Here is a 72089-nt window from a genome sequence, read left to right on the forward strand (position 1 = left end):
GAAATCTCAGCACACATTTTTTCTCCCAATCTTGATGACACTTTCAGGTAATGATCAATACCCCACTCACACTTGGCTCACCAAATTTCGTTCTTCTAGGTTAAACCGTTCGTTGGCAGTAACAGTTGTAATTTTTAGGTTTCACTCTGTTTTCTCCTATATGGATACATGTAGTTGGATCTCTAAATCAAACATGGTTTGTGCTAGCTCTTTGAAATTTGACACAATAAAGTAGTTCCAAGTTCTATCTCTATGGTTTGTTTCCTATTGATGTATCCCTAAACGAAGACCAGCGCAAATCACTTTCATGGAAAGGGGTTGCCAAGCTTCCAAAAAACTACGAGTTACCTGAAATCTCAGCACACATTTTTTTACCCAATCTTGATGACACTTTCAGGTAATGATCAGTACCCTAATCCCACTTGGCTCACCAAAATTCGTTCTTCTAGGTTTAACCGTTCGTTGGCAGTACCAGTTTTAATTTTTAGGTTTCACTCTGTTTTCTCCTATATGGATACATGTAGTTGGAACTCTAAATCAAACACGGTTTGTGCTAGGTCTTTGAAACTTGACACAATAAAGTAGTTCCAAGTTCTATCTCTATGGTTTGTTTCCTATTGATGTAGCCCTAAGCAGAGACCAGCGCAAATCCCTTTCATGGAAAGGGGTTGCCAAGCTTCCAAAAAACTACGAGTTTCCTGAAATCTCACTACACATTTTTTCACCCAATCTTGATGACACTTTCCGGTAATGATCAGTACCCCAATCCCACTTGACTCACCAAATTTCGTTCTTTTAGGTTAAACCGTTCGTTGGCAGTAACAGTTTTAATTTTTAGGTTTCACTCTGTGTTCTCCTATATGGATAGACGTAGTTGGAACTCTAAATCAAACACGGTTTGTGCTAGCTCTTTGAAACTTGACACAATAAAGTAGTTCCAAGTTCTATCTCTATGATTTGTTTCCTATCGATGTAGCCCTAAGCAGAGACTGGCGCAAATCACTTTCATTGAAAGGGGTTGCCAAGCTTCCAAAAATCTACGAGTTTCCTGAAATCTCAGCACACACTTTTTCAACCAATCTTGATGACACTTTCAGGTAATGATCAGTACAACAATCACACTTGGCTCACCAAATTTCGTTCTTCTAGGTTAATCCGTTCGTTGGCAGTAACAGTTTGAATTTTTAGGTTTCACTCTGTTTTCTCCTATATGGATAAATGTAGTTGGAACTGTAAATCAAACACGGTTTGTGCTAGCTCTTTGAAACTTGACTCAATCAAGTAGTTCCAAGTTCTATCTCTATGGTTTGTTTCCTATTGATGTAGCCCTAAGCAGAGACCAGCGTAAATCACTTTCATGGAAAGGGGTTGCCAAGCTTCGAAAAAACTACGAGTTTCCTGAAATCTCAGCACACATTTTTTCACCCAATCTTGATGACACTTTAAGGTAATGATCAGTACCCCAATCCCAGTTGGCTCACCAAATTTCGTTCTTCTAGGTTAAACCGTTCCTTGGCAGTAACAGTTTTAATTTTTAGGTTTCACTCTGTTTTCTCCTATGTGGATACATGTAGTTGGAACTCTAAATCAAACACGGTTTGTGCTAGCTCTTTGAAACTTGACACAATAAAGTAGTTCCAAGTTCTATATCTATGATTTGTTTCCTATTGACATAACCCTAAGCAGAGAAGGGCGCATATCACTTTCATGGAAAGGGGTTGCCAAGCTTCCAAAAAACTACGATTTTCCTGTAATCTCAGCACACATTTTTTTACCCAATCTTGATGACACTTTCAGGTAATGATCAGTACCCTATTCCCACTTGGCTCACCAAATTTCGTTCTTCTAGGTTAAACCGTTCGTTGGCAGTAACAGTTTAAATTTTTAGGTTTCACTCTGTTTTCTCCTATATGGATACATATAGTTGGAACTCTAAATCAAACACGGTTTGTGCTAGTTCTTTGAAACTTGACACAGTAAAGTAGTTCCATGTTCTATCTCTATGGTTTGTTTCCTATTGATGTAGCCCTAAGCGAAGACCAGCGCAAATCACTTTCATGGAAAGGGGTTGCCATGCTTCCAAAAAACTACGAGTTACCTGAAATCTCAGCACATATTTTTTCACCCAATCTTGATGACACTTTCAGGTAATGATCAGTACCCCAATCCCACTTGGCTCACCAAATTTCGTTCTTCCTTGTTAAACCGTTCGTTGGCAGTAACAGTTTTAATTTTTAGGTTTCACTCTGTTTTCTCCTATATGGGTACATGTAGTGGAACTCTAAATCAAACACGTTTTATGCTAGCTCTTTGATACTTGACACAATAACGTAGTTCCAAGTTCTATCTCTATGGTTTGTTCCCTATTGATGTAGCCCTAAGCAGAGACTGGCACAAATCACTTTCACGGATAGGGGTTGTGAATCTTCCAAAAAACTACGAGTTTCCTGAAATCTCAGCACACATTTTTTCTCCCAATCTTGATGACACTTTCAGGTAATGATCAGTACCCCAATCCCACTTGGCTCACCAAATTTCGTTCTTCCTTGTTAAACCGTTCGTTGGCAGTAACAGTTTTAATTTTTAGGTTTCACTCTGTTTTCTCCTATATGGATACATGTAGTGGAACTCTAAATCAAACACGGTTTATGCTAGCTCTTTGATACTTGACACAATAACGTAGTTCCAAGTTCTATCTCTATGGTTTGTTTCCTATTGATGTAGCCCTAAGAAGAGACCGGGACAAATCACTTTCATGGAAAGGGGTTGCCAAGCTTTCAAAAAACTACGAGTTTCCTGAAATCTCAGCACACATTTTTTCACCCAATCTTGATGACACTTTCAGGTAATGATCAGTACGCCAATCCCAGTTGTCTCACCAAATTTTGTTCTTCCTTGTTAAACCGTTCGTTGGCAGTAACAGTTTAAATTTTAGGTTTCACTCTGTTTTCTCCTATATGGATACATGTAGTTGGATCTCTAAATCAAACATGGTGTGTGCTAGCTCTTTGAAATTTGACACAATAAAGTAGTTCCAAGTTCTATCTCTATGGTTTGTTTCCTATTGATGTAGCCCTAAGCAGAGACCGGCGCAAATCCCTTTCATTGAAAGGGGTTGCCAGGCTTCCAAAAAATTACGAGTTTTCCTGAAATCTCAGCACACATTTTTTCACCCAATCTTGATGACACTTTCAGGTAATGATCAGAACCCCAATCCCACTAGGCTCACCAAGTTTCGTTCTTCTAGGTTAAACCGTTCGTTGGCAGTAACAGTTTTAATTTTTAGGTTTCACTCTGTTTTCTCCTATATGGATACATGTAGTTGGAACTCTAAATCAAAAACGGTTTGTGCTAGCTCTTTGAAACTTTACAAAATAAAGTGGTTCCAAGTTCAATCTCTATAGTTTGTTTCCTATTGATGTAGCCCTAGCAGAGGCCGGCACAAATCACTTTCATGGAAAGGGTTTGCCAAGCTTCCAAAAAACTACGAGTTTCCTGAAATCTCAGCACACATTTTTTCACCCAATCTTGATGACACTTTCAGGAAACGATCAGTACCCCAATCCCACTTGGCTCACCAAATTTCGTTCTTCTAGGTTAAACCGTTCGTTGGCAGTAACAGTTTTAATTTTTAGGTTTCACTCTGTTTTCGCCTATATGGATACATGTAGTTGGAACTCTAAATCAAACACAATTTGTGCTAGCTCTTTGAAACTTGACACAATAAAGTAGTTCCAAGTTCTATCTCTATGGTTTGTTACCTATTGATGTAGCCCTAAGCAGAGACCGGCGTAAATCACTTTCATGGAAAGGGGTTGCCAAGCTTCGAAAAAACTACGAGTTTCCTGAAATCTCAGCACACATTTTTTCACCCAATCTTGATGACACTTTAAGGTAATGATCAGTACCCCAATCCCACTTGGCTCACCAAATTTCGTTCTTCTAGGTTAAACCGTTCGTTGGCAGTAACAGTTTTAATTTTTAGGTTTCACTCTGTTTTCTCCTATGTGGATACATGTAGTTGGAACTCTAAATCAAACACGGTTTGTGCTAGCTCTTTGAAACTTAACACAATAAAGTAGTTCCAAGTTCTATCTCTATGATTTGTTTCCTATTGATGTAGCCCTAAGCAGAGACTGTCGCAAATCACTTTCATGGAAAGGGGTTGCCAAGATTCCAAAAATCTACGAGTTTCCTGAAATCTCAGCACACATTTTTTCAACCAATCTTGATGACACTTTCAGGTAATGATCAGTACCCCAATCCCACTTGGCTCACCAAATTTCGTTCTTCTAGGTTAATCCGTTCGTTGGCAGTAACAGTTTGAATTTTTAGGTTTCACTCTGTTTTCTCCTATATGGATAAATGTGGTTGGAACTGTAAATCAAACACGGTTTATGCTAGCTCTTTGAAACTTGACACAATAACGTAGTTCGAAGTTCTATCTCTATGGTTTGTTTCCTATTGATGTAGCCCTAAGCAGAGACCGGCGTAAATCACTTTCATGGAAAGGGGTTGCCAAGCTTCCAAAAAACTACGAGTTTCCTGAAATCTCAGCACACATTTTTTCACCAATTCTTGAGGACACTTTAAGGTAATGATCAGTACCCCAATCCCAGTTGGCTCACCAAATTTCGTTCTTCTAGGTTAAACCGTTCGTTGGCAGTAACAGTTTTAATTTTTAGGTTTCACTCTGTTTTCTCCTATGTGGATACATGTAGTTGGAACTCTAAATCAAACACGGTTTGTGCTAGCTCTTTGAAACTTGACACAATAAAGTAGTTCCAAGTTCTATCTCTACGTTTTGTTTCCTATTGACATAACCCTAAGCAGAGAAGGGCGCATATCACTTTCATGGAAAGGGGTTGCCAAGCTTCCAAAAAACTACGATTTTCCTGTAATCTCGGCACACATTTTTTTACCCAATCTTGATGACACTTTCAGGTAATGATCAGTACCCTAATCCCACTTGGCTCACCAAATTTCGTTCTTCTAGGTTAAACCGTTTGTTGGCAGTAACAGTTTCAATTTTTAGGTTTCACTCTGTTTTCTCCTATATGGATACATATAGTTGGAACTCTAAATCAAACACGGTTTGTGCTAGTTTTTGAAACTTGACACAGTAAAGTAGTTCCAAGTTCTATCTCTATGGTTTGTTTCCTATTGATGTAGCCCTAAGCGAAGACCATCGCAAATCACTTTCATGGAAAGGGGTTGCCAAGCTTCCAAAAAACTACGAGTTACCTGAAATCTCAGCACACATTTTTTTACCCAATCTTGATGACACTTTCAGGTAATGATCAGTAACCTAATCCCACTTGGCTCACCATATTTCGTTCTTCTAGGTTAAACCGTTCGTTGGCAGTAACAGTTTTAATTTTTAGGTTTCACTCTGTTTTCTCCTATATGGATTCATGTAGTTGGAACTCTAAATCAAACACGGTTTGTGCTAGCTCTTTGAAACTTGACACAATAAAGAAGTTCCAAGTTCTATCTCTATGGTTTGTTTCCTATTGATGTAGCCCTAAGAAGAGACCGGGACAAATCACTTTTATGGAAAGGGGTTGCCAAGCTTTCAAAAAACTACGAGTTTCCTGAAATCTCAGCACACATATTTTCACCCAATCTTGATGACACTTTCAGGTAAATATCAGTACCCCAATCCCACTTGGCTCACCAAATTTCATTCTTCTAGGTTAAACCGTTCGTTGGCAGTAACAGTTTTAATTTTTAGGTTTCACTCTGTTTTCTCCATTATGGATACATGTAGTTGGATCTCTAAATCAAACACGGTTTGTGCTAGCTCTTTGAATCTTGACACAATAAAGTAGTTCCAAGTTCTATCTCTATGGTTTCTTTCCTATTGATGTAGCCCTAAGCAGAGTCTAGCGCAAATCACTTACACGGAAAGGGGTTGCCAATCTTCCAAAAAACTACGAGTTTCTTGAAATCTCAGCACACTTTTTTCTCCCAATCTTGATGACACTTTCAGGTAATGATCAGTACCCCAATCCCACTTGGCTCACCAAATTTCGTTCTTCTAAGTTAAAAAGTTCGTTGGCAGTAACAGTTTTAATTTTTAGGTTTCACTCTGTTTTATCCTATATGGATACATGTATTTGGAACTCTAAATCAAACACGGTTTGTGCTAGCTCTTTGAAACTTGACACAATCAAGTAGTTCCAAGTTCTATCTCTATGGTTTGTTTCATATTGATATAGCCCTAAGCAGAGACCGGCGTAAATCACTTTCATGGAAAGGGGTTGCCAAGCTTCGAAAAAACTGTGAGTTTCCTGAAATCTCAGCACACATTTTTTCACCCAATCTTGATGACACTTTCAGGTAATGATCAGTACGCCAATCCCACTTGGCTCACCAAGTTTCGTTCTTCTAGGTTAAACCGTTCGTTGGCAGTAACAGTTTTAATTTTTAGGTTTCACTCTGTTTTCTCCTATGTGGATACATGTAGGTGGAACTCTAAATCAAACACGGTTTGTGCTAGCTCTTTGAAACTTGACACAATAAAGTAGTTCCAAGTTCTATCTCTACGGTTTGTTTCCTATTGACATAGCACTAAGCAGAGAACGGCGCATATCACTTTCATGGAAAGGGGTTGCCAAGCTTCCAAAAAACTACGAGATTCCTGAAATCTCAGCACACATTTTTTTACCCAATCTTGATGACACTTTCAGGTAATGATCAGTACGATAATCCCACTTGGCTCACCAAATTTCGTTCTTCTAGGTTAAACCGTTCGTTGGCAGTGACAGTTTTAATTTTTAGGTTTCACTCTGTTTTCTCGTATATGGATACATGTAGTTGGATCTATAAATCAAACATGGTTTGTGCTAGCTCTTTGAAATTTGACACAATAAAGTAGTTCCAAGTTCTATCTCTATGGTTTGTTTCCTATTGATGTAGCCCTAAGCAGAGACCGGCGCAAATCCCTTTCATGGAAAGGGGTTGCCAAGCTTCCAAAAAATTACGAGTTTCCTGAAATCTCAGCACACATTTTTTCACCCAATCTTGATGACACTTTCAGGTAATGATCAGTACCCCAATCCCACTTGGCTCACCAAGTTTCGTTTTGCTAGGTTAAACCGTTCGTTGGCAGTAACAGTTTTAATTTTTAGGTTTCACTCTGTTTTCTCCTATATGGATACATGTAGTTGGAACTCTAAATCAAAAACGGTTTGTGCTAGCTCTTTGAAACTTTACAAAATAAAGTGGTTCCAAGTTCAATCTCTATAGTTTGTTTCCTATTGATGTAGCCCTTAGCAGAGGCCGGCACAAATCACTTTCATGGAAAGGGTTTGCCAAGCTTCCAAAAAACTACGAGTTTCCTGAAATCTCAGCACACATTTTTTCACCCAATCTTGATGACACTTTCAGGTAATGATCAGTTCCACAATGCCACATGGCTCACCAAATTTCGTTCTTCTAGGTAAAACCGTTCGTTGGCAGTAACAGTTTAAATTTTTAGGTTTCACTCTGTTTTCTCCTATATGGATACATGTAGTTGGAACTCTAAATAAAACACGGTTTGTGCTAGCTCTTTGAAACTTGACACAATAAAGTAGTTCCAAGTTCTATCTCTACGGTTTGTTTCGTATTGACGTAGCCCTAAGTAGAGACCGGCGCAAATCACTTTCATGAAAAGGGGTTGCCAAGCTTCCAAAAAACTACCAGTTTCCTGAAATCTCAGCACACATTTTTTCAACCAATCTTGATGACACTTTCAGGTAATGATCAGTTCGCCAATCCCAGTTGGCTCAACAAATTTCGTTCTTCTAGGTTAAACCGTTCGTTGGCAGTAACAGTTGTAATTTTTAGGTTTCACTCTGTTTTCTCCTATATGGATACATGTAGTTGGATCTCTAAATCAAACATGGTTTGTGCTAGCTCTTTGAAATTTGACACAATAAAGTAGTTCCAAGTTCTATCTCTATGGTTTGTTTCCTATTGATGTATCCCTAAACGAAGACCAGCGCAAATCACTTTCATGGAAAGGGGTTGCCAAGCTTCCAAAAAACTACGAGTTACCTGAAATCTCAGCACACATTTTTTTACCCAATCTTGATGACACTTTCAGGTAATGATCAGTACCCTAATCCCACTTGGCTCACCAAAATTCGTTCTTCTAGGTTTAACCGTTCGTTGGCAGTACCAGTTTTAATTTTTAGGTTTCACTCTGTTTTCTCCTATATGGATACATGTAGTTGGAACTCTAAATCAAACACGGTTTGTGCTAGGTCTTTGAAACTTGACACAATAAAGTAGTTCCAAGTTCTATCTCTATGGTTTGTTTCCTATTGATGTAGCCCTAAGCAGAGACCAGCGCAAATCCCTTTCATGGAAAGGGGTTGCCAAGCTTCCAAAAAACTACGAGTTTCCTGAAATCTCACTACACATTTTTTCACCCAATCTTATTGACACTTTCAGGTAATGATCAGTACCCCAATCCCACTTGGCTCACCAAATTTCGTTCTTTTAGGTTAAACCATTCGTTGGCAGTAACAGTTTTAATTTTTAGGTTTCACTCTGTTTTCTCCTATATGGATACATGTAGTTGGAACTCTAAATCAAACACGGTTTGTGCTAGCTCTTGGAAACATAACACAATAAAGTAGTTCCAAGTTCTATCTCTATGATTTGTTTCCTATTGATGTAGCCCTAAGCAGAGACTGGCGCAAATCACTTTCATGGAAAGGGGTTGCCAAGATTCCAAAAATCTACGAGTTTCCTGAAATCTCAGCACACATTTTTTCAACCAATCTTGATGACACTTTCAGGTAATGATCAGTACCCCAATCCCACTTGGCTCACCAAATTTCGTTCTTCTAGGTTAATCCGTTCGTTGGCAGTAACAGTTTGAATTTTTAGGTTTCACTCTGTTTTCTCCTATATGGATAAATGTGGTTGGAACTGTAAATCAAACACGGTTTATGCTAGCTCTTTGAAACTTGACACAATAACGTAGTTCGAAGTTCTATCTCTATGGTTTGTTTCCTATTGATGTAGCCCTAAGCAGAGACCGGCGTAAATCACTTTCATGGAAAGGGGTTGCCAAGCTTCGAAAAAACTACGAGTTTCCTGAAATCTCAGCACACATTTTTTCACCAATTCTTGAGGACACTTTAAGGTAATGATCAGAACCCCAATCCCAGTTGGCTCACCAAATTTCGTTCTTCTAGGTTAAACCGTTCGTTGGCAGTAACAGTTTTAATTTTTAGGTTTCACTCTGTTTTCTCCTATGTGGAAACATGTAGTTGGATCTCTAAATCAAACACGGTTTGTGCTAGCTCTTTGAAACTTGACACAATAAAGTAGTTCCAAGTTCTATCTCTACGTTTTGTTTCCTATTGACATAGTCCTAAGCAGAGAAGGGCACATATCACTTTCATGGAAAGGGGTTGCCAAGCTTCCAAAAAACTACGATTTTCCTGTAATCTCAGCACACATTTTTTTACCCAATCTTGATGACACTTTCAGGTAATGATCAGTACCCTAATCCCACTTGGCTCACCAAATTTCGTTCTTCTAGGTTAAACCGTTTGTTGGCAGTAAAAGTTTAAATTTTTAGGTTTCACTCTGTTTTCTCCTATATGGATACATATAGTTGGAACTCTAAATCAAACACGGTTTGTGCTAGTTTTTGAAACTTGACACAGTAAAGTAGTTCCAAGTTCTATCTCTATGGTTTGTTTCCTATTGATGTAGCCCTAAGCGAAGACCATCGCAAATCACTTTCATGGAAAGGGGTTGCCAAGCTTCCAAAAAACTACGAGTTTCTTGAAATTTCAGCACAATTTTTTTTCCCAATCTTGATGACACTTTCAGGTAATGATCAGTACGCCAATCCCAGTTGGCTCAACAAATTTCGTTCTTCTAGGTTACACCGTTCGTTGGCAGTAACAGTTTTAATTTTTAGGTTTCACTCTGTTTTCTCCTATGTGGATGCATGTAGGTGGAACTCTAAATCAAACACGGTTTGTGCTAGCTCTTTGAAACTTGACACAATAAAGTATTTCCAAGTTCTATCTCTACGGTTTGTTTCCTATTGATGTAGCCCTAAGCAGAGAACTGCGCATATCACTTTCATGGAAAGGGGTTGCCAAGCTTCCAAAAAACTATGAGTTTCCTGAAATCTCAGCACACATTTTTTCACCCAATCTTGATGACACTTTCAGGTAATGATCAGTACCCCAATCCCACTAGGATCACCAAATTTCATTCTTCCAGGTTAAACCATTCGTTGGCAGTAACAGTTTATTTTTAGGTTACACTCTGTTTTCTCCTTTATGGATACATGTAGTTGGAACTCTAAATCAAACACGGTTTGTGCTAGCTCTTTGAAACTTGACAATAAAGAAGTTCCAAGTTCTATCTCTATGGTTTGTTTCCTATTGATGTAGCCCTAAGCGGAGTCCAGCGTAAATCACTTTCATGGAAAGGGGTTGCCAAGCTTCCAAAAAACTACCAGTTTCCTGACATCTCAGCACACATTTTTTAACCCAATCTTGATTTAAGTTTCAGGTAATGATCAGTACCCCAATACCACTTGGCTCACCAAATTTCGTTCTTCTAGGTTAAACCGTTCGTTGGCAGTAACAGATTTAATTTTTAGGTTTCACTCTGTTTTCTCCTATATGGATACATGTAGTTGGATCTCTAAATCAAACACGGTTTGTGCTAGCTCTTTGAATCTTGACACAATAAAGTAGTTCCAAGTTCTATCTCTACGGTTTTTTTCCTATTGATGTAGCCCTAAGCAGAGACCGGCGCAAATCACTTTCATGGAAAGGGGTTGCCAAGCTTCCAAAAGACTACGAGTTTCCTGAAATCTCAGCACACATTTTTTTACCCAATCTTGATGACACTTTCAGGTAATGATCAGTACCCCATTCACACTTGGCTCACCAAATTTCGTTCTTCTAGGTTAAACCGTTCGTTGGCAGTAACAGTTTTAATTTTTAGGTTTCACTCTCTTTTCTCCTATTTGGATACATGTAGTTGGAACTCTAAATCAAACACGGTTTCTGCTAACTCTTTGAAACTTGACACAATAAAGTAGTTCCAAGTTCTATCTCTATGGTTTGTTTCCTATTGATGTAGCCCTAAGCAGAGACCGGCGTAAATCACTTTCATGGAAAGGGGTTGCCAAGCTTCGAAAAAACTACGAGTTTCCTGAAATCTCAGCACACATTTTTTCACCCAATCTTGATGACACTTTAAGGTAATGATCAGTACCCCAATCCCAGTTGGCTCAACAAATTTCGTTCTTCTAGGTTAAACCGTTCGGTGCCAGTAACAGTTTTAATTTTTAGGTTTCACTCTGTTTTCTCCTATGTGGATACATGTAGTTGGACCTCTAAATCAAACACGGTTTGTGCTAGCTCTTTGAAACTTGACACAATAAAGAAGTTCCAAGTTCTATCTCTATGGTTTGTTTCCTATTGATATAGCCTAAGCAGAGACCGGCGTAAATCACTTTCATGGAAAGGTGTTGCCAAGCTTCCAAAAAACTAGGAGTTTCCTGAAATCTCAGCACACATTTTTTCACCAATTCTTGAGGACACTTTAAGGTAATGATCAGAACCCCAATCCCAGTTGGCTCACCAAATTTCGTTCTTCTAGGTTAAACCGTTCGTTGGCAGTAACAGTTTTAATTTTTAGGTTTCACTCTGTTTTCTCCTATGTGGAAACATGTAGTTGGATCTCTAAATCAAACACGGTTTGTGCTAGCTCTTTGAAACTTGACACAATAAAGTAGTTCCAAGTTCTATCTCTACGTTTTGTTTCCTATTGACATAGTCCTAAGCAGAGAAGGGCACATATCACTTTCATGGAAAGGGGTTGCCAAGCTTCCAAAAAACTACGATTTTCCTGTAATCTCAGCACACATTTTTTTACCCAATCTTGATGACACTTTCAGGTAATGATCAGTACCCTAATCCCACTTGGCTCACCAAATTTCGTTCTTCTAGGTTAAACCGTTTGTTGGCAGTAAAAGTTTAAATTTTTAGGTTTCACTCTGTTTTCTCCTATATGGATACATATAGTTGGAACTCTAAATCAAACACGGTTTGTGCTAGTTTTTGAAACTTGACACAGTAAAGTAGTTCCAAGTTCTATCTCTATGGTTTGTTTCCTATTGATGTAGCCCTAAGCGAAGACCATCGCAAATCACTTTCATGGAAAGGGGTTGCCAAGCTTCCAAAAAACTACGAGTTACCTGAAATCTCAGCACACATTTTTTTACCCAATCTTGATGACACTTTCAGGTAATGATCAGTACCCTAATCCCACTTGGCTCACCATATTTTGTTCTTCCAGGTTAAACCGTTCGTTGGCAGTAACAGTTTTAATTTTTAGGTTTCACTCTGTTTTCTCCATTATGGATACATGTAGTTGGATCTCTAAATCAAACACGGTTTGTGCTAGCTCTTTGAATCTTGACACAATAAAGTAGTTCCAAGTTCTATCTCTATGGTTTCTTTCCTATTGATGTAGCCCTAAGCAGAGTCTAGCGCATATCACTTACAGGGAAAGGGGTTGCCAATCTTCCAAAAAACTACGATTTTCTTGAAATCTCAGCACACTTTTTTCTCCCAATCTTGATGACACTTTCAGGTAATGATCAGTACCCCAATCCCACTTGGCTCACCAAATTTCGTTCTTCTAAGTTAAACAGTTCGTTGGCAGTAACAGTTTTAATTTTTAGGTTTCACTCTGTTTTATCCTATATGGATACATGTATTTGGAACTCTAAATCAAACACGGTTTGTGCTAGCTCTTTGAAACTTGACACAATCAAGTAGTTCCAAGTTCTATCTCTATGGTTTGTTTCATATTGATATAGCCCTAAGCAGAGACCGGCGTAAATCACTTTCATGGAAAGGGGTTGCCAAGCTTCCAAAAAACTGTGAGTTTCCTGAAATCTCAGCACATATTTTTTCACCCAATCTTGATGACACTTTCAGGTAATGATCAGTACACCAATCCCAGTTGGCTCAACAAATTTCGTTCTTCTAGGTTAAACCGTTCGTTGGCAGTAACAGTTTTAATTTTTAGGTTTCACTCTGTTTTCTCCTATGTGGATACATGTAGGTGGAACTCTAAATCAAATACGGTTTGTGCTAGCTCTTTGAAACTTGACACAATAAAGTAGTTCCAAGTTCTATCTCTACGGTTTGTTTCCTATTGACATAGCACTAAGCAGAGAACGGCGCATAGCACTTTCATGGAAAGGGGTTGCCAAGCTTCCAAAAAACTACGAGATTCCTGAAATCTCAGCACACATTTTTTTACCCAATCTTGATGACACTTTCAGGTAATGATCAGTACGATAATCCCACTTGGCTCACCAAATTTCGTTCTTCTAGGTTAAACCGTTCGTTGGCAGTGACAGTTTTAATTTTTAGGTTTCACTCTGTTTTCTCGTATATGGATACATGTAGTTGGATCTCTAAATCAAACATGGTTTGTGCTAGCTCTTTGAAATTTGACACAATAAAGTAGTTCCAAGTTCTATCTCTACGGTTTGTTTCGTATTGACGTAGCCCTAAGTAGAGACCGGCGCAAATCACTTTCATGAAAAGGGGTTGCCAAGCTTCCAAAAAACTACCAGTTTCCTGAAATCTCAGCACACATTTTTTCACCCAATCATGATGACACTTTCAGGTAATGATCAGTTCCACAATCCCACATGGCTCACCAAATTTCGTTCTTCTAGGTAAAACCGTTCGTTGGCAGTAACAGTTTAAATTTTTAGGTTTCACTCTGTTTTCTCCTATATGGATACATGTAGTTGGAACTCTAAATAAAACACGGTTTGTGCTAGCTCTTTGAAACTTGACACAATAAAGTAGTTCCAAGTTCTATCTCTACGGTTTGTTTCGTATTGACGTAGCCCTAAGTAGAGACCGGCGCAAATCACTTTCATGAAAAGGGATTGCCAAGCTTCCAAAAAACTACCAGTTTCCTGAAATCTCAGCACACATTTTTTCACCCAATCTTGATGACACTTTCAGGTAATGATCAGTACGCCAATCCCAGTTGGCTCAACAAATTTCGTTCTTCTAGGTTAAACCGTTCGTTGGCAGTAACAGTTGTAATTTTTAGGTTTCACTCTGTTTTCTCCTATATGGATACATGTAGTTGGATCTCTAAATCAAACATGGTTTGTGCTAGCTCTTTGAAATTTGACACAATAAAGTAGTTCCAAGTTCTATCTCTATGGTTTGTTTCCTATTGATGTATCCCTAAACGAAGACCAGCGCAAATCACTTTCATGGAAAGGGGTTGCCAAGCTTCCAAAAAACTACGAGTTACCTGAAATCTCAGCACACATTTTTTTACCCAATCTTGATGACACTTTCAGGTAATGATCAGTACCCTAATCCCACTTGGCTCACCAAAATTCGTTCTTCTAGGTTTAACCGTTCGTTGGCAGTACCAGTTTTAATTTTTAGGTTTCACTCTGTTTTCTCCTATATGGATACATGTAGTTGGAACTCTAAATCAAACACGGTTTGTGCTAGGTCTTTGAAACTTGACACAATAAAGTAGTTCCAAGTTCTATCTCTATGGTTTGTTTCCTATTGATGTAGCCCTAAGCAGAGACCAGCGCAAATCCCTTTCATGGAAAGGGGTTGCCAAGCTTCCAAAAAACTACGAGTTTCCTGAAATCTCACTACACATTTTTTCACCCAATCTTATTGACACTTTCAGGTAATGATCAGTACCCCAATCCCACTTGGCTCACCAAATTTCGTTCTTTTAGGTTAAACCGTTCGTTGGCAGTAACAGTTTTAATTTTTAGGTTTCACTCTGTTTTCTCCTATATGGATAGACGTAGTTGGAACTCTAAATCAAACACGGTTTGTGCTAGCTCTTTGAAACTTGACACAATAAAGTAGTTCCAAGTTCTATCTCTATTATTTGTTTCCTATCGATGTAGCCCTAAGCAGAGACTGGCGCAAATCACTTTCATTGAAAGGGGTTGCCAAGCTTCCAAAAATCTACGAGTTTCCTGAAATCTCAGCACACACTTTTTCAACCAATCTTGATGACACTTTCAGGTAATGATCAGTACACCAATCACACTTGGCTCACCAAATTTCGTTCTTCTAGGTTAATCCGTTCGTTGGCAGTAACAGTTTGAATTTTTAGGTTTCACTCTGTTTTCTCCTATGTGGATACATGTAGGTGGAACTCTAAATCAAATACGGTTTGTGCTAGCTCTTTGAAACTTGACACAATAAAGTAGTTCCAAGTTCTATCTCTACGGTTTGTTTCCTATTGACATAGCACTAAGCAGAGAACGGCGCATAGCACTTTCATGGAAAGGGGTTGCCAAGCTTCCAAAAAACTACGAGATTCCTGAAATCTCAGCACACATTTTTTTACCCAATCTTGATGACACTTTCAGGTAATGATCAGTACGATAATCCCACTTGCCTCACCAAATTTCGTTCTTCTAGGTTAAACCGTTCGTTGGCAGTGACAGTTTTAATTTTTAGGTTTCACTCTGTTTTCTCGTATATGGATACATGTAGTTGGATCTCTAAATCAAACATGGTTTGTGCTAGCTCTTTGAAATTTGACACAATAAAGTAGTTCCAAGTTCTATCTCTACGGTTTGTTTCGTATTGACGTAGCCCTAAGTAGAGACCGGCGCAAATCACTTTCATGAAAAGGGGTTGCCAAGCTTCCAAAAAACTACCAGTTTCCTGAAATCTCAGCACACATTTTTTCACCCAATCATGATGACACTTTCAGGTAATGATCAGTACGATAATCCCACTTGCCTCACCAAATTTCGTTCTTCTAGGTAAAACCGTTCGTTGGCAGTAACAGTTTAAATTTTTAGGTTTCACTCTGTTTTCTCCTATATGGATACATGTAGTTAGAACTCTAAATAAAACACGGTTTGTGCTAGCTCTTTGAAACTTGACACAATAAAGTAGTTCCAAGTTCTATCTCTACGGTTTGTTTCGTATTGACGTAGCCCTAAGTAGAGACCGGCGCAAATCACTTTCATGAAAAGGGGTTGCCAAGCTTCCAAAAAACTACCAGTTTCCTGAAATCTCAGCACACATTTTTTCACCCAATCTTGATGACACTTTCAGGTAATGATCAGTACGCCAATCCCAGTTGGCTCAACAAATTTCGTTCTTCTAGGTTAAACCGTTCGTTGGCAGTAACAGTTGTAATTTTTAGGTTTCACTCTGTTTTCTCCTATATGGATACATGTAGTTGGATCTCTAAATCAAACATGGTTTGTGCTAGCTCTTTGAAATTTGACACAATAAAGTAGTTCCAAGTTCTATCTCTATGGTTTGTTTCCTATTGATGTATCCCTAAACGAAGACCAGCGCAAATCACTTTCATGGAAAGGGGTTGCCAAGCTTCCAAAAAACTACGAGTTACCTGAAATCTCAGCACACATTTTTTTACCCAATCTTGATGACACTTTCAGGTAATGATCAGTACCCTAATCCCACTTGGCTCACCAAAATTCGTTCTTCTAGGTTTAACCGTTCGTTGGCAGTACCAGTTTTAATTTTTAGGTTTCACTCTGTTTTCTCCTATATCGATACATGTAGTTGGAACTCTAAATCAAACACGGTTTGTGCTAGGTCTTTGAAACTTGACACAATAAAGTAGTTCCAAGTTCTATCTCTATGGTTTGTTTCCTATTGATGTAGCCCTAAGCAGAGACCAGCGCAAATCTTTTTCATGGAAAGGGGTTGCCAAGCTTCCAAAAAACTACGAGTTTCCTGAAATCTCACTACACATTTTTTCACCCAATCTTATTGACACTTTCAGGTAATGATCAGTACCCCAATCCCACTTGGCTCACCAAATTTCGTTCTTTTAGGTTAAAACGTTCGTTGGCAGTAACAGTTTTAATTTTTAGGTTTCACTCTGTTTTCTCCTATATGGATAGACGTAGTTGGAACTCTAAATCAAACACGGTTTGTGCTAGCTCTTTGAAACTTGACACAATAAAGTAGTTCCAAGTTCTATCTCTATTATTTGTTTCCTATCGATGTAGCCCTAAGCAGAGACTGGCGCAAATCACTTTCATTGAAAGGGGTTGCCAAGCTTCCAAAAATCTACGAGTTTCCTGAAATCTCAGCACACACTTTTTCAACCAATCTTGATGACACTTTCAGGTAATGATCAGTACACCAATCACACTTGGCTCACCAAATTTCGTTCTTCTAGGTTAATCCGTTCGTTGGCAGTAACAGTTTGAATTTTTAGGTTTCACTCTGTTTTCTCCTATGTGGATAAATGTAGTTGGAACTGTAAATCAAACACGGTTTGTGCTAGCTCTTTGAAACTTGACACAATAAAGAAGTTCCAAGTTCTATCTCTATGGTTTGTTTCCTATTGATGTAGCCCTAAGCAGAGACCGGCGTAAATCACTTTCATGGAAAGGGGTTGCCAAGCTTCGAAAAAACTACGAGTTTCCTGAAATCTCAGCACACATTTTTTCACCCAATCTTGATGACACTTTAAGGTAATGATCAGTACCCCAATCCCAGTTGGCTCACCAAATTTCGTTCTTCTAGGTTAAACCGTTCGTTGGCAGTAACAGTTTTAATTTTTAGGTTTCACTCTGTTTTCTCCTATGTGGATACATGTAGTTGGAACTCTAAATCAAACACGGTTTGTGCTAGCTCTTTGAAACTTGACACAATAAAGTAGTTCCAAGTTCTATCTCTACGTTTTGTTTCCTATTGACATAACCCTAAGCAGAGAAGGGCGCATATCACTTTCATGGAAAGGGGTTGCCAAGCTTCCAAAAAACTACGATTTTCCTGTAATCTCAGCACACATTTTTTTACCCAATCTTGATGACACTTTCAGGTAATGATCAGTACCCTAATCCCACTTGGCTCACCAAATTTCGTTCTTCTAGGTTAAACCGTTCGTTGGCAGTAACAGTTTAAATTTTTAGGTTTCACTCTGTTTTCTCCTATATGGATACATATAGTTGGAACTCTAAATCAAACACGGTTTGTGCTAGTTCTTTGAAACTTGACACAGTAAAGTAGTTCCATGTTCTATCTCTATGGTTTGTTTCCTATTGATGTAGCCCTAAGCGAAGACCAGCGCAAATCACTTTCATGGAAAGGGGTTGCCAAGCTTCCAAAAAACTACGAGTTACCTGAAATCTCAGCACACATTTTTTCACCCAATCTTGATGACACTTTCAGGTAATGATCAGTACCCCAATCCCACTTGGCTCACCAAATTTCGTTCTTCCTTGTTAAACCGTTCATTGGCAGTAACAGTTTTAATTTTTAGGTTTCACTCTGTTTTCTCCTATATGGATACATGTAGTGGAACTCTAAATCAAACACGGTTTGTGCTAGCTCTTTGATACTTGACACAATAACGTAGTTCCAAGTTCTATCTCTATGGTTTGTTCCCTATTGATGTAGCCCTAAGCAGAGACTGGCACAAATCCCTTTCACGGATAGGGGTTGTGAATCTTCCAAAAGACTACGAGTTTCCTGAAATCTCAGCACACATTTTTTCTCCCAATCTTGATGACACTTTCAGGTAATGATCAATACCCCACTCACACTTGGCTCACCAAATTTTGTTCTTCTAGGTTAAACCGTTCGTTGGCAGTAACAGTTTTAATTTTTAGGTTTCACTCTGTTTTCTCCTATATGGATACATGTAGTTGGATCTCTAAATCAAACACGGTTTGTGCTAGCTCTTTGAATCTTGACACAATAAAGTAGTTCCAAGTTCTATCTCTACGGTTTTTTTCCTATTGATGTAGCCCTAAGCAGAGACCGGCGCAAATCACTTTCATGGAAAGGGGTTGCCAAGCTTCCAAAAGACTACGAGTTTCCTGAAATCTCAGCACACATTTTTTTTACCCAATCTTGATGACACTTTCAGGTAATGATCAGTACCACATTCACACTTGGCTCACCAAATTTCGTTCTTCTACGTTAAACCATTCGTTGGCAGTAACAGTTTTAATTTTTAGGTTTCACTCTCTTTTCTCCTATTTGGATACATGTAGTTGGAACTCTAAATCAAACACGGTTTCTGCTAACTCTTTGAAACTTGACACAATAAAGTAGTTCCAAGTTCTATCTCTATGGTTTCTTTCCTATTGATGTAGCCCTAAGCAGAGTCTAGCGCAAATCACTTTCACGGAAAGGGGTTGCCAAGCTTCCAAAAAACTACTAGTTTCTTGAAATCTCAGCACACTTTTTTCTCCCAATCTTGACGACACTTTCAGGTAATGATCAGTACCCCAATCCCACTTGGCTCACCAAATTTCGTTCTTCTAAGTTAAACAGTTCGTTGGCAGTAACAGTTTTAATTTTTAGGTTTCACTCTGTTTTATCCTATATGGATACATGTATTTGGAACTCTAAATCAAACACGGTTTGTGCTAGCTCTTTGAAACTTGACACAATCAAGTAGTTCCAAGTTCTATCTCTATGGTTTGTTTCCTATTGATATAGCCCTAAGCAGAGACCGGCGTAAATCACTTTCATGGAAAGGGGTTGCCAAGCTTCCAAAAAATTACGAGTTTCCTGAAATCTCAGCACACATTTTTTCACCCAATCTTGATGACACTTTCAGGTAATGATCAGAACCCCAATCCCACTTAGCTCACCAAGTTTCGTTCTTCTAGGTTAAACCGTTCGTTGGCAGTAACAGTTTTAATTTTTAGGTTTCACTCTGTTTTCTCCTATATGGATACATGTAGTGGAACTCTAAATCAAACACGTTTTGTGCTAGCTCTTTGAAACTTGACACAATAACGTAGTTCCAAGTTCTATCTCTATGGTTTGTTCCCTATTGATGTAGCCCTAAGCAGAGACTCGCACAAATCACTTTCACGGATAGGGGTTGTGAATCTTCCAAAAAACTACGAGTTTCCTGAAATCTTAGCACACATTTTTTCTTCCAATCTTGATGACACTTTCAGGTAATGATCAATACCCCACTCACACTTGGCTCACCAAATTTCGTTCTTCTAGGTTAAACCGTTCGTTGGCAGTAACAGTTGTAATTTTTAGGTTTCACTCTGTTTTCTCCTATATGGATTCATGTAGTTGGAACTCTAAATCAAACACGGTTTGTGCTAGCTCTTTGAAACTTGACACAATAAAGAAGTTCCAAGTTCTATCTCTATGGTTTGTTTCCTATTGATGTAGCCCTAAGAAGAGACCGGGACAAATCACTTTCATGGAAAGGGGTTGCCAAGCTTCCAAAAAACTACGAGTTTCCTGAAATCTCAGCACACATTTTTTCATTCAATCTTGATGACACTTTCAGGTAATGATCAGTACCCCATTCACACTTGGCTCACCAAATTTCGTTCTTCTACGTTAAACCGTTCGTTGGCAGTAACAGTTTTCATTTTTAGGTTTCACTCCCTTTTCTCCTATTTGGAAATATGTAGTTGGAACTCTAAATCAAACACCGTTTCTGCTAGCTCTTTGAAACTTGACACAATAAAGTAGTTCCAAGTTCTATCTCTATGGTTTGTTTCCTATTGATATAGCCCTAAGCAGAGACCGGCGTAAATCACTTTCATGGAAAGGAGTTGCCAAGCTTCCAAAAAACTATGTGTTTCCTGAAATCTCAGCACACATTTTTTCACCCAATCTTGATGACACTTTCAGGTAATGATCAGTACGCCAATCCAAGTTGGCTCACCAAATTTTGTTCTTCCTTGTTAAACCGTTCGTTGGCAGTAACAGTTTAAATTTTAGGTTTCACTCTGTTTTCTCCTATATGGATACATGTAGTTGGAACTCTAAATCAAACACGGTTTGTGCTAGCTCTTTGAAACTTGACACAATAAAGTAGTTCCAAGTTCTATCTCTACGTTTTGTTTCCTATTGATGTATCCCTAAACGAAGACCAGCGCAAATCACTTTCATGGAAAGGGGTTGCCAAGCTTCCAAAAAACTACGAGTTACCTGAAATCTCAGCACACATTTTTTTACCCAATCTTGATGACACTTTCAGGTAATGATCAGTACCCTAATCCCACTTGGCTCACCAAAATTCGTTCTTCTAGGTTTAACCGTTCGTTGGCAGTACCAGTTTTAATTTTTAGGTTTCACTCTGTTTTCTCCTATATGGATACATGTAGTTGGAACTCTAAATCAAACACGGTTTGTGCTAGGTCTTTGAAACTTGACACAATAAAGTAGTTCCAAGTTCTATCTCTATGGTTTGTTTCCTATTGATGTAGCCCTAAGCAGAGACCAGCGCAAATCCCTTTCATGGAAAGGGGTTGCCAAGCTTCCAAAAAACTACGAGTTTCCTGAAATCTCACTACACATTTTTTCACCCAATCTTATTGACACTTTCAGGTAATGATCAGTACCCCAATCCCACTTGGCTCACCAAATTTCGTTCTTTTAGGTTAAACCGTTCGTTGGCAGTAACAGTTTTAATTTTTAGGTTTCACTCTGTTTTCTCCTATATGGATAGACGTAGTTGGAACTCTAAATCAAACACGGTTTGTGCTAGCTCTTTGAAACTTGACACAATAAAGTAGTTCCAAGTTCTATCTCTATTATTTGTTTCCTATCGATGTAGCCCTAAGCAGAGACTGGCGCAAATCACTTTCATTGAAAGGGGTTGCCAAGCTTCCAAAAATCTACGAGTTTCCTGAAATCTCAGCACACACTTTTTCAACCAATCTTGATGACACTTTCAGGTAATGATCAGTACACCAATCACACTTGGCTCACCAAATTTCGTTCTTCTAGGTTAATCCGTTCGTTGGCAGTAACAGTTTGAATTTTTAGGTTTCACTCTGTTTTCTCCTATGTGGATACATGTAGGTGGAACTCTAAATCAAATACGGTTTGTGCTAGCTCTTTGAAACTTGACACAATAAAGTAGTTCCAAGTTCTATCTCTACGGTTTGTTTCCTATTGACATAGCACTAAGCAGAGAACGGCGCATAGCACTTTCATGGAAAGGGGTTGCCAAGCTTCCAAAAAACTACGAGATTCCTGAAATCTCAGCACACATTTTTTTACCCAATCTTGATGACACTTTCAGGTAATGATCAGTACGATAATCCCACTTGCCTCACCAAATTTCGTTCTTCTAGGTTAAACCGTTCGTTGGCAGTGACAGTTTTAATTTTTAGGTTTCACTCTGTTTTCTCGTATATGGATACATGTAGTTGGATCTCTAAATCAAACATGGTTTGTGCTAGCTCTTTGAAATTTGACACAATAAAGTAGTTCCAAGTTCTATCTCTACGGTTTGTTTCGTATTGACGTAGCCCTAAGTAGAGACCGGCGCAAATCACTTTCATGAAAAGGGGTTGCCAAGCTTCCAAAAAACTACCAGTTTCCTGAAATCTCAGCACACATTTTTTCACCCAATCATGATGACACTTTCAGGTAATGATCAGTACGATAATCCCACTTGCCTCACCAAATTTCGTTCTTCTAGGTAAAACCGTTCGTTGGCAGTAACAGTTTAAATTTTTAGGTTTCACTCTGTTTTCTCCTATATGGATACATGTAGTTAGAACTCTAAATAAAACACGGTTTGTGCTAGCTCTTTGAAACTTGACACAATAAAGTAGTTCCAAGTTCTATCTCTACGGTTTGTTTCGTATTGACGTAGCCCTAAGTAGAGACCGGCGCAAATCACTTTCATGAAAAGGGGTTGCCAAGCTTCCAAAAAACTACCAGTTTCCTGAAATCTCAGCACACATTTTTTCACCCAATCTTGATGACACTTTCAGGTAATGATCAGTACGCCAATCCCAGTTGGCTCAACAAATTTCGTTCTTCTAGGTTAAACCGTTCGTTGGCAGTAACAGTTGTAATTTTTAGGTTTCACTCTGTTTTCTCCTATATGGATACATGTAGTTGGATCTCTAAATCAAACATGGTTTGTGCTAGCTCTTTGAAATTTGACACAATAAAGTAGTTCCAAGTTCTATCTCTATGGTTTGTTTCCTATTGATGTATCCCTAAACGAAGACCAGCGCAAATCACTTTCATGGAAAGGGGTTGCCAAGCTTCCAAAAAACTACGAGTTACCTGAAATCTCAGCACACATTTTTTTACCCAATCTTGATGACACTTTCAGGTAATGATCAGTACCCTAATCCCACTTGGCTCACCAAAATTCGTTCTTCTAGGTTTAACCGTTCGTTGGCAGTACCAGTTTTAATTTTTAGGTTTCACTCTGTTTTCTCCTATATCGATACATGTAGTTGGAACTCTAAATCAAACACGGTTTGTGCTAGGTCTTTGAAACTTGACACAATAAAGTAGTTCCAAGTTCTATCTCTATGGTTTGTTTCCTATTGATGTAGCCCTAAGCAGAGACCAGCGCAAATCTTTTTCATGGAAAGGGGTTGCCAAGCTTCCAAAAAACTACGAGTTTCCTGAAATCTCACTACACATTTTTTCACCCAATCTTATTGACACTTTCAGGTAATGATCAGTACCCCAATCCCACTTGGCTCACCAAATTTCGTTCTTTTAGGTTAAAACGTTCGTTGGCAGTAACAGTTTTAATTTTTAGGTTTCACTCTGTTTTCTCCTATATGGATAGACGTAGTTGGAACTCTAAATCAAACACGGTTTGTGCTAGCTCTTTGAAACTTGACACAATAAAGTAGTTCCAAGTTCTATCTCTATTATTTGTTTCCTATCGATGTAGCCCTAAGCAGAGACTGGCGCAAATCACTTTCATTGAAAGGGGTTGCCAAGCTTCCAAAAATCTACGAGTTTCCTGAAATCTCAGCACACACTTTTTCAACCAATCTTGATGACACTTTCAGGTAATGATCAGTACACCAATCACACTTGGCTCACCAAATTTCGTTCTTCTAGGTTAATCCGTTCGTTGGCAGTAACAGTTTGAATTTTTAGGTTTCACTCTGTTTTCTCCTATGTGGATAAATGTAGTTGGAACTGTAAATCAAACACGGTTTGTGCTAGCTCTTTGAAACTTGACACAATAAAGAAGTTCCAAGTTCTATCTCTATGGTTTGTTTCCTATTGATGTAGCCCTAAGCAGAGACCGGCGTAAATCACTTTCATGGAAAGGGGTTGCCAAGCTTCGAAAAAACTACGAGTTTCCTGAAATCTCAGCACACATTTTTTCACCCAATCTTGATGACACTTTAAGGTAATGATCAGTACCCCAATCCCAGTTGGCTCACCAAATTTCGTTCTTCTAGGTTAAACCGTTCGTTGGCAGTAACAGTTTTAATTTTTAGGTTTCACTCTGTTTTCTCCTATGTGGATACATGTAGTTGGAACTCTAAATCAAACACGGTTTGTGCTAGCTCTTTGAAACTTGACACAATAAAGTAGTTCCAAGTTCTATCTCTACGTTTTGTTTCCTATTGACATAACCCTAAGCAGAGAAGGGCGCATATCACTTTCATGGAAAGGGGTTGCCAAGCTTCCAAAAAACTACGATTTTCCTGTAATCTCAGCACACATTTTTTTACCCAATCTTGATGACACTTTCAGGTAATGATCAGTACCCTAATCCCACTTGGCTCACCAAATTTCGTTCTTCTAGGTTAAACCGTTCGTTGGCAGTAACAGTTTAAATTTTTAGGTTTCACTCTGTTTTCTCCTATATGGATACATATAGTTGGAACTCTAAATCAAACACGGTTTGTGCTAGTTCTTTGAAACTTGACACAGTAAAGTAGTTCCATGTTCTATCTCTATGGTTTGTTTCCTATTGATGTAGCCCTAAGCGAAGACCAGCGCAAATCACTTTCATGGAAAGGGGTTGCCAAGCTTCCAAAAAACTACGAGTTACCTGAAATCTCAGCACACATTTTTTCACCCAATCTTGATGACACTTTCAGGTAATGATCAGTACCCCAATCCCACTTGGCTCACCAAATTTCGTTCTTCCTTGTTAAACCGTTCATTGGCAGTAACAGTTTTAATTTTTAGGTTTCACTCTGTTTTCTCCTATATGGATACATGTAGTGGAACTCTAAATCAAACACGGTTTGTGCTAGCTCTTTGATACTTGACACAATAACGTAGTTCCAAGTTCTATCTCTATGGTTTGTTCCCTATTGATGTAGCCCTAAGCAGAGACTGGCACAAATCCCTTTCACGGATAGGGGTTGTGAATCTTCCAAAAGACTACGAGTTTCCTGAAATCTCAGCACACATTTTTTCTCCCAATCTTGATGACACTTTCAGGTAATGATCAATACCCCACTCACACTTGGCTCACCAAATTTTGTTCTTCTAGGTTAAACCGTTCGTTGGCAGTAACAGTTTTAATTTTTAGGTTTCACTCTGTTTTCTCCTATATGGATACATGTAGTTGGATCTCTAAATCAAACACGGTTTGTGCTAGCTCTTTGAATCTTGACACAATAAAGTAGTTCCAAGTTCTATCTCTACGGTTTTTTTCCTATTGATGTAGCCCTAAGCAGAGACCGGCGCAAATCACTTTCATGGAAAGGGGTTGCCAAGCTTCCAAAAGACTACGAGTTTCCTGAAATCTCAGCACACATTTTTTTTACCCAATCTTGATGACACTTTCAGGTAATGATCAGTACCACATTCACACTTGGCTCACCAAATTTCGTTCTTCTACGTTAAACCATTCGTTGGCAGTAACAGTTTTAATTTTTAGGTTTCACTCTCTTTTCTCCTATTTGGATACATGTAGTTGGAACTCTAAATCAAACACGGTTTCTGCTAACTCTTTGAAACTTGACACAATAAAGTAGTTCCAAGTTCTATCTCTATGGTTTCTTTCCTATTGATGTAGCCCTAAGCAGAGTCTAGCGCAAATCACTTTCACGGAAAGGGGTTGCCAAGCTTCCAAAAAACTACTAGTTTCTTGAAATCTCAGCACACTTTTTTCTCCCAATCTTGACGACACTTTCAGGTAATGATCAGTACCCCAATCCCACTTGGCTCACCAAATTTCGTTCTTCTAAGTTAAACAGTTCGTTGGCAGTAACAGTTTTAATTTTTAGGTTTCACTCTGTTTTATCCTATATGGATACATGTATTTGGAACTCTAAATCAAACACGGTTTGTGCTAGCTCTTTGAAACTTGACACAATCAAGTAGTTCCAAGTTCTATCTCTATGGTTTGTTTCCTATTGATATAGCCCTAAGCAGAGACCGGCGTAAATCACTTTCATGGAAAGGGGTTGCCAAGCTTCCAAAAAATTACGAGTTTCCTGAAATCTCAGCACACATTTTTTCACCCAATCTTGATGACACTTTCAGGTAATGATCAGAACCCCAATCCCACTTAGCTCACCAAGTTTCGTTCTTCTAGGTTAAACCGTTCGTTGGCAGTAACAGTTTTAATTTTTAGGTTTCACTCTGTTTTCTCCTATATGGATACATGTAGTGGAACTCTAAATCAAACACGTTTTGTGCTAGCTCTTTGAAACTTGACACAATAACGTAGTTCCAAGTTCTATCTCTATGGTTTGTTCCCTATTGATGTAGCCCTAAGCAGAGACTCGCACAAATCACTTTCACGGATAGGGGTTGTGAATCTTCCAAAAAACTACGAGTTTCCTGAAATCTTAGCACACATTTTTTCTTCCAATCTTGATGACACTTTCAGGTAATGATCAATACCCCACTCACACTTGGCTCACCAAATTTCGTTCTTCTAGGTTAAACCGTTCGTTGGCAGTAACAGTTGTAATTTTTAGGTTTCACTCTGTTTTCTCCTATATGGATTCATGTAGTTGGAACTCTAAATCAAACACGGTTTGTGCTAGCTCTTTGAAACTTGACACAATAAAGAAGTTCCAAGTTCTATCTCTATGGTTTGTTTCCTATTGATGTAGCCCTAAGAAGAGACCGGGACAAATCACTTTCATGGAAAGGGGTTGCCAAGCTTCCAAAAAACTACGAGTTTCCTGAAATCTCAGCACACATTTTTTCATTCAATCTTGATGACACTTTCAGGTAATGATCAGTACCCCATTCACACTTGGCTCACCAAATTTCGTTCTTCTACGTTAAACCGTTCGTTGGCAGTAACAGTTTTCATTTTTAGGTTTCACTCCCTTTTCTCCTATTTGGAAATATGTAGTTGGAACTCTAAATCAAACACCGTTTCTGCTAGCTCTTTGAAACTTGACACAATAAAGTAGTTCCAAGTTCTATCTCTATGGTTTGTTTCCTATTGATATAGCCCTAAGCAGAGACCGGCGTAAATCACTTTCATGGAAAGGAGTTGCCAAGCTTCCAAAAAACTATGTGTTTCCTGAAATCTCAGCACACATTTTTTCACCCAATCTTGATGACACTTTCAGGTAATGATCAGTACGCCAATCCAAGTTGGCTCACCAAATTTTGTTCTTCCTTGTTAAACCGTTCGTTGGCAGTAACAGTTTAAATTTTAGGTTTCACTCTGTTTTCTCCTATATGGATACATGTAGTTGGAACTCTAAATCAAACACGGTTTGTGCTAGCTCTTTGAAACTTGACACAATAAAGTAGTTCCAAGTTCTATCTCTACGTTTTGTTTCCTATTGACATAGTCCTAAGCAGAGATGGGCGCATATCACTTTCATGGAAAGGGGTTGCCAAGCTTCCAAAAAACTACGATTTTCCTGTAATCTCAGCACACATTTTTTTACCCAATCTTGATGACACTATCAGGTAATGATCAGTACCCTAATCCCACTTGGCTCACCAAATTTCGTTCTTCTAGGTTAAACCGTTTGTTGTCAGTAACAGTTTAAATTTTTAGGTTTCACTCTGTTTTCTCCTATATGGATACATATAGTTGGAACTCTAAATCAAACACGGTTTGTGCTAGTTCTTTGAAACTTGACACAGTAAAGTAGTTCCAAGTTCTATCTCTATGGTTTGTTTCCTATTGATGTATCCCTAAGCGAAGACCATCGCAAATCACTTTCATGGAAAGGGGTTGCCAAGCTTCCAAAAAACTACGAGTTACCTGAAATCTCAGCACACATTTTTTTACCCAATCTTGATGACACTTTCAGGTAATGATCAGTACCCTAATTCCACTTGGCTCACCATATTTCGTTCTTCTAGGTTAAACCGTTCGTTGGCAGTAACAGTTTTAATTTTTAGGTTTCACTCTGTTTTCTCCTATATGGATTCATGTAGTTGGAACTCTAAATCAAACACGGTTTGTGCTAGCTCTTTGAAACTTGACACAATAAAGAAGTTCCAAGTTCTATCTCTACGGTTTGTTTCGTATTGACGTAGCCCTAAGTAGAGACCGGCGCAAATCACTTTCATGAAAAGGGGTTGCCAAGCTTCCAAAAAACAACGAGTTTCCTGAAATCTCAGCACACACTTTTTCAACCAATCTTGATGACACTTTCAGGTAATGATCAGTACAACAATCACACTTGGCTCACCAAATTTCGTTCTTCTAGGTTAATCCGTTCGTTGGCAGTAACAGTTTGAATTTTTAGGTTTCACTCTGTTTTCTCCTATATGGATAAATGTAGTTGGAACTGTAAATCAAACACGGTTTGTGCTAGCTCTTTGAAACTTGACACAATAAAGAAGTTCCAAGTTCTATCTCTATGGTTTGTTTCCTATTGATGTAGCCCTAAGCAGAGACTGGCGTAAATCACTTTCATGGAAAGGGGTTGCCAAGCTTCGAAAAAACTACGAGTTTCCTGAAATCTCAGCACACATTTTTTCACCCAATCTTGATGACACTTTAAGGTAATGATCAGTACCCCAATCCCAGTTGGCTCACCAAATTTCGTTCTTCTAGGTTAAACCGTTCGTTGGCAGTAACAGTTTTAATTTTTAGGTTTCACTCTGTTTTCTCCTATGTGGATACATGTAGTTGGAACTCTAAATCAAACACGGTTTGTGCTAGCTCTTTGAAACTTGACACAGTAAAGTAGTTCCAAGTTCTATCTCTACGTTTTGTTTCCTATTGACATAACCCTAAGCAGAGAAGGGCGCATATCACTTTCATGGAAAGGGGTTGCCAAGCTTCCAAAAAACTACGATTTTCCTGTAATCTCAGAACACATTTTTTTACCCAATCTTGATGACACTTTCAGGTAATGATCAGTACCCTAATCCCACTTGGCTCACCAAATTTCGTTCTTCTAGGTTAAACCGTTCGTTGGCAGTAACAGTTTAAATTTTTAGGTTTCACTCTGTTTTCTCCTATATGGATACATATAGTTGGAACTCTAAATCAAACACGGTTTGTGCTAGTTCTTTGAAACTTGACACAGTAAAGTAGTTCCATGTTCTATCTCTATGGTTTGTTTCCTATTGATGTAGCCCTAAGGGAAGACCAGCGCAAATCACTTTCATGGAAAGGGGTTGCCAAGCTTCCAAAAAACTACGAGTTACCTGAAATCTCAGCACACATTTTTTCACCCAATCTTGATGACACTTTCAGGTAATGATCAGTAACCCAATCCCACTTGGCTCACCAAATTTCGTTCTTCCTTGTTAAACCGTTCGTTGGCAGTAACAGTTTTAATTTTTAGGTTTCACTCTGTTTTCTCCTATATGGATACATGTAGTGGAACTCTAAATCAAACACGGTTTGTGCTAGCTCTTTGATACTTGACACAATAACGTAGTTCCAAGTTCTATCTCTATGGTTTGTTCCCTATTGATGTAGCCCTAAGCAGAGACTGGCACAAATCACTTTCACGGATAGGGGTTGTGAATCTTCCAAAAAACTACGAGTTTCCTGAAATCTCAGCACACATTTTTTCTCCCAATCTTGATGAGACTTTCAGGTAATGATCAATACCCAACTCACACTTGGCTCACCAAATTTCGTTCTTCTAGGTTAAACCGTTCGTTGGCAGTAACAGTTTTAATTTTTAGGTTTCACTCTGTTTTCTCCTATATGGATTCATGTAGTTGGAACTCTAAATCAAACACGGTTTGTGCTAGCTGTTTGAAACTTGACACAATAAAGAAGTTCCAAGTTCTATCTCTATGTTTTGTTTCCTATTGATGTAGCCCTAAGAAGAGACCGGGACAAATCACTTTCATGGAAAGGGGTTGCCAAGCTTTAAAAAACTACGAGTTTCCTGAAATCTCAGCACACATTTTTTCACCCAATCTTGATGACACTTTCAGGTAAATATCAGTACCCCAATCCCACTTTGCTCACCAAATTTCATTCTTCTAGGTTAAACCGTTCGTTGGCAGTAACAGTTTTAATTTTTAGGTTTCACTCTGTTTTCTCCTATATGGATACATGTAGTTGGATCTCTAAATCAAACACGGTTTGTGCTAGCTCTTTGAATCTTGACACAATAAAGTAGTTCCAAGTTGTATCTCTACGGTTTTTTTCCTATTGATGTAGCCCTAAGCAGAGACCGGCGCAAATCACTTTCATGGAAAGGGGTTGCCAAGCTTCCAAAAGACTACGAGTTTCCTGAAATCTAAGCACACATTTTTTTTACCCAATCTTGATGACACTTTCAGGTAATGATCAGTACCACATTCACACTTGGCTCACCAAATTTCGTTCTTCTACGTTAAACCATTCGTTGGCAGTAACAGTTTTAATTTTTAGGTTTCACTCTCTTTTCTCATATTTGGATACATTTAGTTGGAACTCTAAATCAAACACGGTTTCTGCTAACTCTTTGAAACTTGACACAATAAAGTAGTTCCAAGTTCTATCTCTATGGTTTCTTTCCTATTGATGTAGCCCTAAGCAGAGTCTAGCGCAAATCACTTTCACGGAAAGGGGTTGCCAAGCTTCCAAAAAACTACTAGTTTCTTGAAATCTCAGCACACATTTTTCTCCCAATCTTGATGACACTTTCAGGTAATGATCAGTACCCCAATCCCACTTGGCTCACCAAATTTCGTTCTTCTAAGTTAAACAGTTCGTTGGCAGTAACAGTTTTAATTTTTAGGTTTCACTCTGTTTTATCCTATATGGATACATGTATTTGGAACTCTAAATCAAACACGGTTTGTGCTAGCTCTTTGAAACTTGACACAATCAAGTAGTTCCAAGTTCTATCTCTATAGTTTGTTTCCTATTGATGTAGCCCTAGCAGAGGCCGGCACAAATCACTTTCATAGAAAGGGTTTGCCAAGCTTCCAAAAAACTACGAGTTTCCTGAAATGTCAGCACATATTTTTTCACCCAATCTTGATGACACTTTCAGGTAATGATCAGTTCCACAATCCCACATGGCTCACCAAATTTCGTTCTTCTGGGTAAAACCGTTCGTTGGCAGTAACAGTTTAAATTTTTAGGTTTCACTCTGTTTTCTCCTATATGGATACATGTAGTTGGAACTCTAAATCAAACACGGTTTGTGCTAGTTCTTTGAAACTTGACACAATAAAGTAGTTCCATGTTCTATATCTACGGTTTGTTTCCTGTTGACATAGCACTAAGCAGAGAACGGCGCATATCACTTTCATGGAAAGGGGTTGCCAAGCTTCCAAAAAACTACGAGTTTCCTGAAATCTCAGCACACATTTTTTTACCCAATCTTGATGACACTTTCAGGTAATGATCAGTACCCCAATCCCACTTGGCTCACCAAATTTCGTTCTTCTAAGTTAAACCGATCGTTGGCAGTAACAGTTTTAATTTTTAGGTTTCACTCTGTTTTCTCCTATATGGATACATGTAGTGGAACTCTAAATCAAACACGTTTTGTGCTAGCTCTTTGAAACTTGACACAATTACGTAGTTCCAAGTTCTATCTCTATGGTTTGTTCCCTATTGATGTAGCCCTAAGCAGAGACTGGCACAAATCACTTTCACGGATAGGGGTTGTGAATCTTCCAAAAAACTACGAGTTTCCTGAAATCTTAGCACACATTTTTTCTCCCAATCTTGATGACACTTTCAGGTAATGATCAATACCCCACTCACACTTGGCTCACCAAATTTCGTTCTTCTAGGTTAAACCGTTCGTTGGCAGTAACAGTTGTAATTTTTAGGTTTCACTCTGTTTTCTCCTATATGGATTCATGTAGTTGGAACTCTAAATCAAACACGGTTTGTGCTAGCTCTTTGAAACTTGACACAATAAAGAAGTTCCAAGTTCTATCTCTATGGTTTGTTTCCTATTGATGTAGCCCTAAGAAGAGACCGGACAAATCACTTTCATGGAAAGGGGTTGCCAAGCTTTCAAAAAACTACGAGTTTCCTGAAATCTCAGCACACATTTTTTCACCCAATCTTGATGACACTTTCAGGTAATGATCAGTACCCCATTCACACTTGGCTCACCAAATTTCGTTCTTCTACGTTAAACCGTTCGTTGGCAGTAACAGTTTTCATTTTTAGGTTTCACTCCCTTTTCTCCTATTTGGAAATATGTAGTTGGAACTCTAAATCAAACACCGTTTCTGCTAGCTCTTTGAAACTTGACACAATAAAGTAGTTCCAAGTTCTATCTCTATGGTTTGTTTCCTATTGGTGTAGCCCTAAGCAGAGACCGGCGTAAATCACTTTCATGGAAAGGAGTTGCCAAGCTTCCAAAAAACTATGTGTTTCCTGAAATCTCAGCACACATTTTTTCACCCAATCTTGATGACACTTTCAGGTAATGATCAGTACGCCAATCCCAGTTGGCTCACCAAATTTTGTTCTTCCTTGTTAAACCGTTCGTTGGCAGTAACAGTTTAAATTTTAGGTTTCACTCTGTTTTCTCCTATATGGATACATGTAGTTGGATCTCTAAATCAAACATGGTGTGTGCTAGCTCTTTGAAATTTGACACAATAAAGTAGTTCCAAGTTCTATCTCTATGGTTTGTTTCCTATTGATGTAGCCCTAAGCAGAGACCGGCACAAATCCCTTTCATGGAAAGGGGTTGCCAGGCTTCCAAAAAATTACGAGTTTCCTGAAATCTCAGCACACATTTTTTCACCCAATCTTGATGACACTTTCAGGTAATGATCAGAACCCCAATCCCACTTGGCTCACCAAGTTTCGTTCTTCTAGGTTAAACCGTTCGTTGGCAGTAACAGTTTTAATTTTTAGGTTTCACTCTGTTTTCTCCTATATGGATACATGTAGTTGAAACTCTAAATCAAAAACGGTTTGTGATAGCTCTTTGAAACTTTACAAAATAAAGTGGTTCCAAGTTCAATCTCTATAGTTTGTTTCCTATTGATGTAGCCCTAGCAGAGGCCGGCACAAATCACTTTCATGGAAAGGGTTTGCCAAGCTTCCAAAAAACTACGAGTTTCCTGAAATCTCAGCACACATTTTTTCACCCAATCTTGATGACACTTTCAGGAAACGATCAGTACCCCAATCCCACTTGGCTCACCAAATTTCGTTCTTCTAGGTTAAACCGTTCGTTGGCAGTAACAGTTTTAATTTTTAGGTTTCACTCTGTTTTCGCCTATATGGATACATGTAGTTGGAACTCTAAATGAAACACAATTTGTGCTAGCTCTTTGAAACTTGACACAATAAAGTAGTTCCAAGTTCTATCTCTATGGTTTGTTTCCTATTGATGTAGCCCTAAGCAGAGACCGGCGTAAATCACTTTCATGGAAAGGGGTTGCCAAGCTTCGAAAAAACTACGAGTTTCCTGAAATCTCAGCACACATTTTTTCACCCAATCTTGATGACACTTTAAGGTAATGATCAGTACCCCAATCCCACTTGGCTCACCAAATTTCGTTCTTCTAGGTTAGACCGTTCGTTGGCAGTAACAGTTTTAATTTTTAGGTTTCACTCTGTTTTCTCCTATGTGGATACATGTAGTTGGAACTCTAAATCAAACACGGTTTGTGCTAGCTCTTTGAAACTTGACACAATAATGTAGTTCCAAGTTCTATCTCTACGTTTTGTTTCCTATTGACATAGCCCTAAGCAGAGAAGGGTGCATATCACTTTCATGTAAAGGGGTTGCCAAGCTTCCAAAAAACTACGATTTTCCTGAAATCTCAGCACACATTTTTTTACCCAATCTTGATGACACTTTCAGGTAATGATCAGTTCCCTAATCCCACTTGGCTCACCAAATTTTGTTCTTCTAGGTTAAACCGTTCGTTGGCAGTAACAGTTTTAATTTTTAGGTTTCACTCTGTTTTCTCCTATATGGATACATGTAGTTGGAAGTCTAAATCAAACACGGTTTGTGCTAGCTCTTTGAAACATAACACAATAAAGTAGTTCCAAGTTCTATCTCTATGGTTTGTTTCCTATTGATGTAGCCCTAAGCGATAACCAGCGCAAATCACTTTCATGGAAAGGGGTTGCCAAGCTTCCAAAAAAATACGAGTTACCTGAAATCTCAGCACACATTTTTTTACCCAATCTTGATGACACTTTCAGGTAATGATCAGTACCCTAATCCCAGTTGGCTCACCAAATTTCGTTCTTCTATGTTAAACCGTTCGTTGGCAGAAACAGTTTTAATTTTTAGGTTTCACTCTGTTTTCTCCTATATGGATACATGTAGTTGGAACTCTAAATGAAACACGGTTTGTGCTAGCTCTTTGAAACATGACACAATAAAGTAGTTCCAAGATCTCTCTCTATGGTTTGTTTCCTATTGATGTAGCCCTAAGCAGAGACTGGCGCAAATCACTTTCATGGAAAGGGGTTGCCAAGCTGCCAAAAAACTATGAGTTTCCTGAAATCTCAGCACACATTTTTTCACCCAATCTTGATGACACTTTCAGGTAATGATCAGTACCCCAATCCCACTTGGCTCACCAAATTTCGTTCTTCCTTGTTACACTGTTCGTTGGCAGTAACAGTTTAAATTTTTAGGTTTCACTCTGTTTTCTCCTATATGGATACATATAGTTGGAACTCTAAATCAAACACTGTTTGCGATAGCTCTTTGAAACTTGACACAGTAAAGTAGTTCCAAGTTCTATCTCTATGGTTTGTTTCCTATTGATGTAGCCCTGAGCAGAGACCGGCGCAAATCCCTTTCATGGAAAGGGGTTGCCAAGCTTCCAAAAAACTACGAGTTTCCTGAAATCTCATTACACATTTTTTCACCCAATCTTGATGACACTTTCAGGTAATGATCAGTACCCCAATCCCACTTGGCTCACCAAATTTTGTTCTTTTAGGTTAAACCGTTCATTGGCAGTAACAGTTTTAATTTTTAGGTTTCACTCTGATTTCTCCTATATGGATAGATGTAGTTGGAACTCTAAATCAAACACGGTTTGTGCTGGGTCTTTGCAATTTGACACAATAAAGTAGTTCCAAGTTCTATCTCTATGATTTGTTTCCTATTGATGTAGCCCTAAGCAGAGACTTGCGCAAATCACTTTCATGGAAAGGGGTTGCCAAGCTTCCAAAAATCTATGAGTTTCCTGAAATCTCAGCACACATTTTTTCAACCAATCTTGATGTCACTTTCAGGTAATGATCAGTACCCCAATCCCACTTGGCTCACCAAATTTCGTTCTTCAAGTTTAATCCGTTCGTTGGCAGTAACAGTTTGAATTTTTAGGTTTCACTCTGTTTTCTCCTATATGGATACATGTAGTTGGAACTGTAAATCAAACACGGTTTATGCTAGCTCTTTGAAACTTGACACAATAACGTAGTTCGAAGTTCTATCTCTATGGTTTGTTTCCTATTGATGTAGCCCTAAGCAGAGACCGGCGAAAATCACTTTCATGGAAAGGGGTTGCCAAGCTTCGAAAAAACTACGAGTTTCCTGAAATCTCAGCACACATTTTTTCACCCAATCTTGATGACACTTTAAGGTAATGATCAGTACCCCAATCCCAGTTGGCTCACCAAATTTCGTTTTTCTAGGTTAAACCGTTCGTTGGCAGTAACAGTTTTAATTTTTAGGTTTCACTCTGTTTTCTCCTATATGGATACATGTAGTTGGAACTCTAAATCAAACACGGTTTGTGCTAGCTCTTTGAAACATGACACAATAAAGTAGTTCCAACTTCTATCTCTATGGTTTGTTTCCTATTGATGTAGCCCTAAGCGAAGACCAGCGCAAATCACTTTCATGGAAAGGGGTTGCCAAGCTTCCAAAAAACTACGAGTTGCCTGAAATCTCAGCACACATTTTTTTACCCAATCTTGATGACACTTTCAGGTAATGATCAGTACCCTAATCCCACTTGGCTCACCAAATTTCATTCTTCTAGGTTAAACCGTTCGTTGGCAGTAACAGTTTTAATTTTTAGGTTTCACTCTGTTTTCTCCTATATGGATACATGTAGTTGGAACTCTAAATCAAACACGGTTTGTGCTAGCTCTTTGAAACTTGACACTATAACGTAGTTCCAAGTTCTCTCTCTATGGTTTGTTTCCTATTGATGTAGCCCTAAGCAGAGACTGGCGCAAATCACTTTCATGGAAAGGGGTTGCCAAGCAACCAAAAAACTATGAGTTTCCTGAAATATCAGCACACATTTTTTCACCCAATCTTGATGACACTTTCAGGTAATGATCAGTACCCCAATCCCACTTGGCTCACCAAATTTTGTTCTACCTTGTTAAACCGTTCGTTGGCAGTAACAGTTTAAATTTTAGGTTTCACTCTGTTTTCTCCTATATGGATACATGTAGTTGGATCTCTAAATCAAACATGGTGTGTGCTAGCTCTTTGAAATTTGACACAATAAAGTAGTTCCAAGTTCTATCTCTATGGTTTGTTTCCTATTGATGTAGCCCTAAGCAGAGACCGGCGCAAATCCCTTTCATGGAAAGGGGTTGCCAGGCTTCCAAAAAATTACGAGTTTCCTGAAATCTCAGCACACATTTTTTCACCCAATCTTGATGACACTTTCAGGTAATGATCAGAACCCCAATCCCACTTGGCTCACCAAGTTTCGTTCTTCTAGGTTAAACCGTTCGTTGGCAGTAACAGTTTTAATTTTTAGGTTTCACTCTGTTTTCTCCTATATGGATACATGTAGTTGGAACTCTAAATCAAAAACGGTTTGTGCTAGCTCTTTGAAACTTTACAAAATAAAGTGGTTCCAAGTTCAATCTCTATACTTTGTTTCCTATTGATGTAGCCCTAGCAGAGGCCGGCACAAATCACTTTCATGGAAAGGGTTTGCCAAGCTTCCAAAAAACTACGAGTTTCCTGAAATCTCAGCACACATTTTTTCACCCAATCTTGATGACACTTTCAGGAAACGATCAGTACCCCAATCCCACTTGGCTCACCAAATTTCGTTCTTCTAGGTTAAACCGTTCATTGGCAGTAACAGTTTTAATTTTTAGGTTTCACTCTGTTTTCGCCTATATGGATACATGTAGTTGGAACTCTAAATCAAAAACGGTTTGTGCTAGCTCTTTGAAACTTGACACAATAAAGTAGTTCCAAGTTCGATCTCTATGGTTTGTTTCCTATTGATGTAGTCCTAAGCAGAGTCCGGCGTAAATCACTTTCATGGAAAGGGGTTGCCAAGCTTCGAAAAAACTACGAGTTTCCTGAAATCTCAGCACACATTTTTTCACCCAATCTTGATGACACTTTAAGGTAATGATCAGTACCCCAATCCCAGTTGGCTCACCAAATTTCGTTCTTCTAGGTTAAACCGTTCGTTGGCAGTAACAGTTTTAATTTTTAGGTTTCACTCTGTTTTCTCCTATGTGGATACATGTAGTTGGAACTCTAAATCAAACACGGTTTGTGCTAGCTCTTTGAAACTTGACACAATAATGTAGTTCCAAGTTCTATCTCTACGTTTTGTTTCCTATTGACATAGCCCTAAGCAGAGAAGGGTGCATATCACTTTCATGGAAAGGGGTTGCCAAGCTTCCAAAAAACTACGATTTTCCTGAAATCTCAGCACACATTTTTTCTCCCAATCTTGATGACACTTTCAGGTAATGATCAATAACCCACTCACACTTGGCTCACCAAATTTCGTTCTTCTAGGTTAAACCGTTCGTTGGCAGTAACAGTTTTAATTTTTAGGTTTCACTCTGTTTTCTCCTATATGGATACATGTAGTTGGATCTCTAAATCAAACACGGTTTGTGCTAGCTCTTTGAATCTTGACACAATAAAGTAGTTCCAAGTTCTATCTCTATGGTTTCTTTCCTTTTGATGTAGCCCTAAGCAGAGTCTAGCGCAAATCACTTTCACGGAAAGGGGTTGCCAAGCTTCCAAAAAACTACGAGTTTCTTGAAATTTCAGCACACTTTTTTCTCCCAATCTTGATGACACTTTCAGGTAATGATCAGTACGCAAATCCCAGTTGGCTCAACAAATTTCGTTCTTCTAGGTTACACCGTTCGTTGGCAGTAACAGTTTTAATTTTTAGGTTTCACTCTGTTTTCTCCTATGTGGATGCATGTAGGTGGAACTCTAAATCAAACACGGTTTGTGCTAGCTCTTTGAAACTTGACACAATAAAGTAGTTCCAAGTTCTATCTCTACGGTTTGTTTCCTATTGATGTAGCCCTAAGCAGAGAACGGCGCATATCACTTTCATGGAAAGGGGTTGCCAAGCTTCCAAAAAACTATGAGTTTCCTGAAATCCCAGCACACATTTTTTCACCCAATCTTGATGACACTTTCAGGTAATGATCAGTACCCCAATCCCACTAGGATCACCAAATTTCATTCTTCCAGGTTAAACCATTCGTTGGCAATAACAGTTTATTTTTAGGTTTCACTCTGTTTTCTCCTTTATGGATACATGTAGTTGGAACTCTAAATCAAACACGGTTTGTGCTAGCTCTTTGAAACTTGACAATAAAGAAGTTCCAAGTTCTATCTCTATGGTTTGTTTCCTATTGATGTAGCCCTAAGCGGAGACCGGCGTAAATCACTTTCATGGAAAGGGGTTGCCAAGGTTCCAAAAAACTAGGAGTTTCCTGAAATCTCAGCACACATTTTTTCACCCAATCTTGATGACACTTTCAGGTAATTATCAGTACCCCAATCCCATTGGCTCACCAAATTTCGTTCTTCTAGGTTAAACAGTTTGTTGGCAGTAACAGTTTAAATTTTTAGGTTTCACTCTGTTTTCTCCTATATGGATACATGTATTTGGAACTCTAAATCAAACACGGTTTGTGCTAGCTCTTTGAAACTTGACACAATAAAGAAGTTCCAAGTTCTATCTCTATGGTTTGTTTCCTATTGATGTAGCCCTAAGCAGATACCGGCGTAAATCACCTTCATGGAAAGGGGTTGCCAAGCTTCCAAAAAACTACGAGTTTCCTGAAATCTCAGCACACATTTTTTCACCCAATCTTGATGACACTTTCAGGTAATGATCAGGACAAGAAACCCAGTTGGCTCACCAAATTTCGTTCTTCTAGGTTAAACAGTTCATTGGCAGTAACAGTTTTAATTTTTAGGTTTCACTCTGTTTTCTCCTATATGGATACATGTAGTTGGAACTCTAAATCAAACATGGTTTGTGCTAGCTCTTTGAAACTTGACACAATAAAGTAGTACCGAGTTCTATCTCTACGGTTTGTTTCCTATTGATGTAGCACTAAGCAGAGAATGGCGCATATCACTTTCAAGGAAAGGGGTTGCCAAGCTTCCAAATACTACGAGTTTCCTGAAATCTCAGCACACATTGTTTCACCCAATGTTGATGACACTTTCAGGTAATGATCAGTACCCTAATCCCACTTGGCTCACCAAATTTCATTCTTCTCGGTTAAACCGTTCGTTGGCAGTAACAGTTTAAATTTTTAGGTTTCACTCTGTTTTCTCCTATATGGATACATGTAGTTGGAACTCTAAATCAAACACGGTTTGTGCTAGCTCTTTGAAACTTGACACAATAAAGCAGTTCCAATTTCTATCTCTATGGTTTGTTTCCTATTGATGTAACCCTAAGCAGAGACCGGCGCAAATCACTTTAATGAAAAGTGGTTGCCAAGCTTCCCAAAAACTACGAGTTTCCTGAAATTTCAGCACACATTGTTTCACCCAATCTTGATGACACTTTCAGGTAATGATCTGTACCCCAATCCCACTTGGCTCACCAAATTTCATTCTTCTAGTTTAAACCGTTCGCTGGCAGTAACAGTTTAAATTTTTAGGTTTCACTCAGTTTTCTCCTATATGGATACATATAGTTGGAACTCTAAATCACACGGTTTGTGCTAGCCCTTTGAAACTTGACACGATAAAGTAGCTCCAAGTTCAATCTCTATGATTTGTTTCCTATTGATGTAGCCCTAAGCAGAGACCGGAGCAACTCTCTTTCATGGAAAGGGGTTGCCAGGCTTCCAAAAAACTACGAGTTTCCTGAAATCTGAGCACACATTTTTTCACCCAATCTTGAAGACACTTTCAGGTAATGATCTGTAGTCCAATCCCACTTGGCTCACCAAATTTCGTTCTTGTACGTTAAACCATTCGATGGCAGTAACAGTTTAAATTTTTAGGTTTCACTCAGTTTTCTCCTATATGGATACATATAGTTGGAACTCTAAATCACACGGTTTGTGCTAGCTCTTTGACACTTGACACAATAAAGTAGTTTCAAGTTCTATATCTATGGTGATTTTGGTATTTATGTAGCCCTAAGCAGAGAACTGCGCAAATCACTTTCAAGGAAAGGGGTTGCCAAGCTTCCAAATAACTACGAGTTTCCTGAAATCTCAGCACACACTTTTTCACCCAATCTTGATGACACTTTCAAGTAATGATCAGTACCCCAATCCCACTTGGCTCACCAAATTTCGTTCTTCTAGTTTAAACCGTTCGTTGGCAGTAACAGTTTTAATTTTTAGGTTTCACTCTGTTTTCTCCTATATGGATACATGTATTTGGAACTCTAAATCAAACACTGTTTGTGCTAGCTCTTTGAAACTTGACACGATAAAGTAGTTCCAAGTTCAATCTCTATGGTTTGTTTCCTATTGATGTAGCCCTAAGCAGAGACCAGTGCAAATCTCTTTCATGGAAAGAGGTTGCCAAGCTTCCAAAAAACTAAGAGTTTCCTGAAATCTCAGCACACATTTTTTCACCCAATCTTGATGACACTTTCATGTAATGATCTGTAGCCCAATCCCACTTGGCTCACCAAATTTCGTTCTTCCAGGTTAAACCGTTCATTGGCAGTAACAGTTTAAATTTTTAGGTTTCACTCTGTTTTCTCCTATATGGATACATGTAGTTGGAACTCTAAATCAAACACGGTTTGTGCTAGCTCTTTGAAACTTGACTCAATCAACTAGTTCCAAGTTCTATCTCTATGGTTTGTTTCCTATTGATGTAGCCCAAAGCAGAGACCGGCGCAAATCACTTTCATGGAAAGGGGTTGCCAAGCTTCTAAAAAACTACGAGTTTCCTGAAATCACAGCACACATTTTTTCAGCCAATCTTGGTGACACTTTCAGGTAATGATCTGTACCCCAATCCCACTTGGCTCACCAAATTTCGTTCTTCTTGTTTAAACCGTTCGTTGGCAGTAACAATTGTAATTTTTAGGTTTCACTCTGTTTTATCCTATATGGATACATGTTGTTGGAACTCTAAATCAAACACGGTTTGTGCTAGCTCTTTGAAACTTGACATGATAAAGTAGTTCCAAGTTCAATCTCTATGGTTTGTTTCCTATTGATGTAGCCCTAAGCATAGACTGGGGTAAATCACTTTCATGGAAAGGGGTTGCCAAGCTTCCAAAAAACTACGAGTTTCCTGAAATCTCAGCACACATTTTTTCACCCAATCTTGATGACACTTTCAGGTAATGATCAGTACCCCAATCCCACTTGGCTCACCAAATTTCATTCTCTAAGTTAAACCGTTCGTTGGCAGTAACAGTTTTAATTTTTAGGTTTCACTCTGTTTTCTCCTATATGGATACATGTTGTTGGAACTCTAAATCAAACACGGTTTGTGCTAGCTCTTTGATACTTGACATGATAAAGTAGTTCCAAGTTCAATCTCTATGATTTGTTTCCTATTGATGTAGCCCTAAGCAGAGACTGGCACAAATCATTTTCATGGAAAGGGGTTGCCAAGCTTTCAAAAAACTACAAGTTTCCTGAAATCTCAGCACACATATTTTCACCCAATCATGATGTCACTTTCAGATAATGATCAGTACACCAATCCCACTTGGCTCACCAAATTTCGTTCTTCTAGGTTAAACCCTTCGATGGCAGTAACAGTTTTAATTTTTAGGTTTCACTCTGTTTTCTCCTATATGGATACATGTAGTTGGAACCTAAATCAAACACGGTTTGTGCTAGCTCTTTGAAACTTGACACAATAAAGTAGTTCCAAGTTCTATCTCTATGTTTTGTTTCCTATTGATGTAGCCCTAAGCAGAGACTGGCACAAATCACTTTCACGGATAGGGGTTGTGAATCTTCCAAAACACTACGAGTTTCCTGAAATCTCAGCACACATTTTTTCTCCAAATCTTGATGACACTTTCAGGTAATGATCAATACCCCACTCACACTTGGCTCACCAAATTTCGTTCTTCTAAGTTAAACCGTTCGTTGGCAGTAACAGTTTTAATTTTTAGGTTTCACTCTGATTTCTCCTATATGGATTCATGTAGTTGGAACTCTAAATCAAACACGGTTTGTGCTAGCTCTTTGAAACTTGACACAATAAAGAAGTTCCAAGTTCTATCTCTATGGTTTGTTTCCTACTGATGTAGCCTTAATAAGAGACCGGGACAAATCACTTTCATGGAAAGGGGTTGCCAAGCTTTCAAAAAACTACGAGTTTCCTGAAATCTCAGCAGACATTTTTTCACCCAATCTTGATTACACTTTCAGGTAAATATCAGTACCCCAATCCCACTTGGCTCACCAAATTTCATTCTTCTAGGTTAAACCGTTCGTTGGCAGTAACAGTTTTAATTTTTAGGTTTCACTCTGTTTTCTCCTATATGGATACATGTAGTTGGATCTCTAAATCAAACACGGTTTGTGCTAGCTCTTTGAATCTTGACACAATAAAGTAGTTCCAAGTTCTATCTCTATGGTTTTTTTCCTATTGATGTAGACCTAAGCAGAGACCGGCGCAAATCACTTTAATGGAAAGGGGTTGCCAAGCTTCCAAAAGAGTACTAGTTTCCTGAAATCTCAGCACATATTTTTTTACCCAATCTTGATGACACTTTCAGGTAATGATCAGTACCCCATTCACACTTGGCTCACCAAAGTTCGTTCTTCTACGTTAAACCGTTCGTTCGCAGTAACAGTTTTAATTTTTAGGTTTCACTCTCTTTTCTCCTATTTGGATACATGTAGTTGGAACTCTAAATCAAACACGGTTTCTGCTAACTCTTTGAAACTTGACACAATAAAGTAGTTCCAAGTTCTATCTCTATGGTTTCTTTCCTTTTGATGTAGCCCTAAGCAGAGTCTAGCGCAAATCACTTTCACGGAAAGGGGTTGCCAAGCTTCCAAAAAACTACGAGTTTCTTGAAATTTCAGCACAATTTTTTTTCCCAATCTTGATGACACTTTCAGGTAATGATCAGTACGCCAATCCCAGTTGGCTCAACAAATTTCGTTCTTCTAGGTTACACCGTTCGTTGGCAGTAACAGTTTTAAATTTTAGGTTTCACTCTGTTTTCTCCTATGTGGATGCATGTAGGTGGAACTCTAAATCAAACACGGTTTGTGCTAGCTCTTTGAAACGTGACACAATAATGTATTTCCAAGTTCTATCTCTACGGTTTGTTTCCTATTGATGTAGCCCTAAGTAGAGAACTGTGCATATCACTTTCATGGAAAGGGGTTGCCAAGCTTCCAAAAAACTATGAGTTTCCTGAAATCCCAGCACACATTTTTTCACCCAATCTTGATGACACTTTCAGGTAATGATCAGTACCCCATTCACACTGGGCTCACCAAAGTTCGTTCTTCTACGTTAAACCGTTCGTTCGCAGTAACAGTTTTAATTTTTAGGTTTCACTCTCTTTTCTCCTATTTGGATACATGTAGTTGGAACTCTAAATCAAACACGGTTTCTGCTAACTCTTTGAAACTTGACACAATAAAGTAGTTCCAAGTTCTATCTCTATGGTTTCTTTCCTTTTGATGTAGCCCTAAGCAGAGTCTAGCGCAAATCACTTTCACGGAAAGGGGTTGCCAAGCTTCCAAAAAACTACGAGTTTCTTGAAATTTCAGCACAATTTTTTTTCCCAATCTTGATGACACTTTCAGGTAATGATCAGTACGCCAATCCCAGTTGGCTCAACAAATTTCGTTCTTCTAGGTTACACCGTTCGTTGGCAGTAACAGTTTTAAATTTTAGGTTTCACTCTGTTTTCTCCTATGTGGATGCATGTAGGTGGAACTCTAAATCAAACACGGTTTGTGCTAGCTCTTTGAAACTTGACACAATAATGTATTTCCAAGTTCTATCTCTACGGTTTGTTTCCTATTGATGTAGCCCTAAGTAGAGAACTGTGCATATCACTTTCATGGAAAGGGGTTGCCAAGCTTCCAAAAAACTATGAGTTTCCTGAAATCTCAGCACACATTTTTTCACCCAATCTTGATGACACTTTCAGGTAATGATCAGTACCCCAATCCCACTAGGATCACCAAATTTCATTCTTCCAGGTTAAACCATTCGTTGGCAGTAACAGTTTATTTTTAGGTTTCACTCTGTTTTCTCCTATATGGATACATGTATTTGGAACTCTAAATCAAACACGGTTTGTGCTAGCTCTTTGATACTTGACACAATAAAGAAGTTCCAAGTTCTATCTCTATGGTTTGTTTCCTATTGATGTAGCCCTAAGCAGAGACCGGCGCAAATCACTTTCATGAAAAGAGGTTGCCAAGCTTCCAAAAAACTACCAGTTTCCTGACATCTCAGCACACATTTTTTAACCCAATCTTGATTTAAGTTTCAGGTAATGATCAGTACCCCAATACCACTTGGCTCACCAAATTTCGTTCTTCTAGGTTAAACCGTTCGTTGGCAGTAACAGTTTTAATTTTTAGGTTTCACTCTGTTTTCTCCTATATGGATACATGTAGTTGGATCTCTAAATCAAACACGGTTTGTGCTAGCTCTTTGAATCTTGACACAATAAAGTAGTTCCAAGTTCTATCTCTACGGTTTTTTTCCTATTGATGTAGCCCTAAGCAGAGACCGGCGCAAATCACTTTCATGGAAAGGGGTTGCCAAGCTTCCAAAAGACTACGAGTTTCCTGAAATCTCAGCACACATTTTTTTACCCAATCTTGATGACACTTTCAGGTAATGATCAGTACCCCATTCACACTTGGCTCACCAAATTTCGTTCTTCTAGGTTAAACCGTTCGTTGGCAGTAACAGTTTTAATTTTTAGGTTTCACTCTCTTTTCTCCTATTTGGATACATGTAGTTGGAACTCTAAATCAAACACGGTTTCTACTAACTCTTTGAAACTTGACACAATAAAGTAGTTCCAAGTTCTATCTCTATGGTTTGTTTCCTATTGATGTAGCCCTAAGCAGAGACCGGCGTAAATCACTTTCATGGAAAGGGGTTGCCAAGCTTCGAAAAAACTACGAGTTTCCTGAAATCTCAGCAAACATTTTTTCACCCAATCTTGATGACACTTTAAGGTAATGATCAGTACCCCAATCCCAGTTGGCTCACCAAATTTCGTTCTTCTAGGTTAAACCGTTCGGTGCCAGTAACAGTTTTAATTTTTAGGTTTCACTCTGTTTTCTCCTATGTGGATACATGTAGTTGGACCTCTAAATCAAACACGGTTTGTGCTAGCTCTTTGAAACTTCACACAAAAAAGAAGTTCCAAGTTCTATCTCTATGGTTTGTTTCCTATTGATATAGCCTAAGCAGAGACCGGCGTAAATCACTTTCATGGAAAGGTGTTGCCAAGCTTCCAAAAAACTACGAGTTTCATGAAATCTCAGCACATATTTTTTCACCCAATCTTGATGACACTTTCAGGTAATGATCAGTACCCCAATCCCACTTGGCTCACCAAATTTCGTTCTTCCAGGTTAAACCGTTCGTTGGCAGTAACAGTTTTAATTTTTACGTTTCACTCTGTTTTCTCCTATATGGATACATGTAGTTGGAACTCTAAATCAAACACAGTTTGTGCTAGCTCTTTGAAACTTGACACAATAAAGTAGTTCCAAGTTCTATCTCTATGGTTTGTTTCCTATTGATGTAGCCCTAAGCAGAGACCGGCGCAAATCACTTTCATGGAAAGGGGTTGCCAAGCTTCCAAAAAACTACGAGTTTCCTGAAATCTCAGCACACATTTTTTCACCCAATCTTGATGACACTTTCAGATAATTATCAGTACCCCAATCCCACTTGGCTCACCAAATTTCGTTCCTCAAGGTTAAACCGTTCGTTGGCAGTAACAGTTTTAATTTTTAGGTTTCACTCTGTTTTCTCCTATGTGGATACATATAGTTGGAACTCTAAATCAAACACGGTTTGTGATGGCTCTTTGAAACTTGACACAATAAAGTAGTTCCAATTTCTATCTCTATGGTTTGTTTCCTATTGATGTAGCCCTAAGCAGAGACTGGCACAAATCACATTCACGGATAGGGGTTGTGAATCTTCCAAAACAATACGAGTTTCCTGAAATCTCAGCACACATTTTTTCTCCCAATCTTGATGACACTTTCAGGTAATGATCAATACCCCACTCACACTTGGCTCACCAAATTTCATTCTTCTAGGTTAAACCATTCGTTGGCAGTAACAGTTTTAATTTTTAGGTTTCACTCTGTTTTCTCCTATATGGATTCATGTAGTTGGAACTCTAAATCAAACACGGTTTGTGCTAGCTCTTTGAAACTTGACACAATAAAGAAGTTCCAAGTTCTATCTCTATGGTTTGTTTCCTATTGATGTAGCCTTAAGAAGAGACCGGGACAAATCGCTTTCATGGAAAGGGGTTGCCAAGCTTTCAAAAAACTTCGAGTTTCCTGAAATCTCAGCACACATTTTTTCACCCAATCTTGATGACACTTTCAGGTAAATATCAGTACCCCAATCTCACTTTGCTCACCAAATTTCATTCTTCTAGGTTAAACCGTTCGTTGGCAGTAACAGTTTTAATTTTTAGGTTTCACTCTGTTTTCTCCTATATGGATACATGTAGTTGGATCTCTAAATCAAACACGGTTTGTGCTAGCTCTTTGAATCTTGATACAATAAAGTAGTTCCAAGTTCTATCTCTACGGTTTTTTTCCTATTGATGTAGCCCTAAGCAGAGACCGGCGCAAATCACTTTCATTGAAAGGGGTTGCCAAGCTTCCAAAAGACTACGAGTTTCCTGAAATCTCAGCACATATTTTTTTACCCAATCTTGATGACACTTTCAGGTAATGATCAGTACCCCATTCACACTTGGCTCACCAAAGTTCGTTCTTCTACGTTAAACCGTTCGTTCGCAGTAACAGTTTTAATTTTTAGGTTTCACTCTCTTTTCTCCTATTTGGATACATGTAGTTGGAACTCTAAATCAAACACGGTTTCTGCTAACTCTTTGAAACTTGACACAATAAAGTAGTTCCAAGTTCTATCTCTATGGTTTCTTTCCTTTTGATGTAGCCCTAAGCAGAGTCTAGCGCAAATCACTTTCACGGAAAGGGGTTGCCAAGCTTCCAAAAAACTACGAGTTTCTTGAAATTTCAGCACACTTTTTTCTCCCAATCTTGATGACACTTTCAAGTAATGATCAGTATGCCAATCCCAGTTGGCTCAACAAATTTCGTTCTTCTAGGTTACACCGTTCGTTTGCAGTAACAGTTTTAATTTTTAGGTTTCACTCTGTTTTCTCCTATGTGGATGCATGTAGGTGGAACTCTAAATCAAACACGGTTTGTGCTAGCTCTTTGAAACTTGACACAATAAAGTATTTCCAAGTTCTATCTCTACGGTTTGTTTCCTATTGATGTAGCCCTAAGCAGAGAACGGCGCATATCACTTTCATGGAAAGGGGTTGCCAAGCTTCCAAAAAACTATGAGTTTCCTGAAATCTCAGCACACATTTTTTCACCCAATCTTGATGACACTTTCAGGTAATGATCAGTACCCCAATCCCACTAGGATCACCAAATTTCATTCTTCCAGGTTAAACCATTCGTTGGCAGTAACAGTTTATTTTTAGGTTTCACTCTGTTTTCTCCTTTATGGATACATGTAGTTGGAACTCTAAATCAAACACGGTTTGTGCTAGCTCTTTGAAACTTGACAATAAAGAAGTTCCAAGTTCTATCTCTATGGTTTGTTTCCTATTGATGTAGCCCTAAGCGGAGACCGGCGTAAATCACTTTCATGGAAAGGGGTTGCCAAGCTTCCAAAAAACTAGGAGTTTCCTGAAATCTCAGCACACATTTTTTCACCCAATCTTGATGACACTTTCAGGTAATTATCAGTACCCCAATCCCATTGGCTCACCAAATTTCGTTCTTCTAGGTTAAACGGTTTGTTGGCAGTAACAGTTTAAATTTTTAGGTTTCACTCTGTTTTCTCCTATATGGATACATGTATTTGGAACTCTAAATCAAACACGGTTTGTGCTAGCTCTTTGAAACTTGACACAATAAAGAAGTTCCAAGTTCTATCTCTATGGTTTGTTTCATATTGATGTAGCCCTAAGCAGAGACCGGCGCAAATCACTTTCATGAAAAGGGATTGCCAAGCTTCCAAAAAACTACCAGTTTCCTGAAATCTCAGCACACATTTTTTAACCCAATCTTGATTTCAGTTTCAGGTAAGGATCAGTACCCCAATACCACTTGGCTCACCAAATTTCGTTCTTCTAGGTTAAACCGTTCATTGGCAGTAACAGTTTAAATTTTTAGGTTTCACTCTGTTTTCTCCTATATGGATACATGTAGTTGGAACTCTAAATCAAACACGGTTTGTGCTAGCTCTTTGAAACTTGACTCAATCAAGTAGTTCCAAGTTCTATCTCTATGGTTTGTTTCCTATTGATGTAGCCCAAAGCAGAGACCAGCGCAAATCACTTTCATGGAAAGGTTTTGCCAAGCTTCTAAAAAACTACGAGTTTCCTGAAATCACAGCACACATTTTTTCAGCCAATCTTGATGACACTTTCAGGTAATGATCTGTACCCCAATCCCACTTTGCTCACCAAATTTCGTTCTTCTAGTTTAAACCGTTCGTTGGCAGTAACAATTTTAATTTTTAGGTTTCACTCTGTTTTATCCTATATGGATACATGTATTTGGAACTCTAAATCAAACACTGTTTGTGCTAGCTCTTTGAAACTTGACACAATCAAGTAGTTCCAAGTTCAATCTCTATGGTTTGTTTCCTATTGATGTAGCCATAAGCAGAGACCGGGGCAAATCACTTTCATGGAAAGGGGTTGCCAAGCTTTCAAAACACTATGAGTTTCCTGAGAACTCAGCACACATTTTTTAACCCAATCTTGATGACACTTTCAGGTAATGATCAGTTCCTGAATCCCACTTGGCTCACCAAATTTCGTTCTTCCAGGTTAAACCGTTCTATGGCAGTAACAGTTTTAATTTTTAGGTTTAACTCTGTTTTCTCCTATATGGATATATGTAGTTGGAACTGTAAATCAAACACCGTTTGTGCTAGCTCTTTGAAACTTGACAGAAAAAAGAAGTTCCAAGTTCTATCTCTATGGTTTGTTTCCTATTGATGTAGCCCTAAGCAGAGACCGGCGTAAATCACCTTCATGGAAAGGGGTTGCCAAGCTTCCAAAAAACTATGAGTTTCCTGAAATCTCAGCACACATTTTTTCACCCAATCTTGATGACACTTTCAGGTAATGATCAGGACAAGAAACCCAGTTGGCTCACCAAATTTCGTTCTTCTAGGTTAAAGAGTTCATTGGCAGTAACAGTTTTAATTTTTAGGTTTCACTCTGTTTTCTCCTATATGGATACATGTAGTTGGAACTCTAAGTCAAACATGGTTTGTGCTAGCTCTTTGAAACTTGACACAATAAAGTAGTACCGAGTTCTATCTCTACGGTTTGTTTCCTATTGATGTAGCACTAAGCAGAGAAAGGCGCATATCACTTTCATGGAAAGGGGTTGCCAAGCTTCCAAAAACTACGAGTTTCCTGAAATCTCAGCACACATTGTTTCACCCAATGTTGATGACACTTTCAGGTAATGATCAGTACCCTAATCCCACTTGGCTCACCAAATTTCATTCTTCTCGGTTAAACCGTTCGTTGGCAGTAACAGTTTAAATTTTTAGGTTTCACTCTGTTTTCTCCTATATGGATACATGTAGTTGGAACTCTAAATCAAACACGGTTTGTGCTAGCTCTTTGAAACTTGTCACAATATAGCAGTTCCAATTTCTATCTCTATGGTTTGTTTCCTATTGATGTAGCCCTAAGAAGAGACCGGCGCAAATCACTTTAATGAAAAGTGGTTGCCAAGCTTCCCAAAAACTACGAGTTTCCTGAAATTTCAGCACACATTGTTTCACCCAATCTTGATGACACTTTCAGGTAATGATCAGTACCCCAATCCCACTTGGCTCACCAAATTTCGTTCTTCTAGGTTAAACCGTTCGTTGGCAGTAACAGTTTTAATTTTTAGGTTTCACTCAGTTTTCTCCTATATGGATACATATAGTTGGAACTCTAAATCACACGGTTTGTGCTAGCCCTTTGAAACTTGACACGATAAAGTAGTTCCAAGTTCAATCTCTATGATTTGTTTCCTATTGATGTAGCCCTAAGCAGAGACCGGAGCAACTCTCTTTCATGGAAAGGGGTTGCCAGGCTTCCAAAAAACTACGAGTTTCCTGAAATCTGAGCACACATTTTTTCACCCAATCTTGAAGACACTTTCAGGTAATGATCTGTAGTCCAATCCCAATTGGCTTACCAAATGTCGTTCTTCAAGCCAAACCGTTCGTTGGCCATAACAGTTTAAATTTTTAGGTTTCACTCAGTTTTCTCCTATATGGATACATATAGTTGGAACTCTAAATCACACGGTTTGTGCTAGCTCTCTGACACTTGACACAATAAAGTAGTTCCAAGTTCTATCTCTATGGTGTTTTTGGTATTTATGTAGCCCTAAGCAGAGACCTGCGCAAATCACTTTCAAGGAAAGGGGTTGCCAAGCTTACAAATAACTACGAGTTTCCTGAAATCTCAGCACACATTTTTTCACCCAATCTTGATGACACTTTCAGGTAATGATCAGTACCCCAATCCCACTTGGCTCACCAAATTTCGTTCTTCTAGGTTAAACGCTTCGATGGCAGTAACAGTTTAAATTTTTAGGTTTCACTCTGTTTTCTCCTATATGGATACATGTAGTTGGAACCTAAATCAAACACGGTTTGTGCTAGCTCTTTGAAACTTGACACAATAAAGTAGTTCCAAGTTCTATCTCTATGTTTTGTTTCCTATTGATGTAGCCCTAAGCAGAGACCAGCGCAAATCACTTTCATGGAAAGGGGTTGCCAAGCTTCCAAAAAACTACGAGTTTACTGAAATCTCAGCACACATTTTTTCACCGAATCTTGATGACACTTTCAGGTAATGATCAGTACCCCAATCCCACTTGTCTCACCAAATTTCATTCCTCTAGGTTAAACCATTCGTGGGCAGTAACAGTTTTAATTTTTAGGTTTCACTCTGTTTTCTCCTAGGTGGATACATGTAGTTTGAACTCTAAATTAAACACGGTTTGTGATGGCTCTTTGAAACTTGACACAATAAAGTAGTTCCAAGTTCTATCTCTATGGTTTGTTTCCTATTGATGTAGCCCTAAGCAGAGACTGGCGCAAATCACTTTCTTGGAAAGGGGTTGCCAAGCTTCCAAAAAACTATGAGTTTCTTGAAATCTCAGCACACATTTTTTCACCCAATCTTGATGTCACTTTCAGGTAATGATCTGTAGCTTAATCCCACTTGGCTCACCAAAATTCATTCTTCCAGGTTAAACCGTCCGTTGGCAGTAACAGTTTAAATTTTTAGGTTTCACTCTGTTTTCTCCTATATGGATACATGTTGTTGGAACTCTAAATCAAACACGGTTTGTGCTAGCTCTTTGAAACTTGACACAATAAAGTAGTTACAAGTTCTATCTCCATGGTTTGTTTCCTATTGATGTAGCCCTAAGCAGAGCCCGGCGCAAATCACTTTCATGGAAAGGGGTTGCCAGCTTCCAAAAAACTACGAGTTTCCTGAAATCTCAGCACACATTTTTTCACCCAATCTTGATGACACTTTCAGGTAATGATCAGTACCCCAATCCCACTTGGCTCACCAAATTTCGTTCTTCCAGGTTAAACCGTTTGTTGGCATTAACAGTTTTAATTTTTAGGTTTCACTCTGTTTTCTCCTATATGGGTACATGTAGTTGGAACTCTAAATCAAACACGGTTTGTGCCAGCTCTTTGAAACTTGACACAATATAGTAGTTCCAAGTTGTATCTCTATAGTTTGTTTCCTATTATGTAGCCTTAAGCAGAGACCGGCGCAAATCACTTTCATGGAAAGGGGTTGCAAAGCTTCCAAAAAACTATGAGTTTTCTGAAAACTCAGCACAAATTTTTTCACCCAATCTTGATGACACTTTCAGGTAATGATCAGTACCCCAATCCCACGTGGCTCACCAACTTTCGTTCTTCTAGGTTAAAACATTCGTTGGCAGTAACAGTTTTAATTTTTAGGTTTCTCTCTGTTTTCTCCATTATATGGATACATGTAGTTGGAACTGTAAATCAAACATGGTTTGTGCTAGCTCTTTGAAACTTGACACAATAAAGTCGTTCCAAGTTCTATATCTATGGTTTGTTTGCTATCGATGTAGCCCTAAGCAGAGACCAGCGCAAATCACTTTTTTGGAAAGGGGTTGGAAGCTTCCAAAAAACTACGAGTTTCCTGAAATCTCAGCACACATTTTTTCACCCAATCTTGATGACACTTTCAGGTAATGATCAGTACCCCAATCCCACTTGGCCCACCAAATTTCGTTCTTCTAGGTTAAACCATTCGTTGGCAGTAACAGTTTTAATTTTTAGGTTTCACTCTGTTTTCACCTATATGGATACACGTAGTTGGAACTCTAAATCAAACACGGTTTGGGCTAGCTCTTTGAAACTTGACACAATAAAGTAGTTCCAAGTTCTATCTCTATGGTTTCTTTCCTATTGATGTAGCCCTAAGCAGAGACTGGCGCAAATCACTTTCATGGAAAGGGGTTGTCAAGCTTCCAAAAAACTACGAGTTTCCTGAAATCTCAGCACACATTTTTTCACCCAATCTTGATGACACTTTCAGGTAATGATCAGTACCCCAATCCCACTTGGCCCACCAAATTTCATTCGTCTAGGTTAAACCGTTCGTTGGCAGTAACAGTTTTAATTCTTAGGTTTCACTCTGTTTTCACCTATATGGATACATGTAGTTGGAACTCTAAATCATACACGGTTTGTGCTAGCTCTTTGAAACTTGACACAATAAAGTAGTTCCAAGTTCTATCTCTATGGGTTGTTTCCTATTGATGTAGCCCTAAGCAGAGACCGGCGCAAACCACTTTCATGGAAAGGGGTTGCCATGCTTCCAAAACACTACGAGTTTCCTGAAATCTCAGCACACATTTTTTCACCCAATCTTGATGACACTTTCAGGTAATGATCAGTACCCCAATCCCACGTGGCTCACCAAATTTCGTTCTTATTGGTTAAACCATTTGTTGGCAGTAACAGTTTTAATTTTTAGGTTTCTCTCTGTTTTCTCCATTATATGGATACATGTTGTTGGAACAGTAAATCAAACACGGTTTGTGCTAGCTCTTTGAAATTTGAGACAATAAAGTCGTTCCAAGTTCTATATTTATGGTTTGTTTGCTATTGATGTAGCCCTAAGCAGAGACCGGCGCAAATCACTTTTTTGGAAAGGGGTTGGAAGCTTCCAAAAAACTACGATTTTCCTGAAATCTCAGCACACATTTTTTCACCCAATCTTGATGACAATTTCATTTAATGATCATTACTCCAATCCCACTTGGCTCACCAAATTTCGTTCTTCTAGGTTAAACCATTTGTTGGCAGTAACAGTTTTAATTTTTAGGTTTCACTCTGTTTTCTCCTATATGGATACAAGTATTTGGAACTCTAAATCAAACACTGTTTGTGCTAGCTCTTTGAAACTTGACACAATAAAGTAGTTCCAAGTTCTATCTCTATGGTTTGTTTCCTACTGATGTAGCCCTAAGCAGAGACCGGCGCAAATCACTTTCATGGAGAGGGGTTGCCAGCTTCCAAAAAACTACGAGTTTCCTGAAATCTCAGCACACATTTTTTCACCCAATCTTGATGACACTTTCAGGTAATGATCAGTACCCCAATACCACTTGGCTCACCAAATTACGTTCTTCCATGTTAAACCGTTCGTTGGCAGTAACAGTTTTAAATTTTAGGTTTCACTCTGTTTTCTCCTATATGGGTACATGTAGTTGGAACTCTAAATCAAACACGGTTTGTGCTAGCTCTTTGAAACTTGACACAATAAAGTAGTTCCAAGTTGTATCTCTATGGTTTGTTTCCTATTGATGTAGCCCTAAGCAGAGACCGTCGCAAATCACTTTCATGGAAAGGGGTTGCCAAGCTTCCAAAAAACTATGAGTTTTCTGAAATCTCAGCACACATTTTTTCACCCAATCTTGATGACAGTTTCAGGTAATGATCAGTACCCCAATCCCACTTGGCCCACCAAATATTGTTCTTCTAGGTTAAACCGTTCTTTGGCAGTGACAGTTTTAATTTTTAGGTTTCACTCTGTTTTCTCCTATATGGATACATGTAGTTGGAACTCTAAATCAAACACAGTTTGTGCTAGCTCTTTGAAACTTGACAACAATAAAGAAGTTCCAAGTTCTATCTCTATGGTTTGTTTCCTATTGATGTAGCCCTAAGCAGAGACTGGCGCAAATCACTTTCATGAAAAGGGGTTGCCAAGCTTCCAAAAAATTACGAGTTTCCTGAAATCTCAGCACACATTTTTTCACCCAATGTTGATGACACATTCAGGTAATGATCAGTACCACAATCCCACGTGGCTCACCAAATTTCGTTCTTCTAGGTTAAAACATTCGTTGGCAGTAACAGTTTTAATTTTTAGGTTTCTCTCTGTTTTCTCCATTATATGGATACATGTAGTTGGAACTATAAATCAAACATGGTTTGTGCTAGCTCTTTGAAACTTGACACAATAAAGTCGTTCCAAGTTCTATATCTATGGTTTGTTTGCTATTGATGTAGCCCTAAGCAGAGACTAGCGCAAATCACTTTTTTGGAAAGGGGTTGGAAGCTTCCAAAAAACTACGATTTTTCTGAAATCTCAGCACACATTTTTTCACCCAATCTTGATGACAATTTCATTTAATGATCACTACACCAATCCCTCTTGTCTCACCAAATTTCGTTCTTCTAGGTTAAACCGTTCGTTGGCAGTAACGGTTTTAATTTTTAGATTTCACTCTGTTTTCTCCTATATGGATACATGTAGTTGGAACTCTAAATCAAACACAGTTTGTGCTAGCTCTTTGAAAGTTGACACAATAAAGTAGTTCCAAGTTCTATTTCTATGGTTTGTTTCCTATTGATGTAGCCCTAAGCAGAGACCGGTGCAAATCACTTTCATGGAAAGGGGTTGCCAAGCTTCCAAAAAATTACGAGTTTCCTGACATCTCAGCACACATTTTTTCACCCAATCTTGATTTAAGTTTCAGGTAATGATCAGTACCCTAATCCCACTTGGCTCACCAAATTTCGTTCTTCTAGGTTAAACCATTCGTTGGCAGTAAGAGTTTTAATTTTTAGGTTTCACTCTGTTTTCTCCTATATGGATACATGTAGTTGGAACTCTAAATCAAACACGGTTTGTGCTAGCTCTTTGAAACTTGACACAATAAATTAGTTCCAAGTTCTATCTCTATGGTTTGTTTCCTATTGATGTAGCCCTAAGCAGAGACCGGTGCAAATCACTTTCATGGAAAGGGGTTGCCAAGATTCCAAAAAACTACGAGTTTCATGACATATCAGCACACATTTTTTCACCCAATCTTGATGACACTTTCAGGTAATGATCAGTACCCAATTCTACTTGGCTCTCCAAATTTCGTTCTTCTAGGTTAAACTGTTCGTTGGCAGTAACAGTTTTAATTTTTATGTTTCACTCTCTTTTCTCCTATTAAAATACATGTAGTTGGAACTCTAAATCAAACACGGTTTGTGCTACCTCTTTGAAACTTGACACAATAAAGAAGTTTCAAGTTCTATCTCTATGGTTTCTTTTCCTATTGATGAAGCCCTAAGCCGAGAATGGCGCAAATCACTTTCACGGAAAGAGGTTGCCAAGCTTCCAAAAAACTACGAGTTTCCTGAAATCTCAGCACACATTTTTTCACCCAATCTTGATGACACTTTCCGGTAATGATCAGTACCCCAATCACACTTGGCCCACCAAATTTCATTCTTCTAGGTTAAATCGTTCGTTGGCAGTAACAGTTTTAATTTTTAGGTTTCACTCTGTTTTCACCTATATGGATACATGTAGTTGGAACTCTAAATAAAACACGGTTTGTGCTAGCTCTTTGAAACTTGACACAATAAAATAGTTCCAAGTTCTATCTTAGGTTTGTTTCCTATTGATGTAGCCCTAAGCAGAGACCGGCGCAAATCACTTTCATGTAAAGGGGTTGCCAAGCTTCCAAAAAACTACGAGTTTCCTGAAATCTCAGCACACACTTTTTCACCCAATCTTGATGACACATTCCGGTAATGATCAGTACCCCAATCCCACTTGATTCACCAAATTTCGTTCTTCCAGGTTAAACCGTTCGTTGGCAGTAACAGTTTTAATTTTTTAGGTTTCACTCTGTTTTCTCCTATATGGATACATGTAGTTGGAACTCTAAATCAAACATGGTTTGTGCTAGCTCTTTGAAACTTGACACAATAAAGTAGTTCCAAGTTCTATCTCTATGGTTTGTTTCCTATTCATGTAGCCCTAAGCAGAGACCTGCGCAAACCACTTAAAAGGAAAGGGGTTGCCATGCTTCCAAATAACTACGAGTTTCCTGAAACCTCAGCACACATTTTTAAACCCAATCTTGATGACACTTTCAGGTAATGATCAGTTCCCCAATCCCACTTGGCTCACCAAATTTCGTTCTTCTAGTTTAAACCATTCGTTGGCAGTAACAGTTTTAATTTTTAGGTTTCTCTCTGTTTTCTCCTATATGGATACATGTAGATGGAATTGTAAATCAAACACAGTTTGTGCTAGCTCTTTGAAACTTGACACAATAATGTAGTTCCAAGTTCTATCTCTATGGTTTCTTTCCTATTGATGTAGCCCTAAGCAGAGACTGGCGCAAATCACTTTCACGGAAAGGGGTTGCCAAGCTTCCAAAAAACTAGGAGTTTTCTGAAATATCAGCACACATTTTTTCACCCAACCTTGATGACACTTTCAGGCAATGATCAGTACCTCAATCCCACTTGGCTCACTAAATTTCGTTCTTCTAGGTTAAACCGTTTGTTGGCAGTAACAGTTTAAATTTTTAGGTTTCTCTCTGTTTTCTCCTATATGGATACATGTAGATGGAACTGTAAATCAAACACGGTTTGTGCTAGCTCTTTGAAACTTGGCACAATAATGTAGTTCCAAGTTGTATCTCTATGGTTTGTTTGCTATTGATGTAGCCCTAAGCAGAGACCGGCACAAATCACTTTTTTGGAAAGGGGTTGGAAGCTTCCAAAAAACTACGATTTTCCTGAAATCTCAGCACATATTTTTTCACCCAATCTTGATGACACTTTCAGGTAATGATCAGTACCCAATCCCACTTGGCTCAGCAAATTTCGTTCTTCAAGGTTAAACCGTTCGTTGGCAGTAAGAGTTTTAATTTTTAGGTTTCACTCTGTTTTCTCCTATATGGATACATGTAGTTGGAACTCTAAATCAAACACGGTTTGTGCTAGCTCTTTGAAACTTGACACAATAAATTAGTTCCAAGTTCTATCTCTATGGTTTGTTTCCTATTGATGTTGCCCTCAGCAGAGACCGGTGCAAATCACTTTCATAGAAAGGGGTTTCCAAGATTCCAAAAAACTACGAGTTTCATGACATATCAGCACACATTTTTTCACCCAATCTTGATGACACTTTCAGGTAATGATCAGTACCCAATTCCACTTGGCTCACCAAATTTCGTTCTTCTAGGTTAAACTGTTCGTTGGCAGTAACAGTTTTAATTTTTATGTTTCACTCTCTTTTCTCCTATTAAAATACATGTAGTTGGAACTCTATATCAAACAGGTTTGTGCTAGCTCTTTGAAACTTGACACAATAAAGAAGTTTCAAGTTCTATCTCTATGGTTTCTTTTCCTATTGATGAAACCCTAAGCCGAGACTGGCGCAAATCACTTTCATGGAAAGGGGTTGCCAAGCTTCCAAAAAACTAGGAGTTTCCTTTAATCTCAGCACACATTTTTTCACCCAATCTTGATGACACTTTCAGGTAATGATCAGTACGCCAATCTCACTTGGTTCACCAAATTTCGTTCTTCCAGGATAAACCGTTCATTGGCAGTAACAGTTTTAATTTTTTAGGTTTCACTCTGTTTTCTCCTATATGGATACATGTAGTTGGAACTCTAAATCAAACACGGTTTGTGCTACATCTTTGAAACTTGACACAATAAAGTAGTTCCAAGTTCTATCTCTATGGTTTGTTTCCTATTGATGTAGCCCTAAGCAGAGACCAACGCAAATCACTTTCATGGATAGGGGTTGCCAAGCTGACAAAAAACTACGAGTTTCCTGAAATCTCAGCACACATTTTTTCACCCAATCTTGATGACACTTTCAGGTAATGATCAGTACCCCAATCCCACTTGGCTCACCAAATATTGTTCTTCTAGGTTAAACCGTTCTTTGGCAGTAACAGTTTTAATTTTTAGGTTTCACTCTGTTTTCTCCTATATGGATACATGTAGTTGGAACTCTAAATCAAACACGGTTTGTGCTAGCTCTTTGAAACTTGACACAATAAAGAAGTTCCAAGTTCTATCTCTATGGTTTGTTTCCTATTGATGTAGCCCTAAGCAGAGACTGGCGCAAATCACTTTCATGAAAAGGGGTTGCCAAGCTTCCAAAAAACTACGAGTTTCCTGAAATCTCAGCACACATTTTTTCACCCAATCTTGATGACACATTCAGGTAATGATCAGTACCCCAATCCCACGTGGCTCACCAAATTTCGTTCTTCTAGGTTAAAACATTCGTTGGCAGTAACAGTTTTAATTTTTAGGTTTCTCTCTGTTTTCTCCATTATATGGATACATGTAGTTGGAACTGTAAATCAAACATGGTTTGTGCTAGCTCTTTGAAACTTGACACAATAAAGTCGTTCCAAGTTCTATATCTATTGTTTGTTTGCTATTGATGTAGCCCTAAGCAGAGTCTAGCGCAAATCACTTTTTTGGAAAGGGGTTGGAAGCTTCCAAAAAACTACGAATTTCCTGAAATCTCAGCACACATTTTTTCACCCAAACTTGATGACACTTTCAGGTAATGATCAGTACCCCAATCCCACTTTGCTCACCAAATTTCGTTCCTCTAGGTTAAACCATTCGTTGGCAGTAACAGTTTTAATTTTTAGGTTTCACTCTGTTTTCTCCTATATGGATACGTGTAGTTGGAACTCTAAATCATACAAGGTTTGTGCTAGCTCTTTCAAACTTGACACAATAACGTAGTTGCAAGTTCAATCTCTATGGTTTGTTTCCTATTGATGTAGCCCTTAGCAGAGACCTGCGCAAATCACTTTCATGGAAAGGGGTTGGAAGCTTCCAAAAAACTACGAGTTTCCTGAAATCTCAGCACACATTTTTTCACCCAATTGATGACAATTTCATTTAATGATCATTACCCCAATCCCTCTTGGCTCACCAAATTTCGTTCTTCTAGTTTAAACTGTTCGTTGGCAGTAACGGTTTTAATTTTTAGGTTTCACTCTGTTTTCTCCTATATGGATACATGTAGTTGGAACTCTAAATCAAACACAGTTTGTGCTAGCTCTTTGAAAGTTGACACAATAAAGTAGTTCCAAATTCTATCTCTATGGTTTGTTTCCTATTGATGTAGCCCTAAGCATAGACTGGGGTAAATCACTTTCATGGAAAGGGGTTGCCAAGCTTCCAAAAAACTACGAGTTTCCTGAAATCTCAGCACACATTTTTTCACCCAATCTTGATGACACGTTCACATAATGATCAGTACCCCAATCCCACTTGGCTCACCAAATTTGTTCTTCTAGGTTAAACCGTTCGTTGGCAGTAACAGTTTTAATTTTTAGGTTTCACTCTGTTTTCTCCTATATGGATACATGTAGTTGGAACTCTAAATCAAACACGGTTTGTGCTAGCTCTTTGAAAATTGACACAATAAAGTAGTTCCACGTTCTATCTCTATGGTTTGTTTCATATTGATGTAGCCCTAAGCAGAGACCGGCGCAAACCACTTTCAAGGAACGGGGTTGCCATGCTTCCAAATAACTACGAGTTTCCTGAAATCTCAGCACACAATTTTTCACCCAATCTTGATGACACTTTCAGGAAATGATCAGTACCCCAATCCCACGTGTTTCACCAAATTTCGTTCTTCTAGGTTAAAACATTCGTTGGCAGTAACAGTTTTAATTTTTAGGTTTCTCTCTGTTTTCTCCATTATATGGATACATGTAGTTGGAACTGTAAATCAAGCACGGTTTGTGCTAGCTCTTTGAAACTTGACACAATAAAGTCGTTCCAAGTTCTGTATCAATGGTTTGTATGCTATTGATGTAGCCCTAAGCAGAGACCGGCACAAATCACTTTTTTGGAAAGGGGTTGGAAGCTTCCAAAAAACTACGATTTTCCTGAAATCTCAGCACACATTTTTTCACCCAATTGATGACAATTTCATTTAATGATCATTACCCCAATCCCTCTTGGCTCACCAAATTTCGTTCTTCTACGTTAAACCGTTCGTTGGCAGTAACGGTTTTAATTTTTAGGTTTCACTCTGTTTTCTCCTATATGGATACATGTAGTTGGAACTCTAAATCAAACACGGTTTGTGGTAGCTCTTTGAAACTTGACACAATAAAGTAGTTCCAAGTTCTATGTCTATGGTTTGTTTCCTATTGATGTAGCCCTAAGCAGAGACCGGCGCAAATCACTTTCATGGAAAGGGGTTGCCAAGCTTCGAAAAAACTACGAGTTTTCTGAAATCTCAACACACATTTTTTCACCCAATCTTGATGACACTTTCAGGTAATGATCAGTTCCCCAAGCCCACTTGGCTCACCAAATATTGTTCTTCTAGGTTAAACCGTTTGTTGGCAGTAAAAGTTTTAATTTTTAGGTTTCACTCTGTTTTCTCCTATATGGATACAACTAGTTGGAACTCTAAATCAAACACTGTTTGTGCTAGCTCTTTGAAACTTGACACAATAAAGTAGTTCCAAGTTCTATCTCTATGGTTTGTTTCCTATTGATGTAGCCCTAAGTAGAGACCGGCGCAAACCCCTTTCATGGAAAGGGGTTGCCATGCTTCCAAAACACTACGAGTTTCCTAAAATCTCAGAACACATTTTTTCACCCAATCTTGATGACACTTTCAGGTAATGATCAGTACCCCAATCCCACGTGGCTCACCAAATTTCGTTCTTCTAGGTTAAACCATTTGTTGGCAGTAACAGTTTTAATTTTTAGGTTTCTCTCTGTTTTCTCCATTATATGGATACATGTAGTTGGAACAGTAAATCAAACACGGTTTCTGCTAGCTCTTTGAAACTTGAGACAATAAAGTCGTTCCAAGTTCTATATTTATAGTTTGTTTGCTATTGATGTAGCCCTAAGCAGAGACCGGCGCAAATCACTTTTTTGGAAAGGGGTTGGAAGCTTCCAAAAAACTACGATTTTCCTGAAATCTCAGCACACATTTTTTCACCCAATCTTGATGACAATTTCATTTAATGATCATTACCCCAATCCCACTTGGCTCACCAAATTTCGTTCTTCTAGGTTAAACCGTTCGTTGGCAGTAACAGTTTTAATTTTTAGGTTTCACTCTGTTTTCTTCTATATGGATACATGTAGTTGGAACTCTAAATCAAACACGGTTTGTGCTAGCTCTTTGAAACTTGACACAATAAAGTAGTTCCAAGTTCTATGTGTATGGTTTGTTTCCTATTGATGTAGCCCTAAGCAGAGACCGGCGCAAATCACTTTCATGGAAAGGGGTTGCCAGCTTCCAAAAAACTATGAGTTTCCTGAAATCTCAGCACACATTTTTTCACCCAATCTTGATTTCAGTTTCAGGTAATGATCAGTACCCCAATTCCACTTGGCTCACCAAATTTCATTCTTCCAGGTTAAACCGTTCGTTGGCAGTAACAGTTTTAAATTTTAGGTTTCACTCCGTTTTCTCCTATATGAATACATGTAGTTGGAACTCTAAATCAAACACGGTTTGTGCTAGCTCTTTGAAACTTGACACAATAAAGTAGTTCCAAGTTCTATCTCTATGGATTGTTTCCTATTGAGTAGCCCTAAGCAGAGACCAATGCAGATTACTTTCATGGAAAGAGGTTGCCAAGCTTCCAAAAAACTACGAGTTTCCTGAAATCTCAGCACACATTTTTTCACCCAATCTTGATGACACTTTAGGGTAAAGATCAGTACGCCAATCCCAATTGGCTCACCATATTTCGTTCTTCTAGGTTAAACCGTTCGGTGGCTGTAACAGTTTTAATTTTTACTTTTCACTCTGTTTTCTCCTATATGGATACATGTAGTTGGAACTCTAAATCAAACACGGTTTGTGCTACATCTTTGAAACTTGACACAATAAAGTAGTTCCAAGTTCTATCTCTATGGTTTGTTTCCTATTGATGTAGCCCTAAGCAGAGACCAACGCAAATCACTTTCATGGATAGGGGTTGCCAAGCTGACAAAAAACTACGAGTTTCCTGAAATCTCAGCACACATTTTTTCACCCAATCTTGATGACACTTTCAGGTAATGATCAGTACCCCAATCCCACTTGGCTCACCAAATATTGTTCTTCTAGGTTAAACCGTTCTTTGGCAGTAACAGTTTTAATTTTTAGGTTTCACTCTGTTTTCTCCTATATGGATACATGTAGTTGGAACTCTAAATCAAACACGGTTTGTGCTAGCTCTTTGAAACATGACACAATAAAGAAGTTCCAAGTTCTATCTCTATGGTTTGTTTCCTATTGATGTAGCCCTAAGCAGAGACTGGCGCAAATCACTTTCATGAAAAGGGGTTGCCAAGCTTCCAAAAAACTACGAGTTTCCTGAAATCTCAGCACACATTTTTTCACCCAATCTTGATGACACATTCAGGTAATGATCAGTACCCCAATCCCACGTGGCTCACCAAATTTCGTTCTTCTAGGTTAAAACATTCGTTGGCAGTAACTGTTTTAATTTTTAGGTTTCTCTCTGTTTTCTCCATTATATGGATACATGTAGTTGGAACTGTAAATCAAACATGGTTTGTGCTAGCTCTTTGAAACTTGACACAATAAAGTGGTTCCAAGTTCTATATCTATTGTTTGTTTGCTATTGATGTAGCCCTAAGCAGAGACTAGCGCAAATCACTTTTTTGGAAAGGGGTTGGAAGCTTCCAAATAACTACGAATTTCCTGAAATCTCAGCACACATTTTTTCACCCAAACTTGATGACACTTTCAGGTAATGATCAGTACCCCAATCCCACTTTTCTCACCAAATTTCGTTCCTCTAGGTTAAACCATTCGTTGGCAGTAACAGTTTTAATTTTTAGGTTTCACTCTGTTTTCTCCTATATGGATACGTGTAGTTGGAACTCTAAATCATACAAGGTTTGTGCTAGCTCTTTCAAACTTGACACAATAACGTAGTTCCAAGTTCAATCTCTATGGTTTGTTTCCTATTGATGTACCCCTTAGCAGAGACCTGCGCAAATCACTTTCATTGAAAGGGGTTGGAAGCTTCCAAAAAACTACGAGTTTCCTGAAATCTCAGCACACATTTTTTCACCCAATTGATGACAATTTCATTTAATGATCATTACCGCAATCCCTCTTGGCTCACCAAATTTCGTTCTTCTAGTTTAAACCGTTCGTTGGCAGTAACGGTTTTAATTTTAGGTTTCACTCTGTTTTCTCCTATATGGATACATGTAGTTGGAACTCTAAATCAAACACGGTTTGTGCTACCTCTTTGAAACTTGACACAATAAAGTAGTTCCAAGTTCTAACTCTATGGTTTGTTTCCTATTGATATAGCCCTAAGCAGAGACTGGCGCAAATCACTTTCATTGTAAGGGGTTTCCAAGTTTCCAAAAAACTACGTGTCCTGAAATCTCAGCACACATTTTTTCACCCAATCTTGATGACACTTTCTGGTAATGATCACTACCCCAGTCCCAATTGGCTAACCAAATTTCGTTCTCTAGGTTAAACCGTTCGTTGGAAGTTACAGTTTTAATTTTTAGGTTTCACTCTGTTTTCTCCTATATGGATACATGTAATTGGAACTCTAAATCAAACACGGTTTGTGCTAGCTCGTTGAAACTTGACCCAATAAAGTAGTTCCAAATTCTATCTCTATGGTTTGTTTCCTATTGATGTAGCCCTAAGCAGAGACTGGCACAAATCACATTCATGGAAAGGTGTTGCCAAGCTTCCAAAAAACTACGAGTTTCCTGAAATCTTAGCACACATTTTTTCACCCAATCTTGATGACACTTTCAGGTAATGATCAGTACGCCAATCCCACTTGGTTCACCAAATTTCGTTCTTCCAGGTTAAACCGTTCGTTGGCAGTAACAGTTTTAATTTTTTAGGTTTCACTCTGTTTTCTCCTATATGGATACATGTAGTTGGAACTCTAAATCAAACACGGTTTGTGCTAGCTCTTTGAAACTTGACACAATAAAGTAGTCCAAGTTCTATCTCTATGGTTTGTTTCCTATTCATGTAGCCCTAAGCAGAGACCTGCGCAAACCACTTTAATGAAAGGGGTTGCCATGCTTCCAAATAACTACGAGTTTCCTGAAATCTCAGCACACATTTTTTCACCCAATCTTGATGACACTTTCAGGTAATGATCAGTACCCCAATCCCACTTGGCCCACCAAATTTCGTTCTTCTAGTTTAAACCGTTCGTTGGCAGTAACAGTTTTAATTGTTAGGTTTCACTCTGTTTTCTCCTATATGGATACATGTAGTTGGAACTCTAAATCAAACACGGTTTGTGCTAGCTCTTTGAAACTTGACACAATAAAGCAGTTCCAAGTTCAATCTCTATGGTTTGTTTCCTATTGATGTAGCCCTAAGCAGAGACCGGTGCAAATCACTTTGATGGAAAGGGGTTGCCATGATCCAAAAAACTACGAGTTTCCTGACATATCAGCACACATTTTTTCACCCAATCTTGATGACACTTTCACGTAATGAGCAGTTCCCCAATAACACTTGGCTCACCAAATTTCGTTCTTCTAGGTTAAACCGTTCGATGGCAGTAACAGTTTTAATTGTTAGGTTTCACTCTGTTTTCTCCTATATGGATACATGAAGTTGGAACTCTAAATCAAACTCGGTTTGTGCTAGCTCTTTGAAACTTGACATAATAAAGAAGTTCCAAGTTCTATCTCTATGGTTTGTTTCCTATTGATGTAGCCCTAAGCAGAGACTGGCGCAAATCACTTTCATGAAAAGGGGTTGCCAAGCTTCCAAAAAACTACGAGTTACCTGAAATCTCAGCACACATTTTTTCACCCAATCTTGATGACACTTTCCGGTAATGATCAGTACCCCAATCACACTTGGCCCACCAAATTTCGATCTTCTAGGTTAAATCGTTCGTTGGCAGTAACAGTTTTAATTTTTAGGTTTCATTCTGTTTTCACCTATATGGATACATGTAGTTGGAACTCTAAATCAAACACGGTTTGTGCTAGCTCTTTGAAACTTGACACAATAAAGTAGTTCCAAGTTCTATCTCTATGGTTTGTTTCCTATTGATGTAGCCCTAAGCAGAGACTGGCGCAAATCACTTTCATGGAAAGGGGTTGCCAAGCTTCCAAAAAACTACGAGTTTCCTGAAATCTCAGCACTCATTTTTTCACCCAATCTTGATGACACTTTCAGGTAATGATCAGTACCCAATCCCACTTGGCTCACCAAATTTCATTCTTCTACATTAAACCGTTCGTTGGCAGTAACAGTTTTAATTTTTAGGTTTCACTCTGTTTTCTCCTATATGGATACATGTAGTTGGAACTCTAAATCAAACAGGGTTTGTGCTAGCTCTTTGAAACTTGACACAATAAAGCAGTTCCAAGTTCTATCTCTATGGTTTGTTTCCTACTGATGTAGCCCTAAGCAGAGACCGGTGCAAATCACTTTCATGGAAAGGGGTTGCCAAGCTTCCAAAAAACTACGAGTTTCCTGAAATCTCTGCACACATTTTTTCACCCAATCTTGATGACACTTTCAGGTAATGATCAGTACCCCAATCCCACTTGGCTCACCAAATTTCGTTCGTCTAGGTTAAACCGTTCGTTGGCAGTAACAGTTTTAATTCTTAGGTTTCACTCTGTTTTCACCTATATGGATACATGTAGTTGGAACTCTAAATCATACACGGTTTGTGCTAGCTCTTTGAAACTTGACACAACAAATTAGTTCCAAGTTCTATCTCTATGGTTTGTTTCCTATTGATGTAGCCCTAAGTAGAGACCAGCGCAAACCACTTTCATGGAAAGGGGTTGCCATGCTTCCAAAACACTATGAGTTTCCTGAAATCTCAGCACACATTTTTTCACCCAATCTTGATGACACTTTCAGGTAATGTTCAGTACCCCAATCCCACGTGGCTCACCAAATTTCGTTCTTCTAGGTTAAACCATTTGTTGGCAGTAACAGTTTTAATTTTTAGGTTTCTCTCTGTTTTCTCCATTATATGGATACATGTAGTTGGAACAGTAAATCAAACACGGTTTCTGCTAGCTCTTTGAAACTTGAGACAATAAAGTCGTTCCAAGTTCTATATTTATAGTTTGTTTGCTATTGATGTAGCCCTAAGCAGAGACCGGCGCAAATCACTTTTTTGGAAAGGGGTTGCCAGCTTCCAAAAAACTACGAGTTTCCTGAAATCTCAGCACACATTTTTTCACCCAATCTTGATTTCATTTTCAGGTAATGATCAGTACCCCAATCCCACTTGGCTCACCAAATTTCATTCTTCCAGGTTAAACCGTTCGTTGGCAGTAACAGTTTTAAATTTTAGGTTTCACTCTGTTTTCTCCTATATGGATACATGTAGTTGGAACTCTAAATCAAACACGGTTTGTGCTAGCTCTTTGAAACTTGACACAATAAAGTAGTTCCAAGTTCTATCTCTATGGATTGTTTCCTATTGAGTAGCCCTAAGCAGAGACCAACGCAGATTACTTTCATGGAAAAAGGTTGCCAAGCTTCCAAAAAACTACGAGTTTCCTGAAATCTCAGCACACATTTTTTCACCCAATCTTGATGACACTTTAGGGTAAAGATCAGTACGCCAATCCCAATTGGCTCACCAAATTTCGTTCTTCTAGGTTAAACCGTTCGGTGGCTGTAACAGTTTTAATTTTTACTTTTCACTCTGTTTTCTCCTATATGGATACATGTAGTTGGAACTCTAAATCAAACACGGTTTGTGCTACATCTTTGAAACTTGACACAATAAAGTAGTTCCAAGTTCTATCTCTATGGTTTGTTTCCTATTGATGTAGCCCTAAGCAGAGACCAACGCAAATCACTTTCATGGATAGGGGTTGCCAAGCTGACAAAAAACTACGAGTTTCCTGAAATCTCAGCACACATTTTTTCACCCAAACTTGATGACACTTTCAGGTAATGATCAGTACCCCAATCCCACTTTGCTCACCAAATTTCGTTCCTCTAGGTTAAACCATTCGTTGGCAGTAACAGTTTTAATTTTTAGGTTTCACTCTGTTTTCTCCTATATGGATACGTGTAGTTGGAACTCTAAATCATACAAGGTTTGTGCTAGCTCTTTCAAACTTGACACAATAACGTAGTTCCACGTTCAATCTCTATGGTTTGTTTCCTATTGATGTAGCCCTTAGCAGAGACCTGTGCAAATCACTTTCATGGAAAGGGGTTGGAAGCTTCCAAAAAACTACGAGTTTCCTGAAATCTCAGCACACATTTTTTCACCCAATTGATGGCAATTTCATTTAATGATCATTACCCCAATCCCTTTTGGCTCACCAAATTTCGTTCTTCGAGGTTAAACCGTTCGTTGGCAGTAACGGTTTTAATTTTTAGGTTTCACTCTGTTTTCTCCTATATGGATACATGTAGTTGGAACTCTAAATCAAACACAGTTTGTGCTAGCTCTTTGAAAGTTGACACAATAAAGTAGTTCCAAATTCTATCTCTATGGTTTGTTTCCTATTGATGTAGCCCTAAGCATAGACTGGGGTAAATCACTTTCATGGAAAGGGGTTGCCAAGCTTCCAAAAAACTATGAGTTTCCTGAAATCTCAGCACACATTTTTTCACCCAATCTTGATGACACTTTCACATAATGATCAGTACCCCAATCCCACTTGGCTCACCAAATTTGTTCTTCTAGGTTAAACCGTTCGTAGGCAGTAACAGTTTTAATTTTTAGGTTTCACTCTGTTTTCTCCTATATGGATACATGTAGTTGGAACTCAAAATCAAACACGGTTTGTGCTAGCTCTTTGAAAGTTGCCACAATAATGTAGTTCCAAGTTCTATCTCTATGGTTTGTTTCCTATTGATATAGCCCTAATCAGAGACCGGTGCAAATTACTTTCATGGAAAGGGGTTGCCAAGATTCCAAAAAAATTCGAGTTTCCTGACAGCACATATTTTTTCACCCAATCTTGATGACACTTTCAGGTAATGATCCGTACCCCAATCCCACTTGGCTCACCAAATTTCGTTCTTCTAGGTTAAACCGTTCGATGGCAGTAACAGTTTAAATTTTTAGGTTTCACTCTGTTTTCTCCTATATGGATACATGTAGTTGGAACTCTAAATCAAACACGGTTTATGCTAGCTCTTTGAAACTTGACACAATAAAGAAGTTCCAAGTTCTATCTCTATGGTTTGTTTCCTATTGATGTAGCCCTAAGCAGAGACTGGCGCCAATCTCTTTCATGAAAAGGGGTTGCCAAGCTTCCAAAAAACTACGATATCCTGAAATCTCAGCACACATTTTTTCACCCAATCTTGATGACACTTTCAGGTAATGATCAGTACCCCAATCCCACTTGGCTCACCAAATATTGTTCTTCTAGGTTAAACCGTTCTTTGGCAGTAACAGTTTTAATTTTTAGGTTTCACTCTGTTTTCTCCTATATGGATACATGTAGTTGGAACTCTAAATCAAACACGGTTTGTGCTAGCTCTTTGAAACTTGACACAATAAAGAAGTTCCAAGTTCTATCTCTATGGTTTGTTTCCTATTGATGTAGCCCTAAGCAGAGACTGGCGCAAATCACTTTCATGAAAAGGGGTTGCCAAGCTTCCAAAAAACTACGAGTTTCCTGAAATCTCAGCACACATTTTTTCACCCAATCTTGATGACACATTCAGGTAATGATCAGTACCCCAGTCCCACGTGGCTCACCAAATTTCGTTCTTCTAGGTTAAAACATTCGTTGGCAGTAACAGTTTTAATTTTTAGGTTTCTCTCTGTTTTCTCCATTATATGGATACATGTAGTTGGAACTGTAAATCAAACATGGTTTGTGCTAGCTCTTTGAAACTTGACACAATAAAGTGGTTCCAAGTTCTATATCTATTGTTTGTTTGCTATTGATGTAGCCCTAAGCAGAGACTAGCGCAAATCACTTTTTTGGAAAGGGGTTGGAACCTTCCAAAAAACTACGAATTTCCTGAAATCTCAGCACACATTTTTTCACCCAAACTTGATGACACTTTCAGGTAATGATCAGTACCCCAATCCCACTTTGTTCACCAAATTTCGTTCCTCTAGGTTAAACCATTCGTTGGCAGTAACAGTTTTAATTTTTAGGTTTCACTCTGTTTTCTCCTATATGGATACGTGTAGTTGGAACTCTAAATCATACAAGGTTTGTGCTAGCTCTTTCAAACTTGACACAATAACGTAGTTCCAAGTTCAATCTCTATGGTTTGTTTCCTATTGATGTAGCCCTTAGCAGAGACCTGCGCAAATCACTTTCATGGAAAGGGGTTGGAAGCTTCCAAAAAACTACGAGTTTCCTGAAATCTCAGCACACATTTTTTCACCCAATTGATGACAATTTCATTTAATGATCATTACCCCAATCCCTCTTGGCTCACCAAATTTCGTTCTTCTAGGTTAAACCGTTCGTTGGCAGTAATGGTTTTAATTTTTAGGTTTCACTCTGTTTTCTCCTATATGGATACATGTAGTTGGAACTCTAAATCAAACACAGTTTGTGCTATCTCTTTGAAAGTTGACACAATAAAGTAGTTCCAAATTCTATCTCTATGGTTTGTTTCCTATTGATGTAGCCCTAAGCATAGACTGGGGTAAATCACTTTCATGGAAAGGGGTTGCCAAGCTTCCAAAAAACTACGAGTTTCCTGAAATCTCAGCACACATTTTTTCACCCAATCTTGATGACACTTTCACATAATGATCAGTACCCCAATCCCACTTGGCTCACCAAATTTGTTCTTCTAGGTTAAACCTTTCGTTGGCAGTAACAGTTTTAATTTTTAGGTTTCACTCTGTTTTCTCCTATATGGATACATGTAGTTGGAACTCAAAATCAAACACGGTTTGTGCTAGCTCTTTGAAAGTTGCCACAATAAAGTAGTTCCAAGTTCTATCTCTATGGTTTGCTTCCTATTGATATAGCCCTAAGCAGAGACCGGTGCAAATCACGTTCATGGAAAGGGGTTGCCAAGATTCCATAAAAATTCGAGTTTCCTGACAGCACATATTTTTTCACCCAATCTTGATGACACTTTCAGGTAATGATCCGTACCCCAATCCCACTTGGCTCACCAAATTTCGTTCTTCTAGGTTAAACCGTTCGATGGCAGTAACAGTTTAAATTTTTAGGTTTCACTCTGTTTTCTCCTATATGGATACATGTAGTTGGAACTCTAAATCAAACACGGTTTATGCTAGCTCTTTGAAAATTGACACAATAAAGAAGTTCCAAGTTCTATCTCTATGGTTTGTTTCCTATTGATGTAGCCCTAAGCAGAGACTGGCGCCAATCTCTTTCATGAAAAGGGGTTGCCATGCTTCCAAAAAACTACGATATCCCGAAATCTCAGCACACATTTTTTCAACCAATCTTGATGACACTTTCAGGTAATGATCAGTACCCCAATCCCAATTGGCCCACCAAACTTCGTTCTTCTAGGTTAAACCGTTCGTTGGCAGTAACAGTTTTAATTTTTAGGTTTCACTCTGTTTTCACCTATATGGATACATGTAGTTGGAACTCTAAATCAAACACGGTTTGTGCTAGCTCTTTGAAACTTGACACAATAAAGTAGTTCCACGTTCTATCTCTATGGTTTGTTTCATATTGATGTAGCCCTAAGCAGAGACCGGCGCAAACCACTTTCAAGGAAAGGGGTTGCCATGCTTCCAAATAACTACGAGTTTCCTGAAATCTCAGCACACATTTTTTCACCCAATCTTGATGACACTTTCAGGAAATGATCAGTACCCCAATCCCACGTGTTTCACCAAATTTCGTTCTTCTAGGTTAAAACATTCGTTGGCAGTAACAGTTTTAATTTTTAGGTTTCTCTCGGTTTTCTCCATTATATGGATACATGTAGATGGAACTGTAAATCAAACACGGTTTGTGCTAGCTCTTTGAAACTTGACACAATAATGTCGTTCCAAGTTCTGTATCTATGGTTTGTATGCTATTGATGTAGCCCTAAGCAGAGACCGGCACAAATCACTTTTTTGGAAAGGGGTTGGAAGCTTCCAAAAAACTACGATTTTCATGAAATCTCAGCATACATTTTTTCACCCAATCTTGATGACAATTTCATTTAATGATCATTACCCCAATCCCACTTGGCTCACCA

This window comes from Spermophilus citellus, assembly GCF_964194105.1.
Source record: "Spermophilus citellus genome assembly, chromosome: 11".
NCBI lineage: Eukaryota > Metazoa > Chordata > Mammalia > Rodentia > Sciuridae > Spermophilus > Spermophilus citellus.